Here is a 72,089-nt window from a genome sequence, read left to right as displayed (position 1 = left end):
GAGGCTATTTCTCACTTAGCCTTAATCACTGAATCGGTGTTGCCTTAGATAAACTCAAGCCTGGGAAAGACCTTAGCGCAAAAAGGTCAAGGTCTCTCACTGGACCATCTCCTGGGCCATCCAGGTCACTCATCCTGGTCTATATCTTAACCTCTGGATCCAGATGGCTCCAGAGGAGAAAGTGAGCCTGATGACAGCCTACCCACGTAAATCCAATTCACTTGAATGTCATACATCACCTCCCTGACATCATGATCCTTTTTGAGAACACAGGATACCCAATTTCCCACCTCCATACCTTTGCACGGGCTGTCCCCCAAGTCTGGAATGCACTTGGTTTCACCTTCACCTTTCAGAATCCCCAATTTTCCTTTAAGATTTAGTTCAAGAGTTACATTCTACATGAAACCTTCCCTGATCCCTCTCACTATCCCCACCAAATGGGAAAATTACTTTAAAAATAAAAATCGTCTTGCATTTATTCTAACCACCAGGTGGCTCTGGAGAGCTAGACTTATTAGGCAGTCCCATGCTAAACTAGCAAGCTCAAATCATCCACTCTCCCTTTCTTCTTAAGGTCAAGGCTTCCCTGATAGCCAGGCTAAGGTGTATCTTCCCTATTAAATCAAAAAGATAGAATGGTGGATTCCCATCTCACTTATTAATCACCCCCCCACCTCCCCATGGCTACAGGAGTGCTGGTTATTAGGAGTCCAGGACTTTGTTCTCTTTCCATTCCTAATAAATTCTCACCTTTCTTAAAGCCTGGCTCCTCGAATTCCAAAAGAGAAATCTCATTCTGGAAGCACTAACTTGAATTTTATAGAAATAAATTCTAGCGGGGCAGCTAGGTGACACAGTGAATAGAGCACCAGCCCTGAAGTCAGGAGGATTTGAGTTCGAATGTGACCTCGAATCTGACCTCAGACACTTAACACTTCCTAGCTGTGTGACCCTGGGCAGGTCACTTCACCCCAATTCCTCAGCAAAAGAAAAAAAAAGAAAAAAAAGGAAAAGGAAAAAAGAAAAAGAAAAAGAAATTCTAGCTAAACTACATGCTGGGAATTTCTCTCCTCATACCCAATTTATTATATGCATTCAGACAAAATATAATGGACATGGACAAGATAGCTACCATTCTCTCCCCCAACATTCTACCTCAGCCCCTCCACATCCTACAAAAGCACTGTTAAAATGGAAAAAGTTCTAAATTTTAGCCTGTGCTAGGAGGGATGATGGGGAGTGAGGTGGAGATTGAAGAAGAAAAGACTGGGCTTAGTTATCCCTCCTAATTCAGCCCTGTGAGGACTGATGAAGGCAGAGAGGGTTGATTCTGGCAGGTGAATGAGAACACCGGATACTCTCTCCTAGAAAGTAGCAGAGAAAAATCTCAGCAACAATCACTGGATTCTGGTTGTTCTCTGGTTATATTAACTCTAGTAATCTCAGGATTATCCAAAGTTCTGCATGAAACACCTTCCTCACACTGGGCATCCATTTGTCATGGCAAGACTCCAAGGTCTGAGAATGGGGAGAGGTGTGGCTCCTGGCAGGGATCAATGTCCCCAAATTTGCAAAGTCCCACATCCCTGCCTTTCTTTCCTGTAAAAGTCATTCTCTTCAAGGTGATGAATTAAAAATGCAATTAAGAGATTCATCTTTTCAGCCACAGCCAATGTAAGAATTTGTTTTGCTAGACTAAATATTAATATATAGAATACTTTTATTTTGTGTTTCTTTCTTTAAAAAAATTTCTAAGTGGGTGAGATGTTAGTAGGAAAGAGATTAACAGAAGGAATATATATGCATATATGTATAAAGATATATGTATATTATAATGGCTTCATGAGAGGAGAATATACATAGGAAAACATTAGGTGATATAAATACCCAGAAAATTTTATTTTTAAGTAATATTTTATTATCATTATTTATAAAAATAAATAATTTTATTATTCATTTATTATTATTAGTAGTAATTTAATTATTATTATTTATCATTAAAATATTTCAGTTGTTCATTTTAAAATGTCATGTTAAAATATTTTGATTTAAATTTATTAAAATCATTTTGATTTGATTTAAAATAGTCTAAAAAAATAGTAACCCTCCTCAGGCCCTACTTCTTGATCCCACAAACCCAAAGGTAGCTCACTTGGCAAATGGCAAAATGTACTTCTGTCAACTCCCTAGAAACACTGTTTGCTATGGGAATGGTCAAAGGCTCATATGCATATATTGTCTGGAGGGAGAGGAAGGATTAACCCTCCTAGTTTTATAAATGAGGAAACATTTTAATGGGATATAAATTCATTGAGACAGAGATACTGGTTCCTTTGTGTTTTTCTCCTAGCTTTTTATTCCTTGTGAGCTTGCCACATTGCTTAATTAATAAATGTTGATTGATAGAGATGATGGAAGATAGTTTAGGATGGGGCTGTGAGTGAGAAAGGCAGCAGATTTAAGAGATAGAATCAATGAGATTTGATAACTCATTTAATATGAAGGAAGAGTGAGAGGGTCATGATATATTAGTAGAAAATATAGTACTTATCTTGTTCAGGATAAGGGAGGAAAGCCCATTGGGCATAGGTGTGGGGCCTGAGAATCCTGCTCCTAGCCCTAGCCAGTGGCTCATGAACCTAGGATAGGAGGGAAATCCACTGTTCCTTATGTATAGGGTTTAGCTCCTCAATCTTTGTTTTCATTGCTCATTAAACCATACCCCCCACCCCTGTCTTGGAGGAAAGGTTGAGAGATATATCTTCTCCTAGGCCCCTGGGAAGAGCATAGGGTAGCAGGGGAAGGTGGGGTGGTACCAGGTGGTGCAGGGCAGCCAGTCTTATTCATCGAAGAAATCAGAAATCAGTGTGGACCCCTGATACCCCTCATACCAATTTCATGAGGAAAATACGATATAGCCTAGATGGTGACAGTTAGATGGCTCTGGACTTGACTAAATAGCTGGACTTAAAATCATGACTCGGGTCATCTTGAAAGGTGATTACCAGGAATCAGCTCTAGGGAGCCATGCTTGGCCATGTGATATTTAATATTATAACCAATGGCTTGGGAAAAGACACATATGGCACTTTCAGCAACTCTGTCGATGGGAGAAAGTTAATACACCGAGTGACAATCAGGATCCAAAGAAATCTCAACAAGCTAGAGCATGGGGCTAAATCCCACAACATTAGGGATAATGTCAAGCCTTAGATTTTGTTCAAAAAATCAACTTCAAGTTTAAAAGCTTGGATCAACCATAATCCAATCTCTTCCCTCTCACTCTTCTTTCATATTTAATGAGTTGCCAAGTCTCATTGATTCTACCTCTTAAACAAGATGGTGAAGGTAGGGCAAACTTTCTTTGTCAAAAAAAAAAAAAATCTGTGGATTTTAGCGGACCGCAAAGCAACATAGGTCAACAGTCAGCAACGGTAGTCAAAGAAGCTAATGCAGCCTCTGGCTACATTGGCAAGCCTTGTTTCCACATGTAAAGAGATGGCATCCCATTGTACAGCTAGGAAGCTCACTGAACAGAATACAGTAGCTGCTGGTGGGTCTCCCCCTATTTCAATCCATCCACCATTCAACGGCTAATGATCTTCCAAAGGGATAGATTTGACTAAGTTACCCGCCACATACTCAATCAGCTCCAGTGGCTGGGTCAAAACCTGCCTCAGATACTTACCAGCTGTGTGAACAAAGCACTTAACTCTGTGCTGTCGATCTGGAAAATGAGAACAATAACGGCCCCTTCTTCCCAGGGATGGTGTGCGGAGAAAATGAGACAATAAGTAAAAGATGTTTTGCAAACCTAAAAACACTATGAAAATATTGTTATTGTAGTAACAACAAATAGTTGTTGTTATTATTATCATCCCTATTTGGAATGTAGGGTCTGGGTTGTAGAGTTTAGGCTAGAAATCCTCCAGGGGAAAGTAACTGGGGAGGTGAAGGGCACTGAGGTTTAGTCTTCATTTAAGGAGAGTTTGAAGGAACCGGGATTCTTTAGCCTGCACAAGACGAGTCTCAGGGAAGAGCATGGCAACTCTCTGCAAGTCTCTGAAGAGACTTGGGATCAGACAAGCCTGGGAGTACCAGGGGTGGAAATGCACAGAGGCCAATTGAGGATTAAGAGCAGGAAAGACTCTCTCAGGAGCAGTTACTCAGGGGGTACGGGGCAAATTATAAAAAGTACAGAGACAAATTACAGGAAGTGTAGAGGGGGACACTGAGGTAGATAGTATGGGAACAATAATGGAGTGATACAGGAAGATAATGGGAAGGGGGAGAGTCACTCATAAGCATGGATTGGAGTTGGGAATACTTAAGCAGCATGGGCTCTTAAGAGATGAAAAAGTGCTCAGGGGCAGGAGTTTGGGGGGGTCTCATTTTAATAGGATTTTGGTGGGAGACAGACCTGTGCCCTCTTGGAGTTATTTAACACGGATGTGTTGTTGAGAGCAGTTTCTAGTTCCAAATAACGATTTTGGGGTTTAGCATTAAATGATGAGATGGAAGGCACCAAATGGTGGAGTTTGGTCACATGACGAATTCACGATACCCATTCTCTTTGGCCAAAGTTAGGTTTATTTAGGAGAAGGGGTTGTGGACAAAGTGAAGAGTTACCATAGACAGCAGGAATGGCAAATATGAAATAGACTTGGGAGAGCATATAGTTAGCAAGGAAATTGGGGTTTTTTGTTTTGTTTTGTTTTTTGTATTTTGCAGTTTGCACTTGGCATTTCTCTCTGATAGGAGTTTCCCTTTCTCACGAGATCATAATACATCTTTTTTTTTCTTTTTACTTTGGGAGTCTCTGATTTTAATTTGGGTAACAGTCACTGTCCCATACAGGTGGGACCATGGAGCCAAACTGATCTCTATCAGTGTCTTCTCCCTGCTTGCCTCAGGGATTAATTCTTCAGTTTCTCTCTGTCCAACACACCACTTAGGATTACATCAAAGGACTTCAGAGTTACACAAGTACTCTAGATTTTCTCAGTTCCAAAATGTAAGAAGATGTCCACTATGCCCTCCTGCCTTATTCCCATATCATCACGTAGTCATCTTTTTGCAAGGGAAAAAAAGCATAAAAAGAATAACCACACAAAAATCAGATTTTTCCATATTCAAGAAAACAGAAAAAAATTTATTTACTACAAGGGTTCACATCCTTGAAATATCCTTTCCTAAGAATTCACTAACCACAACTGTCATAGTCTTGGCTCCGAGATCTGCTAGGGATCGGAAAAGAATATTCCCTTTTTTGCTCTAAAGGCAACTCACAGTGGGCCAGGCCAGACATTGTGCTAGCTCTAGAATATAAATACAAAGAGAAGGACAGTTCTTATACTGAAAGAACTCCATTCCATCTGGGCAGGACAATACACAAAAGAGAACTACTGAAACCTGAGTGGAAGTCCAAAGAGCCAGGGGAGAAATGAAGAACGGTTGCCCTGATTTTTTGAATCTACTTCCTGGGTGTGATGCCAGCTAAGAAAACTACTTAGCGAGAGTCTGCAATCCTTTCTGGGTGCTCAAATGGCTGTATTTGGTTGTCTTGGCCCCAGACAGCAGAAGAGGAGAAATTCTAAAGGACATAAATAACCTATTTATCAAAGAAAACAACGTGGGCTCTAGAAAGCAACAGCTTCAACGGTTTCTGGCCAGACACAGTGTAGTCCACTAGACCTCCCCCCCACCAGAGACAGCTGATGTTAAATTTGGTGGATTTTAGGCTACTTTGCCATACGCCTTGGCAGTAGGATCCATGTCTGTGTCCAGAGGACCTGAGGACCACCAGGGGGAGGAGCAAGAGAAGAGAAGAAAAGAAAGAGGGTGACCATTAGAAGGCAAAATTCACTTGACCTTGAGACCTAAGATAATTCTGCTTGGTTCTTCTGGGCTCCTAAGGTTGCCTCTTGGCATCCCATCCAGGCTTCTGAGACCTTGAATTAACTTGTCTTTACCCCCCAAAAATGTCTCTTTCTTTATTAATTTCTTTATTAATTATTCTTTATTAATATTCTTAACTTGAAAATGGGAAAAATCCCATGAAGCCAAAGTCAAAAATGGGGCTACCAAAGGACAGAAGTTTCTTATCATTTTTGTCCATCTAATGACTTTTCCTGAGTTCTCTCTCCTTCGGTCAACTTGAGGTTGTCTAAATAGAGAAACTATTTCTCCCATCATGCAAGGGCCTCCCTTAAGGCAAGGGCTACACTTTCCTCATCATAAAATCAGAGAATCACAGACATAGAGCACCCTTGGACGGATTGTGTTGTCTGAGCCATTGGAGGGGAAACCCAAATTAATGGTGGCCCAGATTCTTGATTATTAATTGCATATTTTTTGCTAAGAGAGGAAATTAAGTCAAGTGCATGAGAGGCAGGCAGATGAACAAATGTTAATCTATGATTGGAAAAAAAATACTATTGTGCTAAAAGAAATAATGAGGGGGGCTGGTTTCAGAAATCCCAGAAAGACTTACACGAACTGATGCAAAGCAAAATGAGCAGAAGCAGGAGACCATCATACAAAGGAACAGCAATATTGTAAGGGTGATCAACTGGGAATGATTTAACTTTTCTGATCAAGACAATTTTCCAAGTCAAATCCAAAGGACTCATGATAAAAAAAATGCTCTCCACTGTCAAAGAGAGTTGATAAATTTTGAGTGTTGATTGAAGCAATTTTTTTGTAATTTATTTTTCTTGCTTTTCTTTCCTTTTTTGGCAGGATGAATAAAATGGAAACACTTCTCATGACTTCACATGTATAACTGATATCATATTGCTTGCCTTCTCAAGGGGCCTAGAGGGACTGGCAGGAGGGAGAGAATTTGGAAATCACAGTGTAAAAATTAAAAAAAACAAATGAATGAATGAACAAGAAGATAAAAGAGAGACATGCATGATATTAGCTGATGTGTTTGTACCATGGTCCAATTAGAAGCACACCCTTATCACTCCACAGCTGACAGGGACTTCAGAATCCACCTCGCCCAACACTCCCATTTTCCAAATGAGGAAACTGAGGTCCAGAGAGGAGCAGTGACTTCCTGGGACCATCAGTCTGGAGCTGATGTTTGAACTTGGATTCTCTGTCTTCAGTGCAATGAGACTGTGACGGGTGCCCCTCACAACGATCCTATAAAGTCTTGTTATGTGCAGTTTACAGGTGAGGACACTGACTCCATGACTCCCAAGTACCAGGATTGGGGCTCAGACTGAGAGAGCACGCCTCCAAGCCCGTTGCTCTGGAACACACTTCCCCAGCCCCCTCCAGAAACCAGGAGGAAGGAGGAGATCCCTTCTGGCAGGAGGACCAGGAAAGGCTGCCCAGAGGAACATGGATTAAGTGCCAGGCTCTGGGCCAAGTGGGGAGAGGTAAATGAAGACAAAAGCAGGGTCCCTGCCTGGAGGAGCCCCCTTCCTGTGGGGGAGACCACAAGCCAGCTCTCCCGGACTGTGTAGTGAGAGGTCACCTCTGAGGGAAGGGAGACTGAGGGAAGTCTGGAGACCTGGAGGAAGCTGGAGAAGCCATGATGGGAGGAGACGCAGAGACTCAGCTTCCCTTCTGCTAAAGGCCCTTCCTGATTCCCAGCATCAGAGCTCCTAATCTTCCTTCCCTGCCCAAATCTCACTGCATCTGTTCTATGTGTGCATGACCACCAGGTGGCACCAGAGAGCACTCAGTCCCATGGAGAACCAGGGACTGCTCAGGCTCTCCTCTCCCTTCTGGTGGCCTGGACTTGCCCAGCAGCCAGGCTTTCCCCTCTGGGACAAAAGGACAGGGTGGCGACCTCCCAGCCCCCTGCTCCCCCACCCCCATGGCTAACAGGGGTGCTGGTCATCAGGAGAATCAGGCTCAGGGGATCACTCTCTTTCAATGTCCAATAAACTCTTGAATCTTACTCTGGAAGCACTAACTTGGCTTTCGGGTCCCCACTGCTGCCTGGGATGCCTCCATTTCAGGATTTCCCTCCGGACAAGATGGCGTGCAGCTCAGTTTGGGTGTTTGCATCATGGGAAGTCATGGGTAACTCAGGGACAGTGATATGTATCTCCCCACACTCTTCTCCAAGGAAGACTTCTAATTCTTCCAGGAATGGAAGCAGGAGGTTGGGCCCAGCAGGTGGCCAACTATCCTCAGAGGGACAGAGTAGTGGGGTGGAATTATATCCGTATTCTCCTATAAACGTCATCAGTTTAGGAGACATAATGTTTTGATTCAAGTGAAATTCTTGCTGTATATTTCTTAACGAGGAAAGGAATAGCCCCGAGATATATAACCAAAGCTTGATGCCCTTTCCACTAAATGTCAACTCCACAATATCAAAATCTAGAGCAAAACAGAAACCAGAGGAAACACATATTTATATTTATAAACACCTATGAATATTCTATATATACACATGTATGTAAGATACAGGATATATAAGATATCGCTAGGTGGTGTAGTGGATAGAATATCATGCATAGAGTCAGGAAGACTCTTCCTTCCTAGTCCAATCCAATTCAGACTACTATCTGTGTGATAGTGAGCAAGTCACTTAACTATATCTGCCTCAGTTTCCCCATCTGTAAAATGATATATAGAAGGAAATGGCAAACCATTCCAGTATATTTGCTGAGAAAACTCAAGGGTCGTAAAGAATCAGACACCTCTGAAATGACTAAACAACAACAAAATATTATATATATATATATATATATATATATATATATATATATATATATATATATATATATACATATATTAACATATGCATATATCAGGTTCTTCCACTGGGCATGTAACTTAGCTTGACTGAGAGACTCCCATATTTTACCTAAAAGGGAATTCCTAAAGTCTCTCATGTAACAAGAAGGAAATGGAGAAATAATCAAAGTTTTATGTGTTGGTTTCCTCCCAGAGTCTTTCTCCCTTCATGTGACTTGTGAAAAGGGCGCCGTTGTAAATCTTTTTTTTTCTCAAAACCAAAAGCTAGAAGAACATAAAGGGACTGAAGATATGTATCTGTCTTCTCCACAACTCTGTCTGTCTCCATCTTCATGAAGGAGCAGGGTGATCTTCACTAATGAGGAGAGAGTACATCTCATCCCATCAGGTTGGGAGGCTCTGGTTTAATGACCTTTCCAAAAGAACCAAAGCTCCTATTCCCACCTCATAAAAATACTATTAAAGAAAAGATAAGAAAGGAGAGGGAACTGTCATCAGCTTTTGTTGTAGCTTTCATTTGCTATGGCCAGTCATCCCTCCAGAGCAGCCGTGTGAAGGGCTGATGGGAGCAGAGAGTACATTAGGCCAGGGGGAGAGAGCTCAGGGGATTTTTCTTCTCCCTTAATCTCACCAATAGGCATTGAGGGCCTTGGTCACATGAACATGACTAGTCTTCCACTGGGCAATCCCAAGTCCTGTATGGTGGAAGACAAAGCCCAGGAAGGGGGAAATACATGGTTCTTGGCAGAGTTCAATCCCTCAAGTGTTAAGGGACAAGCCAATTGTCCGTGAGCCTCCACAGCTGTGAACCACAAGGTCTGAAGGAGTGGCGGGGCAGCCTTTGGTGATACAGGTGTTGCTTGTGGACTGGGAATGAGATAAATTGGAGGCAAAGGGAAGAGGAGAGAGGTCAGATAACACAACTGTCTCAGTCAGAGAGGTCAGAGAATAGTGATGCATTGTAGCACCCTCTCACAAGAAGGGATCCGTTCTGGGTTGGATCTGCAGCAGCCACTGTCAGGTGGCTCCCAGGTATTTCAGCAGCTCTCCTGTGTATTCCAACACTCAAGGGTTTTCTTTTGTGAAGTAGTTAGGTGGGGGATGGGAAGAATAGAAGATAATGTATATATACACATATATGTATGCACACATACATTGTTGCTCAGTAGTTTCAGTGCACCTGATTCTTTGTGGGCGTCATTTGGAGTTTTTTGGCGAAGATACTGGAGTGTCTTGCCATTTCCCTCTCTGGTTCATTTGGCAGGTGAGGAAACTGAGGCAAACAGTTAAATGACTCACCCAGGTGACACAGATCTCACTATCTGTCAATTCAACACCTTTAATTCCAATCCCAATTGGATAATCACATTTCTGCCTATTAAATTACTCCCTTCCTCTGGGATATATAAAATTTGGACATCTATCCTTTGATGTTCTCAAATACAGGAGTGACTTCTATAAAGGGTATATGGAAATCTCCTTTTACTCCCAACCATTAAAAATTCCTGAAATAGCTGAGGAATTTATAGAGGGAGAATGTCTCCAACCCCGTATTCCTATATTTTCTCCTTTTACTCCTGATTAGCCCTAACCTTTAAATTTACTAAGAGTTCCCAGTGGGATCTAGATAGAAGAAACCCCGGATAATCCTAGTTCTCATTTTCCTCAAAAGTTGAGGGACACTCCCTTTTTCTCCTTCCTTAATTCCAAACACTTCCTCCTGACGTGTCCAGTCTTACCACAATACTAACAGGTGGACTGACTGCTCTACCCTGAGACGTTCTTCGGCTACATCTCTCCAATAAGGGGAAAATTTTTAATATCCTTTTTGCACTGAGTCTACTACTAATCTCCCCAATATTGCTTCATCCCCAGCCCCCAAGCTCCTCCCTCCTCCATACCCCTTTGGTGCTGCTGAGGGAGATGATGTATAAAGGGAAGGGAGAACATTCATCATGTAAGAAGTATGAGAAGTTGGGTTTCCACAGATATTGTCAAAACAGGAGTGGTAAAATAATGTTGTTAAGATATCTCCAACCAATCACCTGTGAGTCAAAGAACTGGTTAAACAACCAAGTTCCAGACAAAGGGACTGGGGTTAAACCTGCCCAGATCAGGTAAGGTCAGTGACCAGGCACAAGCCTTTTGACATATGGAATGTCTGTATAAAGGGGTTTGGAAATCTAACCTACTTATCATTCAGGTGGTAAATCTAATTGTAATTCTGATTGTAAACCTAATTATCATTCAGCTGGTAAATTCGATCAATCCTAACCTTGAAGGTAAGAGGCAATACAAAACTTGCTCCTTCCTGATACTCCATGTGTCTCATCAATCAGTACACCTGCTTCTCATGAGAATGGCTGAATAAAGGACTCTTCTCTCACTCTGAAAGTAGCACTACTACTGGATTAGCTTGCAATAGGGAAGCAGTGAGCACTGGCAGCTCATCCAGGGCTTACTCCCCAAACCTAGTGAGTTCCATGGAGTTATATAACAAATAGGTTCCAATCCTTCTTTTTTCTTTTTCTCCTCAGGCTGTACAAGAAAAAATCTTGGTAGCCATTGATCTCCCTTTCCAGCACAAGGCATTTTCTAACTCCTCATGACTAAAAAGTTCTTGCCATTCACAAAAATATTAAAGCTTAACAGAGCCAATCTTTATCAGCCCCAAACATTGGCCAGAATACTGAAGGTCTTAAATGGGATGTTTGGGTCATTCATAACAATGATACTTTATGATTTTTCTTTTATCTTTTCCTCAGGTTGATATACTATCTTCCCAATTTCCTAACATCCCCATATTAATCCCTCAGGTACCTGTTCCTTTCTAGTTCTTGTCTCCATCCTAAATAGATAAATAGATATCAGATCCTAGTTTAGGATCAGAACCAAAAAAATACTGCTTTGGGCTCCAACCCGAACTTTGACCCTTATTGTACCTTACTTAGGGCACTAACTTGCATGGTTCAGAGCTCCATTCTAATCTTCCTTCTCTTCATTTGTCAACTCACTTCTCTTTCAGGTTCTCAGGTTTCCTTAAAGCTGAGAGAAAATTCCTGGTTTGGGGCACCAGGGGTGTTCAAAAGGCTCAAACCCTTTCTCTCCTCCAAATCCTGCTCTGATAAAAGATAGTTCAACATCCATATTGACACTCCCTCAAAAACCTTCATCACTGAGTCAACCTACTATTTGTCTATCACTTGCTCTTCCCCTCCATTTCAGCCACACACAAAGATAATCATTATTACCCACTAATATCCCACTTTCATGTTCATAAACTCTGAAATTTCCTTAGCTGATCACAACCTCTTAGCACTCCCCTCCTCCCTCTGCCTTCCAAGACCAAAACCTACTTGACATCCACACCATGACCTGCCATCCCTCATCCCTTCACTTCTCTGCCAGGTCATCACCCCGAACTAGCCAATCTCTGCTCATTTCCCCATGGTAACTCCTTGGTGAACAAATTCAAGGCTACACTGTTTAGTCCATCACATACTTGATTGTGCCTTAGCAAGTCTCAACCTTGGAGCACTCCCACCATCTAGGACTTCACTCTAACACACGTGCTGCTGAATGAAGGTGGAGAAAATGCTTCCACTGTTCTGACTGGATGTACTATAAATTTATGCTGCAGAAATTCAGCTGGGCTCTTGGTGCTGCTAGATAATCCTTCCACACTTCCCTTATCAACTCACTATCCCACTCACCACAACAGCTCCGTCAGACTTTTTCATCCCTCCTTAAACTTCCTGTTGGCTCTCTCTCCCCATTCTCTCAGCTGAAAATCTACAAGGAAATGAAGCCATTCACCTAGATCTCCTTCTCTGCTCCTCTTCATTTAATCTCACTCAGACCAGTTCTGTCCCCATCTTCCCCTTCACCTCCATCTTACATGAAGAGCAAACCCCAATGCCTGAATAATTGATCCCATTCAATTCCATCTCTTCTGGCAAACCCTCCTCCCTACCATTCCCCACTCCCTCACTTATCTTCAGTCTACTGGCAGCTTTCCTGCTCCCTACAAATATGTCCCTGTCCTTTCCCATCCTCAAAAGACCCTTTCATTGGATCTTTCCATCGCAATTACCTTCCCATATCTCTCCTCCCTTTTGCGGCTAACCTGCTTGGGAAGGCCATCTACCTCCCACTCACTCCTGAATATGCTACAGTCTGGCTTCCTACCTCAACATTCAACCCAAACCTTTCTCTCCAAAGTTGCCAATGATCTCTTGCCGAATTTTGCAGTCTTTTTCAATCCCCCTCCTTCTTGACTCTCTGCAGCCTTTAACACTTGGGGACAAATATCTTCTCCTGGATTACTCATTCCTTCAGCTTTCCAGGACACTGTTTTTTCCCCCTAGGTTTCCTATCTGATTGCTATGCCTTAGTCTACTTTGCTAGCTCAAGATTAGTTCCCCCATGCCTGGAATGCTCTCCCTCCTCTTTTCTACCTGAAGGGTGCCATGATTTCTTTCTGAAATGATCAAGATTGATTCTACATCTTTTTTTATTAATCCTATTTACAATGACCTGATATTGTCCTGTAACTGCTTAAGTTATACTTCTCAGTCTCTGGTCTTAGTTCAGAATTAAGCTGACCAATAATGGATTATGTTCAGACATCCTATTCTCTAATCTGGTTTTGCCTCAAGAAATTTTGCTAACTTTGGATGATTCATGGGAACACAAGGAAGTTAGGTCTAATATTGTCATACCCCCAAGCCATCCTTCAAGGATGTCTGGTTTGCTGATCAAAAATCTGGACCATTATCTATATAACCTTTGAGGTAGGCTCAAACAATGAGCACTGCTTAGTCACAGGAAGGAAGCAAGGCTCATTGCTAGCCCCATTTTCCACACCATTACCAAACTTCTAACCAATCATGTTGTCTCCAATCCCACCCCATTCTGTCTTTTGTTCTGGAGTTCCCAAAATCTATCAAAGAAGACTGTCCCCCTTATTCAGAATCTCAATTTATTGAAAAAGCTGAGCCACTATTTATTAGTAGATTTGAGCTTTACCATTAAATTGACCATGCTCAAAACTTTGAGCTTCAATTGGTGTTATTTTTTTAAACTTTTATTCTTCCAGTCACAATATTATCAAAGCCTGAATTTCCCATTAAAATAATTTAGAAGCCAATCATATACCACTACACACCTGTCAGATTGGCTAAAATGACAGGAACAAATAATGATGAATGTTGGAGGGGATGTGGGAAAACTGGGACACTGATGCATTGTTGGTGGAGCTGTGAAAGAATCCAACCATTCTGGAGAGCAATTTGGAACTATGCCCCAAAAGTTATCAAACTGTACATACCCTTTGACCCAGCATTGCTGTTATTGGCATTATATCCCAAAGAAATACTAAAGAGTGGAAAGGGACCTGTATGTGCCAAAGTGTTTGTGGCAACTCTTTTTGTTGTAGCTAGAAACTGGAAGATGAATGGATGTCCATCAATTGGAGAATGGTTGGGTAAATTGTGGTATATGAAGGTTATGGAATATTATTGCTCTGTAAGAAATGACCAGCAGGAGGAATACAGAGAGGCTTGGAGAGACTTACATCAACTGTTGCTGAGTGAAATGAGCAGAACCAGAAGATCACTATACACTTCAACAATAATACTGTATGAGGATGTATTCTGATGGAAGTGGATATCTTCAACATAGAGAAGATCCAACTCACTTCCAGTTGATCAATGATGGACAGAAACAACTACACCCAGAGAAGGAACACTGGGAAGTGAATGTAAATTGTTAGCACTACTGTCTATCTACCCAGGTTACTTATACCTTCGGAATCTAGTACTTAATGTGCAACAAGAAAATGGTATTTACACACATATATTGTATCTAGGTTATATTGTAACACATGTAAAATGTATGGGATTACCTGCCATCGGGGGGAGGGAGGGGATAATTTGGAAAAATGAATAAAAAAAAAAAAGAAGCCAATCATATACATATGTATATATCCTACAGAAAACTTACTGCCCAAAATTTACTATCCCATTTAATTAAAAAACATTTATATCTTTATCTAAATACTTTGTCTAATCCTTCCCCTCTCTTAGGAGGAAACCATCTCTATATTATAACTTGAATAAAAATAAGTTAAATGATAAAATTTTTTATACTTGTATCCTATTGTAGTAATGTTGAGGGCGGTAGCCCCTTGGTATTCCTTGTTTGATCTCCAACTTCCTCTGGGACTTGGACCTTTGATACAAAATCTGGTCAAACTAGCTTGGTCTATCTGAGCTGGCCGGGGTTTTACAGCCCCCGTTCTAATCTGCTCAGATAGACCAAACGCCAGCAGGAAATTCCTTTTTGGGAAGAGACTTCAGTCTGTCCCCAAAAGATAACAAGAGAATCCTTATCTTATTTACATCACTCTCTGGAACCTCCTTACATCACTGCATCTGAATGATTGGGCTCTTGTATAAAACAGAGTCCTCAAAAATCTATTCTTTGCAAAATTGGCCTTGTACCATGCAGCCATTTTGCCCACCGGCTCTCCGGTGTTTCCATTCTAATCAATAAAGACTGTTTCCATACAGCATTAAGTAGCAAATTCCTTTGCTGCCGAACCCGCCCTTGGTAACTTTGGGGAAGGAAGGAGAGAGAGAAAGGAACTGACCCATCTCTGTTAAGAACCTCAGTTTACTCCTCATCAGTAACTCAAAGATGCTCCAGTATCAATCTACTAATAAATAGATTTAGTATTGTACATAGAAAATTCCTGCTCACCTGCCCTGATTATAGAAATTTGCTAAATAAAATAAAATAAAATAGATAAGAAAATAAAAATAAAATAAAGTACATAAAAGAGAAATAAAAATAATAGAGATAATAATAAATAAATAAAATAAAAAAGAGAAACATAGTTATAATAATGTCAGGATTCATCTCTTCAAGGACATAGATTTATCTGACATATAACGGGGGGGGGGGGGGAATTCCCTTAGCTCTGTTTGATTCAAGGCCTGAGATCTTGACATATCTGACAGTCATAGTTCCAAGATATCGAAAGTCAGGTGCAGGATTAATCTTGTTCAGAAATAAAATGATATAATGAGCACTTGGGGCCTTTAAAGTGGTTTGGAGGGGAATTTGGGAGAGAGAGATTTGGGAATCAATCTTGCCTTTTCTATCTTGTTTTATTGTTGTGAATAGTGTCCGAGTCTTGGAACCCCAGCTGGAGTTTTCTAGGTGAAGATACCATAGTGGTTTGACATTTCCTTTTCCAACTCACTTTACAGATGAGGAAACTGAGGCAAACAGGATCAAATGATTTGCTGAGGGTCACACAACTAGTGAGTGTCTGAAGCAAGATTTAAACTCAGGAAGACTCCAGGGCTAGTGTTCTGTCCACTGTGCTACCTACTAAACATACATAAGACTTTTTTTCTGCATTTTACAAAGAAATAAAAGACAGAAAAAAAATAAAAACATTTAAGATAAGCACATACTAGTTTCCCATCTCTTCCATAATTAAGTCTCTTCATCTCAATTTGTACAATCCATTTGTACTCTTATATAGTTTAGAATAATTTAAGATGTCTTTTAGTCATCCTCTCTACTCCTGTATGGGAAGTTTCAGGCCAATGACAATTTCTCTACGGAGGTGTCAAAATAACAGCATGTTCTTTCCCTGGACTCCTGCCAAAAGAAACTGTAATCACAAGAACACATTGGTATTTTACTATAATTGGAACCCATCCTTCCTTAAAGGGAATAATCCTTAGAAATAATTCAGAATTTTAGCAAAGGTGCAGGATACAAAATAAATCCACATAAATCCTCAGCATTTTTATACATTACCAACACAATCCAACAGCAAGAGATACAAAGAGAAATTCCATTCAAAATAACGGTCGATAGTATAAAATATTTGGGAATATATCTACCAAAGGAAAGTCAGGAATTATATGAGCAAAATTATGAAATACTTGCTACAAAAATAAAGTCAGATTTAAATAATTGGAAAGACATTCAGTGCTCTTGGATAGGCCGAGTGAATATAATTAAGCTGACAATACTCCCTAAACTAATCTATTTATTTAGTGCTATACCAATCAGACTCCCAAGAAACTATTTTAATAACCTAGAAAAAAATAACAACAGAATTCATATGGAACAACAAAAGGTCGAGAATTTCAAAGGAAGTAATGAAAAAAAATTAAATGAAGGTGGTCTAGCTGTACCTGATCTAGAACTATATTATAAAGCAACAGTCACCAAAACCATTTGGTTTGGCTAAGAAATAGACTAGTTGATCAGTGGCATAGGTTAGGTTCACAGGGCAAGATAGTGAATAAAAATAGCAATCTAGTGTTTGACAAACCCAAAGATCCCAACTTTTGGGATAAGAATTCATTATTTGACAAAAACTGCTGGGAAAACTGGAAATTAGTATGGCAGAAACTAGGCATGGCCCCACATTTAACACCACATACTAAGATTAGATCAAAATGGGTCCAAGATTTAGACATAAAAATGAAATCATAAATAAATTGGAGGAACATGGGATGGTTTACCTCTCAGACTTGTGGAGGAGGAAGGAGTTTGTGTCCAAGGGAGAACTAGAGACCATTATTGATCACAAAATAGAAAATTTTGATTAAACCAAATTAAAAAGTTTCTGCACAAACAAAACTAATGAAAACAAGATTAGAAGGGAAGTAACAAATTGGGAAAAAATTTTTACAGTTAAAGGTTCTGATAAAGGCCTCATCTCCAAAATATACAGAGAATTGACTTTAATTTATAAGAAATCAAGCCATTCTCCAATTGATAAATGGTCAAAGGATATGAACAGACAATTTTCAGATGATGAAATTAAAACTATTCCCACTCATATGAAAGAGTGTTCCAAATCACTATTGATCAGAGAAATGCAAATTAAGACAACTCTGAGATACCACTACACACTTGTCAGATTGGCTAAGATGACAGGAACAAATAACGATGAATGTTGGAGGGGCTGTGGGAAAAGTGGGACACTGATGCATTGTTGGTGGGGTTGTGAAAGAATCCAACCATTCTGGAGAGCAATCTGGAATTATGCCCAAAAAGTTATCAAATTGTGCATAGCCTTTGACCCAGCCGTACTACTACTGGGCTTATATCCCATGGAAATACTAAAGAAGGGAAAGGGACCTGTATGTGCCAAAATGTTTGTGGCAGCCCTTTTTGTAGTGGCTAGAAACTGGAAAATGAATGGATGCCCATCAATTGGAGAATGGTTGGGTAAATTATGGTATATGAAGGTTATGGAATATTATTGTTCTGTAAGAAATGACCAACAGGAGGAATACAGAGAGGCTTGGAGAGACTTAAATCAATTGATGCTGAGTGAAACGAGCAGAACTAGGGGATCATTATACACTTCAACAATGATACTGTATGAGGATGTATTCTGATGGACGTAGATATCTTCAACATAGAGAAGAGCTAATCCAATTCCAATTGATCAATGATGGACAGAATCAGCTACACCCAGAAAAGGAACACTGGGAAATGAGTGTAAACTGTGAGCATTGTTTTTTGTTTTTTTTGTTTTGTTTCTCTTCCCAGTTTTTACCTTGTGAATACAATCCTTCCTTTGCAACAGCAACAACAACAAAATTCGATTCTGCACATATATATTGTACCTAGGATATCCTATAAGATATTTAATATGTATGGGAATGCCTGCCATCTAGGGGAGGGGGTGGAGGGAAGGAGGGGAAAAACTCGGAACAGAAGGGAGTACAAGGGATAATGCTGTAAAAAAAAAAAAAAAAAAATTTACCTTTGCATATGTAGTGTCAAAGAAAATGTTATAATTATAAAAATTAATAAAAAAGAAAAAAAAGAAAAAGCTATTATTTAAAAAAAAACAGAAAAGAAAAATCATGTTGAACACTCAAGTATATTTTCTCTGACAAAATGTGAACTCTTTGAGAAAAGGATTGTTTCGTTTATGTTTTTGTATCCCAGTATAAACCCTCAGTAAATACTTCCATGAATGAGTGAAGGGACAAACACATACACACACACACACTAACACAAATACTTTCTTAGCATTTATTGAATTCTCTGAGACTGGGGGCAGTCACTACAAAAGGAATCAGAAACACATTTCTACCATGATGGATCTTACAACTTATACAAGGGATAGAAGTAAAAAGAAAAGGAGAGAGAATTCAGCATCTTCCTTCCTTCTTCTTCCCTTTCCTTTTTTCCTTCCCTTCTTTTTCTATCTTTCTCTCCCTCTGCCTTTTATATAGAAACAATATACCATTTCAGCACGGGGTCCAATGAGAGAGCTCTCTTGACCAAGACAGATGGTAACCAGACTAGGAATTCAGATTCAGATCTTTGGGAGCAGCTTGAGGTACAGACATGAAGTCCAGAATCTCACTGTAAATGTCAGTGGCTGGATTTGCACTCAGAGGTTGCTGACTGCAAGCCTGGCATTATAAGCACCGTGCCTCTCTCTCTGGGGGGAGGGGGTGTCAGAGAATCACCTCCCCTTTCAACATGGTCTCGTTTTTATCCCCCAATTCCCCACAGACTCACTGTCACTATATCCTGAACACTCCCATTCTCCTGAGTAGGCCGTACGCCCAATGGACAAGACAGAATGAGAAAAGAGGCAGTCTTAGTGGAAACCAGATTAACAAGTCAAAGGGAATGGAGGAGAAGGCACATCATGGCAGAGCAGAGAGCCCTGCATTGGGAATCCCAGCTCTGGCCATGACAACCTGGATAAGTCACACTCCCTGTCTGAGAGGAAAGGTTGAGGGGTACATCTTCTCCAGGCACTTGGGAAGAGCCGAGGATGGCAGGGGAAGGTGGGGGGGGTACCCAGGGGGTGCAGGGCAGCCAGTACTACTCATCAAAGAAGTCGATGTGGGCCCCTGACTCAAAAGTGTCCTGCTGTAGCAGGTCCAGGAGCTTCTGGGCAGAGACAGAGCAATCCAACAGGGAGTGGCTGTCCTTGAGCTTGGTCATAATCTCCCGTACATCCGAGTCCTTGGTTTTCTGTCTGCCTTCCTGATGCATGTCTGTGTCCAGAGGGCCTGGGGGAACAGAAGAAAGAACAAAGATCTAGTAGGACCATGAGCAAGTGGGGTTGGATGGAGAGACCAGGGCAAAGAAGGACTGGAATAGGACTGAGCCTCTGAGCCATGGACCCCTCTCCCCATTATACAGCCAGATGGAACAGCGGAGAGAGCCTTGGCATCGGGTAAGTCTGAGTCCTAATCCTGCCCTGAGCACGGGCTGACTGAGTCGAGGCAATCCTAGCTTTCCTCTACTTCCCCCAGGGCTGATGATTAAATGAGAGAACACAGATAAGTGCACTTGGCAAGCCTTGAAAAACATGCTATCGATTATCTGCCAATCTGAGTTCTGAGGGCAGGGGCCAAGCCTTCTACTTCCTGGGAGTCTTTTCCCCTTCCCCAGGTTGCCAGGGAACTGATGACATCCAGGAGTGGCATCTTAGGACTGCTACTGCCCACAGTGGGTACTTAATACATGACTTGGGTTTTTTTTTTTGTTTTTTTTTTTAAGCTGTCATTGCCACCAGGGCACAGGCAAGTTGTTAGCTACTCACCAAGGAGAGGCAATGTTTCTGAGAGGAAAGAACACTGGACTTAAGAGTCCACGTTCAAATGCTACTTCAACAATTAACTACCAGGGAGACCCCAGGCAAGTCTGTATGCTCTCTGGGCCTCAGTGTCCTTTTCTGCTAAAATACCAGGCCTCTGAGGTAGCTCCCAGCTCTAAATCTCTGACCCAGTGACAGGAGGGAGCACAAGGTATCTGTGATGATCACATGCTTGGGGGAGGGAGAGGTTGTTTCCATAAGGGACAATACACATGTTTCCCCTCTAGGGATTGCTCTGTCACTAGCCTCAGCGATTTCCAAGAGTGGCTCCACCTCAGATTACATCCTTCAAAGCCTCTTGGCCAATACTCTCTGCAGAAGGGACTTGGCCCCAAGGAATGATGGATATCAAGGGAGGTCTGGATGAGGAGGAAGGCACAGGAGGTGCCTGGCTCCCCAGCCAGAGCCAGGGAGGCGACCAGACATCCCCCTACCTGGGGCATAGTTCAGCACTCGCACATCGAGTTCTTCCTTTGCCAGGACCCTGAACATCATGTTTCGGGCAGCCTTGCCAGCACAGTAGAGGCTCCAGCTCTTGAAAGGTTGCACAGCACACAGGGAGGAGATGTTGACCACAGTTCGCTTCAGGCCAGGGCTCGGAGGGAAGGCCCTGAGGACCCCCGCAGTGAGGCAAAGGGTGGAGGTCACATTCAGAGCCCAGTAGCCATTGACTTCTGCTGGATCAGCAAAGTCCACAACATATTTAGACACATCTCCTAAGGTACCTTAAAAAAATTAAAAATCAAAGCTTCAGAAATCTCACAGGGCCTGGCCAAGAGCCCCCTCCCAATACCCTTGAGATTGCTTCCAGAACCTGGAAAAGGAGAAGTCTACTTTTTATGACTCAATGATTTTCCCATGAAAGGAAGCTTGATGTAAACTATCTTTAATCTGGGGTCCTTGAACATTTTTTTTTCCTAATTTTGACCATTGCATCATTTCCAGAGAATTGGTTCTCTTGGCAATTTTGTGTATTGTATTCATTTAAACATACTGGAAAAGGGTCCCGTGACTTCCCCAGATTGCAAACAGTTTATGATCTATTAAAAGATTAAGAATCCCTCTGGACCTGGTCGTTTCTGCTAGAAACACAAATGCTGGGGATGTAAAGACAAAAAAAAAAAAGGCTGAACAAGTTATGCTGTATAATTCCATGTGTCATGATGCTGCAAGAAATTATGAAATAGAGGGCTTCAGAAACACCGGGGAATAATTGTATGAACTGATGCAACCTGCAGTGAACAGAGCCAGGAGAACAATTTATATAAAGACAATAACAGGGTAAAGGACAAAACTCTGAAAGGTTTGGGAATTCTGATCAGTGTAATGACTAATTGTAATTCCAGAGGACTCACAATGAAACTTACTGCCCACCTCCTGAGAGAGAAATGAAGGCTACGGAGCAAGCAAATCAAGGGAATCCTATACATATCCTAGTCATTTTTAAAAATTAATTTTATTTTATTTTATTTTATTTTTTGCTGAGGCAATTGGAGTTAAGTGACTCGCCCAGGATCACACAGCTGAATGACTAGAGTCAGAGTCGTGATTCCCTGATTCAATTCTCATGATTGCAAAGGATAGTGGTTCCATACCATTTTGGATAAAGGTTTCCAATGGACAGCTCCAGGATCTATGCTTGGCTATATGAAAGTTAATATTTTAATTAGTGATTTAATCTCATTAAGTCTGTAGATGGTACAAAGCTGAGTCAGTGGGTGACACGATCCCAAAAAACTATGAAAGGCTTGAGAATGGGGCCGTCTCACAAAATTAAGGATAAACATTAAGTCTTCCATTTCAGTTCAAAAATAGCAACTTCATAACGCTAGGACAGTGAAGGCAGGTAAAATCTCCATTTCTCTGAAGGAGGTCTAGGAGTTTTAGTGTGCTGCAAGCTCAGTATGGATCAGCAGAGGAAAGTGGAAGCCAAAGAAACTAACACAATCTTTCCTTGATTGCACTGGCAGGACTTGTTTCCACATATAGAGAGGTGGCAGTCCCATTGTCCAGCTAGGTAGCTCTCTGGATAATGCTGGACCTGAATTCAGGAATGGCAAAGTTTAAATCCTGCTTCAGTTACTAGCCGTGTGATTTTGGCCAATTTATTTAACTCTGTCCTCTCAGCTTCCTCATAGGTAAATATAGTTCTTATCTCTCAGGGTTGGGAGGATAAAGTGAGATAATATTTGAAAAGTGCTCGGTAAACCTTAAAGTTCTACATAAAAATGAGCAATTACTATTAGGATTGCCATATCGGGAATATCGCATTTGGGTTTCAAAGTTTAAGCTGGAAATCCTCCTCTGCCAGAGGGCATGCTCACTGGTGAAGGGCCTTGAGACTGTCAGGAGTCCCTTGCCAAGATCATCCCTTTCTTTTTACTCTTCTCTTTCTTCTTTTAGAAATCACCCTGGTGACTGCCTGCCATCCAGAGAGGGGGTGGAGGGAAGAAGGGGAAAAGTGTTTGCAAGGGTCAATTTTGAAAAATTACCCATGAATGTGTTCTGTCAATAAAAAGCTAAATAACAATTTTTCAAAAAGAAAGAAAAAAGAAATAAGAAATCACCAGGGTGCTGGCCCTGGAGTCAGGAGGCCCCGAGTTCAAATCTGACCCCAGACACTTAATACTTCCTAGCTGTGTGACCCTGGGCAAGTCACTTAACCCCAAATCACCCTGTTTTCCAGAGGTAAGACTGTGCCCTGTCCTTGGAGTACCGACAATCCTTTGCGTTCTCTCTGGATGCATTTTTTGTCCCCCAGAGTCCCAGGACTGTTTCCAGGCCGGCTCCTGAGCTGGGACAAACACCTGTGGGAGCCACATCCTGGTCATGAAGTTCTATAATCCAACTTGTCTCTCGGCTGTTACCCCTCGGTCGGGGCCACAGCTCACTGGGGCCGGGCCGTATGTATCAAGGCGGCCCTTCCCCCCACCTCCCTCCCCAGGAGGTCTGGTGCGCCGTCCAGTTTCCCTCCAATGGAAGGAATAAAGCGTTTTGCCGTCCCCGGCTGTTTCCAAGACCTAAGGAGTCCGACTAATTGTCTGACCCCCCAGGAGGCCAAGAAGCACCACGGAGGAAGTGCGCAGAGGCCGCCTGAAGCTCCAGGAACGAAACGGCCCGGGAGCCCAGGAGCAGGCGCAGGAGACACGCTTGGGACCGGGGGAAGGACTCTGGGCTACAACAGCAGGAACAGAAGAGGTGTCAAAGGGGAGCAGACGAAAACTACCAGACCGGCTCGGGTCTGCCCGGCGTGCCCCCCGGGCCCGGGCACCTTTGCCCCTCCTCCCCCGCTCCGGGGCCGTTACCAGCGTTGTTGATCAGCAGGAGCCGCTGCAAGTCCGCGGGCCTGGGCAGCTCCCGCAGCGCCTCCGTCAGCCGCCGCAGCCCGGCCTCGCTGCCCAGGTCGGCCGGCACGCACAGCACCCGCAGGTCCGGGCGCGCCGCCCCCAGCTCGGCCGCCAGCGCCCGCAGGGCCTCAGAGTTGCGGGCGCTCAGCATCAGCGCCGAGCCGGCGGCCAGCCGCGGGGCCAGCAGCAGGGCCAGGCTGCGGCCGAAGCCCCGGGAGGCCCCGGTCAGGATGCACACGCTGCGGCCCAGGCTGCCCTCCATGTCGCTCCCTCCCCGCGCGCGCGGCCTGGCCGGACTCTGCCCTCTCAGGTGAGGCTGGGCGGGACCCGGCCTGGAGCCCCCCTAGCGCCCCGCTTCCGGCTGCCCGCTCTCTGCACCTCCCATTGGCGGAAACCAAGCAAGCCCCGCCTCCGCCGTCCCCGTGCCAGAACCCGCCCTCTCCCGGCTGGACCGGGCAGGAATGGCTGGTGAGCTCTGGCTGAGCAAGTGAAGAGCGGTTAGAGTCTAGTTTTCTTGGTCCGGGTTCTCCCCGGAGTCCACCCAGAACGGCTCCTCAATTATCCGGAACAGGTTCCCCAGGCTGTTAGTTAAACAAGCAGAAGGGAGCAGGCGGGAGGCTCGGACCTCCCCCTCCCCCCCCCCCCCAGCAGAGACAATTAGTGATTGATAACAGGATATTGGCGCCACTACGTGGTCACGCCCATTCCCGCGCTGCTCCCACGGACTTTTCCTCGCCCCCAGCTGCCAGAGCCCTCCTCTCTCAGCTAATGCCCCACCTGCGCTCCACGTATCTTGTCCGGTTCTGTATCTGTGCATTTATCTCTCCCTTTAGAATGGAAACTCTCCAGGACAGAGACTAGTCCGGTTTTTCTTTGCATTCACAGCACTCAACCCGGCACCTGATAAATGTTTGTGGCTAATTGTGCATTATTTCAAAGTCCGATTCTTTTTGTACAGCAAAACAACTGTTTGGACATGTATACATATATTGTATTTATACTCTATTTATACTCTAAAATATTTAACATGTATTGGTCAACCTGCCATCTGGGGGGGAGGGAAAAAGTTGGAACAAAAGGTTTGGCAATTGTCAATGCTGGAAAATTACCCGTGCATATATCTGGTAAATAAAAACTATTAAAAAATAAAAATGTGGATTAATCACGTGACTGTCAGGCTCTGTGAGCTGGGGGCACAGAGACAAATGAGACAATGAACTCACTACTCAGGTACATGCGTGCACTGAATACTGGATCATCTGCAGCTCAGGTGAGGAGGAAATCTTTCCATACAAGCTGCCTGTGGAGGGAGTGTTAGAGCTGCAGCATTAACCGTTATGAAAGCGATCTGCAGTTCCGGTAATCTTGTGATGGACAGAGCCATCTCCACCCGCAGAGAGGACTGTGGGAGCTGAGTGTGGATCACAACATAGCATTCTCACTCTTTCTGTTGTTTGCTTTGCGTTTTGTTTTCTTTATCAGTTTTTTTTTTCCTTCTTGATCTAATTTTTCTTGTGCAGCAAGAGAACTGTATAAATATGTATACATATATTGGCTTCAACATATATTTGAATATATTTAACATGGATTGGACTACCCGCCATCTAGGGGAGGAGGTGGGGGGAAAGGGGGGGAAATTTGGAGCACAAGGTTTTGCAAGGGTCAGTGTTGGAAAATTACCCATGTGTATGTTTTGTAAATAAAAAGCAATTTTTAAAAAGACCAGGATCTGTCCCCTAACGCCCAAACCATGAGTAAGAAGCAAGATTGTGTTATTTTCACATCAATAACTGAGTTCAAGTCATACGTGGTATGTTCATATTTGTCGATGGTACAAAACTGGGCCAGCAAGTAAAAGCACTTGGGTAGAAAGTATGGGGAGGACTCTAGCTTCTGTCAGCCTGCTTTCTTTTTCTTTCAATAGTTCTTGTTGACAAATTAACCAGAGAAGTTAAGGGACCTGCTAGAAGAAGACCCAGGGCAGTATGTGACAGAGAAGGGATCCAATCCAGAAATTTTCCCACCACAAAAATTACAGATCGAGCAAAAATTCACGTCACTCTATCCAAGCTTAAAGTTTTCTTTCTATACCTAGTGGAGCCCTGAGGAGTCTGGTCCCCCTCTCCCTGCCTCCTATACAACTCTGGTATACTTAAGGTTTAACTTACACCGACTTCTAGTTAGACCTGGCTATTACTGAAACTCCAGCAAGATGATATCATTACAATTTCACCTTATTCATCCTGAGGAGACTTTTCTGGTTAAGTTTTAGAAGCCACTTGTATTTTTAATTAATTTATGGACTTAGTAATATAATAAAGGAATGGGACCATTAAGTAGGTCCTACTGGTACAAATGGGGGCAAGTATCCCCAGTTCTTTTGACACACACCAGGAAAAAGCATAATGGCATCAGAGAGAAATATTCAACCACATTTTAATAAGGCACAGAGGGTACAAGAGCAAGCAGCAGAAAGTACAGAGATAAACAGTGGGGAAAGGGGATACAGAGGCAAATGGCATGGGGATAGGAATGGGGTGGTGGAAGAGGTTAAGCAGTATGGAGAAGAGAATGGAAGGAGGAGAATCACATAAGCATGGATTGGAGTCGGGAGTATTTAAGCAGCATGGACTCTTAGGAGATGGAAAAGTCCTCAGGGGCAGGAGTTTGGGGATCCCATTTTAATAGAATTTTGGTAGGAGACTGTTATCTGTTTAACCTTGAGTTTATTATGGGGTTCCATTTTTATAGAATTTTGGTGGGAGACTCTTATCTGTGTCACCTTGAGTTTACTAACATATCTACATCAACTTAAAATATATCAGCAACATTTGATTTTCTGATGATCTTACTATGGACATCTAGAACTTCTCTGAGGGTTACAGACCGAGACAATTAGCAGAATCAGAAGTCCTCCCAGCAAGGTTCAAATGGCTTTCCTTTTTTAGAATATAGTCTCAGCATGGTTCATTTATGAGAGACACTTTGCAAGAAACCTTTGTTCTTCCTTTATGAGACAATCTGTAAGGAACTTCTAGATTCCCCTTTGCAATCTCCCTGCTGTTGTTACTTTTTTATTAGCTACTTTATAAATTTACTTGCTATACTAAAAAGGGGAAAGGGAATCCAGGCAAGAGCTAGTGGGAGAGTAACTGGTGTGGAAGTCCAGAGAGTCAGAAGCAGAACCAGGGGAGAAATGAAGGCTGGTTAGCTCGGTGATTTTATCTATTTCCTGGATGTGATACCAACTAAGAAATACTACTTTGGCAGGGAGTCTCTGCCATCCTGGATGCTCAAATGGGTTTGGCTTGGCTCCAGACAGTAGAAGAGGAAAATGGTGGGGGATCACCTGTATGCTGCCAAGAGGCACATTTAAGCTTAATGTCAGGAAAAACTCATAACAAAAACTACCAAAGAATATAACAGGCTGTTTTGGCAAGTGATAGGTTCTTTTTTCACTGTGAAGGGAATTCATGGTCAGGCACTTTTTGGATCTCTGAAATCCTTGCCAGCTGCAAAATTCTATGGTTCTCGCTACAGTCCACGATGTGCTAAATTTTGGAGTCAAAATTGAACTAGTTTTGCAGCTCATTACATGTCAGCATTTGCCCTCTCTAGGTCCTCATCTATAAAATAAGAGCTTGGCTCAGCTATCTGTAAGGTTTCTTTCAACTTTAAATCTATAATCCATGTGTTTATTTAATGAATGGCTGCTGTCCTCATTAAGGGCCAGATATTTAACCCAGGGAAAAGAAGCAGTACTTTGGTATTTTATGATAAAGTTATCAACTACAAAAGAGTATAGAGTTGATTGGGGTATTGGAAAGGAGGAGAGGAGGACACGAGTAACTTAATTATCAAAGAAATCAATATGGGCCCCAGACTTAAAGGTGTTTGCTAGCAATAGCTCCATCAGTTTCTGGCCAGACACAGTGCAATCCACTAGACCCCCCACTCTTGGAGAGCTGATGTAACATCTGGCGGGTTTCAGGATCCTTTGTGTACGCCTTGGCAATCTGACGCATATCTGTGTCCAGAGGACCTGAGGAGTGCCAGGAATAGGAACAAGAGAAAAAAGGAAAGAGGGTGAGATGTAGAAGCCAAAAGTCACCTGGCACAAGACAATTCTGCCATGAGCCCCTTCTGGGACCCCTTAGGCCTTGGGAGGTCCCATCAGTGCCTCTGGGACCTTGAACTGCTGAGCTTTATCCAAAGAACAGTTGTCCCTACTGTTAAAGGGCTTACCCTAACTCATTTTGGCTCCCAGCTCTACCTTATTGTCGTGGGATTTTTGACAGGGTAGAAGAAGAACTCTGTGAAGCAATATCAAAGGCATGAGACTTGCTATCTTTAACTACCTCACATCTGAGTGCTATCTCTGAGTGCAGAGATGTTCTCTTCCAAGAGACCCAAGAGACTTCCTAGGGACAGGGTCTGCTCTCTCATCAAAGGTTCATGGAATCATAGATTTAGAGATGGAGGAGACTCAGAGGCCATTACTTCCAGTTCTCATTTTACAGATGAATAGGTTGAGGTTCAGAAAGTTTAGTGACTTTCTCAGGGCCATAAAATTAGTAAATGTCTGAGGAGGGCTTGGAATCCAAATCTTTCTGATTCCAAGTCCCTTTCTCAGTTCATAAGAGTAGCTGCTACTTCCTCCCCCTCCCCATGAAATAAAAAAGGTTGATAAATATAGGCACTCCTCCATCAACCTAAGGGCTTTTGGAGAATAGGGACTGTTTACCCACTAGCAGATTAGCAAACAGCAACTTGAAGGCAGGGATGTTTGTGGGTGTCTCTCCTCCCAAAACTAATTACAGAATTGGGCAATCAAAACTTTCCTCTGCCTAATTCGGGCCACTGGCCACCTCTCCTTCCCAGCAGATCTGTGATCAATTTCCTGTATCCCTCCTCAGGAAACCCTTACCTGGGGCATAGCTCAGCACTCTAACATCAGGCTCTTCAGCTGCTAAGACTTTGAACATCATGTCACGAGCCGCTTTTCCCATACAGTACAAAGCCCAGCTCTTGGTAGGCTTCAGGGCAAACTGGGAGGAGATATTGACCACAATTCTGCCCAGGTTGGAACTTGGAGGAAAGGTCCTCAGGACACCCGAAGTCAGGCATAGTGCAGAGGTGACATTCAGCATCCAATAATCATTGACTTCTGCCGGATCAGTGAGATCTATGATGCCTTTGGAGGGATCACCCAGGGAACCTTCAAGAATCAAGCAAAATCAGGAACTATACTGATTGATTTGAAAGTCTATCATTCATCATACATGGAGGTGATAGTCACTTTCTACTCAGGGTTTGGAGATATTTCTAATTTCTCAAGGTGGAAAAAAACTCTGGTGTAGAGGTCATATTCAGAGTTAGATTTGAGAACTGAAAAGGACACTAGAGATCACCTAATTCCACTGTTACATTTTGTACAAAAAAAAAAAAAAAATGAGGCCATGGGCAGCTAGGTGGCAAAGTGGATAGAGCACCAGCCCTGAAGTCAGGAGGATCTGAGTTCAAATCTGACTCTGAGCAAGTCACTTAACCCCAATTGCCTCAGCAAAAAGAGAGAGACAGAGACAGAGACAGAGACAGAGACAGAGAGACAGAGAGAGACAGAGAGACAGAGAGAGAGACCCAATGGTAGGATGGGGAGCCTCTACCCCATACCCACTTCTGCCTAAAGGAACCCAAAGCCCCACTCCACCCCAACCTGTAGACCCACTACCCTTTCCCCACCAATTATTAGTTGGCATCCATCTACCTAGCCAGTGCTCCCAGAGTGCACCAGGCTTGCTCCTTTGACCTTTTAATCCTTGCCATCAGTTTATGGATCACTGCTCCATCTATCCTGCAGCTGAAACCTCCTAAATCTGTGTCCTTCTTTAGAGCTTCTTTCTTTAGAGTCAAGACTGACCCACTTTTCTATTTGTATACACAGTGATTGGGATATTAAAAATGTTTTAAATAACATGGATATAATATAATATAATATATAATATAGGACCATTCACAAGTCTCTCAGCTGCAGAGAAGGAATATAAGGTAAAGCACAAACACAAAATAATAAAAATAAGATTCTTCCAGATAGTTGAGCAAGCCACAAGGGCTCAGGATTTTCCCAAACTCCTCTACAAACGTGTGGCTAGGGAAAACAAGCCACATCCCCGGGCTAGCGATCTCAGGTCCCCTTGGGGCTCGGTAAATGGGGCAATCTCGACCCTTAGAGAGAGAGAGAGCTGTCTTTTCCTCCGTTTGACTCATAAAAGGGAGGGAAGGAAGAAGCAAAATTGACAAGGGAACCATGTGAGCTGGAGCTGCGGGGAAAGTGTGGACTCTGACCCCGAGCTCCTGCCCCCAGACACAAAGTACTGCTGAGAGGAGAAGGCAAAGAATTGCCACAGGGAACAGCCGGCCGGATTGGCGATCCGAGGGCCCGCCTTCACTCCCCTTTTCTTTTTCTTTTTCTTTTTCTTTTTTTATTATAGCTTTTTATTTACAAGCTATATGCATGGGTAATTTTATAGCACTGTTAATCCCCTTTTCAAACTCGGCAGGAGTCACGTGGGTGAAGTGGGAAAGAGTTGGGCTCTGTCACTCCCCACCGGGTGACTAAAGTCAGCCACTTTCGGGGAGCTCTCTCCTCCATCCCCCGTGCGGCGGCGGCGGCTGCGGGGGGCGGGAGGGAGGATGTGCGCCTAGACGATCCCTGGAGCTACTTCCCCCTCCAGGACTTCGGGGAGCTCCCCGGTCTCGGTACTCGGAGCAGCCACTTGGCTCTTCTGTCTGGGCTCTCCTTCCCACCTCATTACTCTGTGCCCCAAACCAAAGGTTTACCGGCGTTATTGATCAGCAGCAGCCGCTGCAAGTCCGCTGGTCTGGGCTGCTTCCGCAGCGCATCCAGCAGCCCCCGCAGCCCGGCCTCGTTGCCCAGGTCGGCCGGCACGCACCGCACCCGGAGGCCCGGCCACAGCGCCCCCAGCTCGGCCGCCAGCGTCCGCAAGGCCCCGTCGTTGCGGGCGCTCAGCACCAGGACCGAGCCGGCGGCCAGCCGCGGGGCCAGCAGCGGTAGCAGGCTGCGGCCGAAGCCCCGCGAAGCTCCGGTGAGGATGCACACCGCCCGGCCCAGGCTGCCCTCCATGTCGCCCCGAGCATGGCCGGAGTCTGCCCTTTAAAGCCTCGGGCTCCGGCTCCCCGGGGAGCAAGCACGCGAGCAGGGCCCGCCCCCAGGTTCCCTCCCCAGACGTGAGCAGCAGCGCACAAGCTCCAAAATCAGGTCTTGGGACCTGCCCGAGCACTGCTGGGAACTCAACCGTAACAGCAAAAGTGAATTCGCTCAACAGGCATCAGAATGACACCCAGACACTTAATAGTCGTTAGTGTGTTATACACTGAGGGATACATTTCATAGCCATCATTAGACGGATAGAAACTTAATTGCCATCAGTTTATGACATATATAAACAAACAAGCATGTAAACATGCTCCTGAAGGTAGAAGAAAGGAAACAAGTCTTTATTAAGTGTTTACTATCAGACAAGTGCTGGATATTTACTAATAATAATCATAAAAACATGCAACTTAAGGTAAAAGAAAGGAAACAAGTATTTTTTATTATAGCTTTTTATTTACAAAACATTTTCATGACTAATTTTTCAACATGGACCCTTGCAAAACCTTCTGTTCCAACTTTTCCTCTCCTTTCCCCCACTCCCTCCCCCCATGGCAGGTGTTCCAATACCTGTTAAAATATATGAAACCAGTATTTATTAAGTGCTTACTGTCAGGCATTAGTGCTGGATGCTTTACAAATAGCAATCATAAAAACATGCAACTTAAGGTAGAAGAAAGGAAACAAAGTATTTATTTAAGTGCTTACTGTTAGGCATTAGTGCTGGATGCTTCACAAATAGCAATCATAAAAACATGCAACTTAAGGTAGAAGAAAGGAAACAAAGTATTTATTTAAGTGCTTACTGTTAGGCATTAGTGCTGGATGCTTCACAAATAGCAATCATAAAAACATGCAACTTAAGGTAGAAGAAAGGAAACAAGTATTTATTTAAGTGCTTACTGTTAGGCGTTAGTGCTGGATGCTTTACAAATAGCAATCATAAAAACATGCAACTTAAGGTAGAAGAAAGGAAACAAGTATTTATTTAAGTGCTTACTGTTAGGCGTTAGTGCTGGATGCTTTACAAATAGCAATCATAAAAACATGCAACTTAAGGTAGAAGAAAGGAAACAAGTATTTATTTAAGTGCTTATTGTTAGGCATTAGTGCTGGATGATTCACAAATAGCAATCATAAAAACATGCAACTTGAAGTAGAAAAAGGAAACAAGCCTTTATTTTGTTATTATAGCTTTTTATTTACAAAACATTTGCATGAGTAATTTTTCAACACCGACCCTTGCAAAACCTTCTGTTCCAACTTTTCCTCTCCTTTCCCCCACTCCCTCCCCCATGGCAGGTGTTCCAATACCTGTTAAAATATATGAAACCAGTATTTATTAAGTGCTTGATGTCAGGCATTAGTGCTGGATGCTTTACAAATAGCAATCATAAAAACATGCAACTTAAGGTAGAAGAAAGGAAACAAGTATTTATTTAAGTGCTTACTGTTAGGCATTAGTGCTGGATGCTTTACAAATAACAATCATAAAAACATGCAACTTAAGGTAGAAGAAAGGAAACAAGTATTTATTTAAGTGCTTACTGTTAGACATTAGTGCTGGATGCTTTACAAATAACAATCATAAAAACATGCAACTTAAGGTAGAAGAAAGGAAACAAGTATTTATTTAAGTGCTTACTGTTAGACATTAGTGCTGGATGCTTTACAAATAACAATCATAAAAACATGCAACTTAAGGTAGAAGAAAGGAAACAAGTATTTATTTAAGTGCTTACTGTTAGACATTAGTGCTGGATGCTTTACAAATAACAATCATAAAAACATGCAACTTAAGGTAGAAGAAAGGAAACAAGTATTTATTTAAGTGCTTACTGTCAGGCATTAGTGCTGGATGCTTTACAAATAACAATCATAAAAACATGCAACTTAAGGTAGAAGAAAGGAAACAAGTATTTATTTAAGTGCTTACTGTCAGGCATTAGTGCTGGATGCTTCACAAATAGCAATCATAAAAACATGCAACTTAAGGTAGAAGAAAGGAAACAAGTATTTATTTAAGTGCTTACTGTCAGGCATTAGTGCTGGATGCTTTACAAATAGCAATCATAAAAACATGCAACTTAAGGTAGAAGAAAGGAAACAAGTATTTATTTAAGTGCTTATTGTTAGGCATTAGTGCTGGATGATTCACAAATAGCAATCATAAAAACATGCAACTTGAAGTAGAAAAAGGAAACAAGCCTTTATTTTGTTATTATAGCTTTTTATTTACAAAACATTTGCATGAGTAATTTTTCAACACCGACCCTTGCAAAACCTTCTGTTCCAACTTTTCCTCTCCTTTCCCCCACTCCCTCCCCCATGGCAGGTGTTCCAATACCTGTTAAAATATATGAAACCAGTATTTATTAAGTGCATACTATCAGACATAAGTGCTGGATGCTTTACAAATAACAATCATAAAAACATGCAACTTAAGGTAGAAGAAAGGAAACAAGTCTTTATTAAGCGCTTGCTATGAGGCATTAGTGCTGCATATTTTACAAATAGATTCTCATTTTATCCTCACAAAAACTGGACAAAGTGGGAGAGTAGTACTCTCCCTTTATAGGTCTGAATATGAATTGAGAATTCGTACATCTTTAAATCAGCGGGTAGTAAGAGTAACAGATGGGGAAGGAGGGAAGTGGACACTTCAACGTTCACTTTTCACAGTCTTAGAAATAGTTCTGTTGCCGCATTACTTTGTAAAGCTAACCACGTGGCCAAAGGGGCGATCCAACCACAAGAAGGGGGGGGGGGGGGGAGAGAAGCACAAGCATGCTCAGTAGGTCTGGAGTTTAGTAGATGATTGTCTAGCTTCTCTGCGCCACCTGCTGCTTACATTTATAATTATCCTACTTAGGGGGTCATATTTCCTCCTTATAGAATACTGAGAGGCAGCTTGGGTGGTAGATCAGATAGAACTGACCTCAGAGTCAGGAAGACGGGAGACTGAAATCCCTGGCCCGATCCTTAACTTCTGGGCACCCTCCGGGCAACTCTAAAACTCTCAGTTCCGAAGTAGGTGCCAATCTCCATCAGCAAAGGAAGCTTCCTCTCCAAACCAGTATAATCACAAGGGGGAAAGAGACTATCCAAAGCTGGAGCCAATTCATAGGGTGAGGTTAAAAGTGCATTTAAAATAAACTTACTTAATCCAAGACTTCGGTGGCACTTAAACTTTAATATATAATTCATAAGATCTACCTCAACCTTCACAAACCTCTCTCAGCTAAGAAAATCCTGTTCTTTGGAATCAAAGACCAGAATGGTATTATCCATAACAATCTTAGATGGACTGCTCTCCCTTTGACAATTCAGGCTCACTCTCAGCCCACCAGGAAGTTAGAGTCAGTGGTACCGGTCCTAAGTTTTCATTAGGCTGTGATTTCTTAGGGAAGCATGGTCTATTCACCCATGCAAATACATAATCACTTAATATCTAAATTGTCTTTCCCCAACTAGGGGATAAACTAGAAAATACAAATGAATAAATATTATCCAACCATCTAGAAACATACATTGTCTCAGGTAGCACACTGAAAGGGGGTGCTACAAGTATTTTTTTTTACCATGATTTATTAATGTTAGGCTTAGAGTTTAAGTAACTAAGTAACTAATGTTAGAAGCAGAATTTGAACCTGGGTCTTCTGGATATTCAGAATTTGCTCTATCAAGTCATGCTACCTGTTCTTAGGAAGGAAGAAGGGTACAGTACATCCACTTCCAGGCTCTGTTAAGAAAAGCAGACTAGAAATCATAAACAAAGGAGAGTGTTAACAAAGGAATGGGGTAGAGGAGAGAATAAGGACTATCCTGAGAAGGATGAAAGAAAGGAAACAAAGGAGGAAAAAGAGCAAAAGAGAAAGGAGGGAAGAGAAAAGGGAAAGAGGAAAGGGAGGAAGGAGGGTAAGAAGAAGGAAAAAAGGGGAAAGCAAGAAGAAAAAAGAAGAAATAAAGAGAAAGCAAGAAGGAGGAAATAAGGAAAGGAATAAAGGGAAGGAAAGAGTGAGGGAGATAGGGAGGAAAGAAAGTAGGAAGAGAAGCAGAGAAGGAAAGGAGGGAAGGGAGGAAGGAAGGAAAAAAGGAAGGAAACAGAAAAGAAAGGAAGGGAGGGAGGGAGAGAGGAAGAAGGGAGAGAAAGGAAGAAAGATGTTCTGAGAGGGTTTGGATAGTTGGTGGTCTTGTTTCCCGTAGCTCTCCTTCAATTTCAGGAATTAAGTTGCTGGACAGCTCCCAGACCCTCATTTACGTTTGAAGGGCAAAAGCTAGAAATCCTCTTCCTGCCTGTCCTTTCTTCAAAAAAAAAAAAAAAAATCCCTTACTTTAAAACTTTAAAACCAGGCTGAAAGTTCAGCTCCTCCAGGAATCTTCTTATAATTGATTCCCCCCCCCCCCCAACTCTGTTGTTCTTCTGTTCTGGATCTTGATCTCCATTCTGAAGTAGGATTTTGGCAGGTCAGAATGAGAATTGTACATTTGAGAAGTCAATGGGAAGATCTGAATGAAGTGGAAGATTTATGCAGAGGGAAATAAAGCTGGATAGCTCACCTTGGGCCAGATTGCAGAGACTTCTGCATGTCAGAGTGAAGAACTGAATTTGATTGATTTTGCTAGATGAGCTTTGGCATATTTGCCTCTTCTGTTTATATGGCAGAGTTCTCCGAGTCCTGCTTTTGCTGTGTTTTTCCCCAGGGAGTCTTCTCATATCTACCCATCTCTCTTTTTCTCTCTCTGTCTCTTTTCTCAGTAAGAGGTTATTGCTGTTGAGAGACATGTCTGACTCTTTGTGACCCCATTTGTGGTTTTGGGGAAAGACACTGGAATGCTTTGCCATCACCTTCTCGGCTCATTTTATAGATGAGGAAACCAAGAAAAATGGGTTAAGTGACTTGCCCAGGTTCATATGGTGACAGTAAGTGTCTGAGTCTGAATTTTAATTCAGGCCCAGCATTCTGTCCCCTGCACCACTCAGCTGTCCTTAAAAGAGGACTCGGGTTCAAATTCTGGCTCAGCTGCTCACAACTTATGGACTTCAGTTTTCTCATCTGTAAAACAAGGTAAAGTTGGACTAGATGATCTCAAAGGTATATCCCAGAAATAAACAATTTCATGATCTCCCTTCCTTTCTTCAAGATCCAGTTCAGATGCCATGTTTATCATAAGACTCTTCCCAATTTTCCAATTTCTGATTTTTCTTATTTGCCTGTATCTTTCCTTCACTCTTATTTTATTTTCACCTGCACACAAACACACATACAAAACATTCTTGTTCCCCTTAGAATGTAGACTCCCTGGGAACAGAGTCTATGTGATTTCCATCTTTGTAGCCTCAGCTTCTTAAACAGAACCTTGCACTCAAGTCATTACTCAAGAAATATTGTGGAAGTCAATTGCTTTGCTAACCTATGACCCTAGGATGTGAGAACTAGAAGGCACCTTAGAGATAATCAAGTAGCAGTACCTATCAAAAACTTACAGCAAGCATTATTTGTAATGGAGAGAAGCTGGATGCATTCCCAATTAGATCAGGGGTGAAACAAGGATGTCCATTATCACTATTATTCAACATTCGACTAGAAATGTTGGCTTTAGCAATAAGAAAAGGAAAAGGAATTAAAGGAATTAGAGATAATCAAGTCAAACATTTTTTACAATTGAGGAAACTGAGGCCCAAAGAGGCGAATGCTTGCCTAAGATGTAGTTAATGACAGTTAGTACTAGAATCTCATTCCTCCTAACTACAAGAGCAGTCATCTCTCCATTAAGCTATGCTGACCTAGGAGAGCTAAGGATGATATGATAAGTGTTTTTTAAAGGTAATGAGTAATATACAAATGAAATTGTTTATAATCAGAGACTGTTTTAAGTAATGGGTCTAGCTAGAGAAGGGAAGCTGGTACAGAGGAAAGAAAACTGGGTTTGGAAGCAAAAGACATAGGTTAAAATCCTAGCTTGGCCACCCAGCAACTCTATAATCTTGGGCAAATCATCCAAATTCTCTGGCCTTCAATTTTTTCATATGCAAAATGAGGGAATTGTGCTCAATGACCTATGATTCTTTTTTAACTTCTCTTATTCTTACTAACTATATCTCCACCCACTCTAGAAGGAAATACTCTAGTTTTCTTTATTCTTTCATTGTGGTGTTTCAAGAATATGAACAAGACCCTATACTGGACATTAGGGAAGGAAGAAAAGAACAGTGATGAATGCCCCTATGCCCTTTCCTTCCCTACTCCAAGTGAGCCTTCATGCTAACAGAGGAGTCATCATCCATTGGAAGGATAAAGGATTTTCCTTTTATTTAAGAGAGATTATTAGATGAGAGAGAGAGATATTAGTTAGGGAGAAGACTCCAATCTGATGAGTCACTCTATCTCTGGAGAGTCCCTAATCTTTTGAATAGGATCATGTCTCTTAACTTTGGAGAATTCTATGTGATGGGAGAGACATGAGGGAGTACTAACTATGATGAAAGGAGAATATGATCTCCATCCTTAGGAGTTCCTGTTTTCATAATGGAATATTATTGTTGTATCAGAAATGATGAGCTGGCTGATTTTAGAAAAGCCTGGAAAGACTTGTATGAACTTTGTTACGTGAAATGAACAGAACCAGGAGAACATTGTACACAGTATCAGCAAGATTGTGTGATGATCAACTATGGCAGGCTTATTTCTTCTCGGCAATACGGTGATGCAAGACAAATCCAATAGACTTGGGATGGATAATGCCACACAGTCTAGAGAGAGAACTATGGAGTTTGAATGCAGATCAACACACTGATTTCACCTTTTGTTGTTTGCTTTTTCTTTCTTTTCTGATTTTTCTTTCATGACATGACTACTATGGTAATATACTTAAAATTATTGTACATTTATAATCTATATTAGATTGCTTTCTGTCTTTGGGAGGAGAAAGGGGAAAAGGAAGGGAAAAAATCTGGAACTCAAAATTTTATAAAAATGAATGTTGAAAACTTTTTACATGTAATTGCAAAAAGAAAATACTATTGAAACTTAAAAAAAAAAAAAAAGAATTTCTATTCTCATGGCTAAGACACAGACCCCAGCCTTGAAGATCACTTTATCCACTGGGAGAGATTTGTTCCTTTCAGCACTCCCTGACCCTAGGGAGCTCCTGGAAAGGTGAAAATATAGCAATTAAGTGAAACTCCCTTGCAGAAGAAAGGTACTGGTTTGGCTTCCACCTTTCAAAAAGGACTACCAGAAGGTGGCAGCAGAACTTGACATTTTTCAACTTTGGTGGGCCAAATTAGAAAAGGACTTGCCTGGTCATTCTGAGAGCTCACAAGGAGCAGAGCCCTCTACTGTTTAATGGGGGCATAGAATAAATAAGCTCCCACCACAATAAAACTAGTGCTTGTTCAATGAAGGCCCTACGACAGTGGGGAATTTTTTGTTTGTATTTGCACTCCTAGTGTTGAGTATGGGTTCTAACACACAGTAGGTGCTTAATCAATGCTTGTTGGTTGATTGATCATGGCATTTAGAAGGGTTCTTAGAAGGCATCCATTTTACAGATGAAGAAGCTAGATTCTATGGAGATTAAGAGGCATCACAGTATAATGGAAAGGAAGCTGAGTCTGGAATCAGAAGCTGCCTGAATTCAAATCCAGCTTCTGAAACTTAATGGCTGTGGGGCCATTGGCAAGTGATCTCATCTAGCAAGTTGCCTTTGCTTCAGTCTAAGAAACATGAGATCAGAATATTTTTAGAGTTGAAGGTATGTTAGAAATCATTGAATCCAACCACTTTATTTTATGAGGAATAAAGGTTATTGGTTAAGTGACTTGTCCCATGTAAAAAGTGAGTATCTAAAGCAGGATTTGAATCTTGTTCTTCCTTACTCCAAGGCCGAGGCCTCATCCACTATATCATGATTCCTTTTCTCCTTTTCAAGACCAAAAAACAACAACAACAACAACAAACCCAAACCCAGAGAATAATAACAATTATTCCCTGAAAACCAGAGAATAATAATAATGACTTGCATTTATATATAATACTTAATGTTTTGCAAAGTACTTTTATATGTATGTGATTCCTGCAGTAATTCTGTAAGGTTAGTACTATCATATCTATTTTACAGATAAAGACGTTAAGGCTCAGGGATTTAACTGACTTATTTAGGGTCACACAGCTAGTAAGTGTTAGAGGGGGGATTTAATCTCAGTCAAGACTGAAGGACTCAAGATTTAACCATTCTACTGCCCATCAATTGGGGAATGGCTGAATAAGTTATAGTATATGAATGTTATGGAATATAATTGTTCCATAAGAAATGATCAGGAGGATGATTTCAGAGAGGACTGAAGAGACTGACATGAACTGATGCTGAGTGAAATGAACAGAACCAGGAGATCTCTGTACATGGCAACAGCAGGATTATTCAGACCAGTTCCAATGGTCTTGTGATGAAGAAAGCCATCTGTACCCAGAGAAAATACAGTGGGAACTGAATGTAAACCACAACATAGTGTTTTTATTCTTTTTGTTGTTGTTTGCTTGTATTTTGTTTTCTTTCTCCTTTTTTTCCTTTTTGATATGACTTTTCTTGTGTGGCATGATCATGTTTCTCTTTTGTTCTGATTTTTCTCTCCCAACATGATTGACATGGAAATGTGTTTAAAGTGATTGTGCATGTATAGCCTATGTCAGATTGTTTTCTTGGGGAGATAGGGAAGAAAAAAGTTAGAATTCCAAATCTTTCAAAAATTGATGTTGAAAACTATCGTGTCTAATTAGAAAATAAAATACTACTGAGAAAAAAGAAAATGAAGAAAGGAACTCATTCTATTAAAAAAAGATTTAATCATTCTATGGTATTATCTCCTCTGAAAATTTGTTGCATTAATGATTCCTTCGATTTCTCACCTTCAATTTCCTCCTATCTATCAGGTCCTTCCCTGAAACCTACAAATATTCTCATGCCCCCCCCATATACTGAAACAAAAACCTTCACCTGACCCTATAATGTGCTCAACCTATTCTTTTTATTTTTATAATCCTAAAAAAGTCATTTCCACTCGTAATAATGGCTTGACAGTGTGTTGCTATGCTGTGCAAGTGAGCAAGATTGGCAGTTTTTCTAACTTATATCTATCCTCAACTGGACAGAGACCCTCTTCCCTCTGGATAGGGCTGTCTTTCTAGCCATTCCCTTGGTCCCTCCCCTCTTTGAGAGGATTTCCTCTTGAGCCAAGCTCTGGGGGAAAAGGGAAGGAAAATGACAAAAGCCTCACCTCAGATGCCAGCTCAGCTAGTCACAGCTTCCCAGCCACTGCTGACTCATTTCTTAAAGCAGGAATTCACAACTTACTAAATAGATTTCAGGGGTCCATGAATTCGGAAGGGAGAAAAAATAAGTCTTTACTTTCACTAACTTCTAACTAAAATTTGACATTCTCTTTAATTATAATGTTTTTTTAAAAGTCGTAATTCTGAAAAGGGGTCCACAGGATTCTCCAAACTGCCAAATGGGTCTATGACATCAAATAGGTAAAGAACCCCTAACCTAGATGTACCCAAGTACACTCTCTGTGTTCTGGGGACTGGCAAAAAAAAACAATCAATAACTCTCCTTTTAAGCCCTGAGCCCCCATCCAATGAGTTGCTGACTAAAAAATAAAAATACTGCAATTTTACATCTCTCTATTTCTATCTTCCTCCACCAAGTGCTCCCCAATTGTTTCTATCCATTGCATTTGAGCAAAACACACACACACACACACACACACACACACACACACACACACACAGAGAGAGAGAGAGAGAGAGAGAGAGAGAGAGAGAGAGAGAGAGAGAGAGAGAGACAAAGAGAGAGAGACAGAGAGAATGCTAACCATATTTATTACAACTGCCAGCTTAAAAAACAAGATAAACAAATATTTAAGAAACATAGAAGTCTCTCATCCTAGAAAACAGGCCCTCTAAAAAGAGGAAGGAAATCAGAGAAGGAATAGAGCGTGCTGCCTTGATTCTAATTCTTTGGCTGGGTTTCAGCAGAGCACAATCCGCCCAGGGCTGGCGTGCCTCCCCAGCTTGCACTGGCTCTCAGAAGCTCAGCCTTTCTGACACTGCTGCTGCTCTGTTTCCCCAACCGACCGCTGCCCATTTCTCTGCTGGCCCTGCGATAATCCATCAGCATGGCAGAGGCTGGGCTGTCAGTCAATCTGGCTCCCTCAGAAAGCAGAACCAAGGCAAATTCCTCAAGAGAAGGGGAAGTCCGGGACTTCTGCCTGAGCCCGGTGGCCATCCCCATCATTCTGTCCTCCTTGGCAGTTGCAAGGCAGGGTGACATTGCCCCAGTACTGGAGAGGCTCGCCTTTCCCTTCACAAAAAGGCCTAGAAAGAGAATCTTCAGGCACAATTTCAAAGGAAAGGAAGAGGAGAACAAGAGTGAAAGTTTGTTCTCCCTTTAAATCCTACCACGTCCTAGCCCAGGTGCCTCCTCCCTGGGTTCTGTTCTGACGTTTAGTGGTTCCCGGTTAAAGTCACTGTTTTATGAAGGGTGTTCACCGAGTTCACTTCCCTCCCAGATAAACATCCAGGGTGTTTCACTTTCTCCCCAGAAGCCTTGACTACACGTAGCTCCAGCCCACACATTTTGGCTCTCCATTATATTTTGTCTGTCCCTAGTAGAATGTAACTTCCAAGGGTATAGACCAATTTTTAAATTTATATCCCCAACAATTAATGCTGCCTGACACAAGTGCTCTGTCTCTGTCTTTATCTTTGTCTGCTTCTCTCTCTCTCTCTCTCTCTCTCTCTCTCTCTCTCTCTCTCTCTCTCTCTCTCTCTCTCTCTCTCTCTCATTCTCCCCTCTCCTTCTCCCTCTCTCCTCTCTCTCTCTTTTCTCTCTGTCTGTGTCTCTCTCTGTCTGTGTCTCTCTCTCCTCCTCCTCCTCTTTCTTCTTCTTCTCCTCTCTCTCTCTCTCTCTCTCTCTCTCTCTCTCTCTCTCTCTCTCTTTTCTCTCTCTCTCTCTCCCCTTCTCTCTCTCCCCCCTTCTCCCTCTCCCTCCCTCTCCCATTCTCCTCTCCCTCTCTCCTCTCTCTCTCTTTTCTCTCTGTCTGTGTCTCTCTCTGTCTGTGTCTCTCTCTCCTCCTCCTCCTCTTTCTTCTTCTTCTCCTCTCTCTCTCTCTCTCTCTCTCTCTCTCTCTCTCTCTCTTTTTCTCTCTCTCTCTCTCCCCTTCTCTCTCTCCCCCCTTCTCCCTCTCCCTCCCTCTCCCATTCTCCTCTCCCTCTCTCCTCTCTCTCTCTTTTCTCTCTGTCTGTGTCTCTCTCTGTCTGTGTCTCTCTCTCCTCCTCCTCCTCTTTCTTCTTCTTCTCCTCTCTCTCTCTCTCTCTCTCTCTCTCTCTCTCTCTCTCTCTCTCTTTTTCTCTCTCTCTCTCTCCCCTTCTCTCTCTCCCCCCTTCTCCCTCTCCCTCCCTCTCCCATTCTCCTCTCCCTCTCTCCTCTCTCTCTCTTTTCTCTCTGTCTCTGTCTCTCTCTGTGTGTCTCTCTCTCTCTTTTCTCTCTGTCTCTGTCTCTCTCTGTCTCTGTGTCTCTCTCTCTGTCTTTCTCTCTCTCTCTGTGCATCTCTCTGTGTGTGTCTCTCTTCTCTTTCTCCTTTTTCTCTCTCTCCCTCTCTTCTTCTCCCTTCCCCTTTCCCTCTTTTTCCTTCTTTCTCTCTTTCTTTACCCCTCTCTCTTTCCCTCCCCTAGCTTTCCCTTTCCCTTTCTTCCTCTATTTCTTTCCTTTTCCCCCTCCTCTTCCCTTTGTTCCTTCTCTTCTTCCCCCTTCTCTTTCTCTTCCCTTTCCCCTCTCTCTTCTCTCCTCCCCCTCTCCCTTCCTTTTCCCTACCTCTCCTCTCTGGATCTTGTGGCATTCAAGAATATAGTATGCACTTCCTAGCTAGAACATCCAGGTCAGGGCAGTAACTTAGGGTAGAAGTGAGAGTATTACAAAGGGTAATCATTATAGGCTCCTCCCTTCCTGGATCCCCCTTGATTTCCTTGCTCTCTCTTTCTCCTGATTCTTGATTCTTTTCTATCCCCTTTCTTGGTTTATCATCAATTTCTGTTCCCTAAGCGTTGATGTCCATTAAAGCTCTTTTCCTGACTCTATTCTCATTCTCTGTTCTCACCCTCAGTGACAACCTCCTATGGGTTTAATCGCCATCTCTGTGCAGATGATGCTCAACTCTTCTGAATTCGACTCCCTTATCACCACCCACCTGTTCTATAAGTTCATATGGATTTTCCATTTGCATCTTAAATTCATCACATCCAAAACAGAACTAATCATCTCTTCTATTAAACCCTCCCTTCTTCCAAACATTCTGACCTTGTTTGCTTTTCATTTTTTATGACTCTGCAGTCTAATCAATGGGAACACTTTTTCCAGTGGTACAAATTACAACTTATCTTCTACAGCCTTCCACAAGTCCTTCCTGGAGCTCCATCTAACATGCTAGGGGACTTTCTTTACATCTCACAACACTGAGTAATAGTATTAGAGCACATGGATTATCTTTTTTTTTTTTATTCATTTTTCCAAATTATCCCCTCCCTCCCTCCCTCCACTCCCTCCCCCCGATGACAGGCAATCCCATACATTTTACATGTGTTACAATATAACCTAGATACAATATATGTGTGTAAATACCATTTTCTTGTTGCACATTAATTATTAGCTTCCGAAGGTATAAGTAACCTGGGTAGATAGACAGTAGTGCTAACAATTTACATTCGCTTCCCAGTGTTCCTTCTCTGGGTGTAGTTATTTCTGTCCATCATTGATCAACTGGAAGTGAGTTGGATCTTCTTTATGTTGAAGATTTCCACTTCCATCAGAATACATCCCCATACAGTATTGTTGTTGAAGTGTACAGTGATCTTCTGGTTCTGCTCATTTCACTCAGCATCAGTTGATTTAAGTCTCTCCAGGCCTCTCTGTATTCCTCCTGCTGGTCATTTCTTACAGAACAATAATATTCCATAACCTTCATATACCATAATTTACCCAACCATTCTCCAATTGATGGACATCCATTCAACTTCCAGTGTCTAGCTACAACAAAAAGAGCTGCCACAAACATTTTGGCACATACAGGTCCCTTTCCGCGCTTTAGTATTTCTTTGGGATATAACCCCTGTAGTAGCACTGCTGGGTCAAAAGGTATGCACAGTTTGACAACTTTTTGGGCATAGTTCCAAACTGCTCTCCAGAATGGCTGGATTCTTTCACAACTCCACCAACAATGCATCAGTGTCCCAGTTTTCCCACATCCCCTTCAACATTCATCATTATTTGTTCCTGTCATCTTAGCCAATCTGACAGGTGGAGCACATGGATTATCTGCAGGCTAAACTCCACCCTTGCTTTATGAACAGTCAGTGCCTTCTTTTCTAAGTGAACATTTTTCTGTTGATATCTTTTATGCAACTTCACTTGAGTAACCCTTCATTACTCATATGTAGCAGTCTTTTTCCATTACTCTTTGGGTAACCTTCAAATTTAATTTAACAATTAAGTTATCAGTGCCTGGAATCTAGTAAGTTCTTTTTTTTTTTTTCCCCCACTGAGGCAATTGCGGTCAAGTGACTTAGCCAGGGTCAGTTAGGAAGTGTTAAGTATCTGAGACCAGATTTGAACTCAGGTGCTCTGACTTCTATCCACTATACCACCAAGCTGCCCCTAATAAGTTCTTTCTAATTAATTGATGAATTCTTTAATCTGAGGTTGTTGTTGTTTTTTAAATCATTTTTAGACATATAATATTATGAAAAATAATGGTAGTTTAAAAAATGAACTTTTTATCCAGCAAAAACTTAGAATCTAAAAGCTCTGTGCAATTTCCCAAAGGCGATTCCATCTACTCTCTTCCTCTTGTTCAATTCTGGTCTCACTTCCTGAACATCTACTGTGTATGTTCAAGATAGATATAAATATAGATAGAAGAAACCACTCTAAAAGTTGTCCATCAAATGCATACTATAGCATAGAGACAACAGATATTCTGCATCTACTTTTTTGTTTGAATAGTTAGGCCAAACTAGTGTTCATAAATCTCATTTAGGAGATTTTAAAGCATTTGGGGCCTTGATACAGTAAGTATATTGTTATTCACATACAGAAACAACTGGAGGACCTCAGTGTCTACAGGGAATCCATCTTCCACTTGCACTTTGTGCTGGATATCCTTCACAGCAGTGGTGTAGCTCATATTTGGTGAGATTATATCTTCTTGTTCTATGCCTTAGTTGATTTTTTTTACTTAATAGATTAAAATTTTTTCAGTTAACAAAAATATTTTCTCTTTCTTTCATTTTCACACTCCCCTGATTGGAAAGAAAAAGAAAAAGAGAAGCATTGTAACAAATACAGATAGTCAAGTCAAAACATTGATTGTGTCCAAAATTATGTGTCTCATTCTACACCCTTGTCTATCACCTTCCTGTCAGGATGTGGATAGTAAGCTTCGTCATTGTTTTCTAGGATCATGGCTGTTGATTGTTTTGAGTAGAGTTCTTAGGCCTTTCACAGTTGCCTATCTTTAAATTGTTTTGTTATCACACAAATTATCTTCTTTGTTCCACTTATTTTATTCTGCATCAATTCATGTAACTCTTCCCAGGTTTTTCTGAAACCATTCCTTTAATCATCTCTTACAGTATAGCAGTATTCCATCATATTAATATACTATCACTTATTCAGCCATTCCCTAATTGATGGGTATCCTCCCAATTCTCAACTCTTTGTTATCATAAAAAAAAGCTGTTACAAATATTTTTGTACAGATGAATCTTTTTCCTTTTTCTTTGATTTCTTTGTGGTATAAGCCTAGCAGAGATATTTATGGGTCAAAGGATAAGTGCAATTTTATAATCCTTTGGGCAAAGTTCCAAATTATTTTCCAGAATGACTAGTTCATAGCTCCATTAAGAATGCATTAGTGTCCTCATTCTTCTACATCCCCTCCAGCATTTGTCATTCCTCTTTTCTGTCCTATTTGTCAAATTGATGGATCTGAAGTGATACCTCAGAGATGGTTTAATGTGCATTTCTCTAGTTATTAGTTATCTTAGAGCATTTTTCATATGACTATAGATTTCTTCCTCTGAAAACTCTCCTTATCTTTTGACCATTTGTCAATTGGAAAATATTTCCTATTTTTATAATTTTAAAAAGTTTTCATGACTGACTGACTTTAATAAACTTGCTTCTTCTAATTTTCTAATTTAGGCTGTATTGATTTTGTTTATGAAAAACCTTTTAAATTTGTCTACTTTCTTCCCATGAGCCTCTCCATCAGTCAGTCATGAAAACTTTTGCTATATATTGATCTCATGGTACCCTAATTTGTTTAGGATATCTTCCTTTATATCTCAATCAAATATCCTGTTTGAAGTTACTTTAGTACATGGTATTATAAATAGTAAGCACAAATCCCTTCCTCCTCTGTACCACCTCAGTCTGTGGAGAAAGAAAAGGGGGTTTTGAGACTTATAGTTTAGTGTGATTCTCAGAAGACACAGACCTAGCCTCAAGTCCAAGAGGCTCTAGTCCCAGAAATAATTATAAAGATCTTAAACTAAGCCAAAATTATAAAAATAGGAAATATTTTCAAACAGGCAGAAAGGTATAGCCCAGGATTCTCTTTGCCTGTTTGAAATTTGTCTTTTCTAGCCAATAGGCAGGGAACAAAAAAATATTTTGTACTGTCCACATCCTATATTCATAACAGTTCTTTATCATTTCTGAGGAGTCATAAACAATGTCCCTTAATTATTAGCTTCCCAGGGCCTTATCAAGTCTCAAATATCATATGTAATCCTATATATACAGAGGAGTCAATTATCTCCAAACATAATAAATAAATATATATTCATATATATAATATATTCATATATAATATAATACATATTCATATGTAATATAAATATATGCATATATAATAGAAATATATCCATAGATACTATAATACATATCCATATATTATAAATATATATACATATATTATGTATATGAAATTTTGCAGAACAAGAAACATTTCACAAGGTTCCCCAAGTAATCCAATAGAATAAAAAGTATTTTATTAAGTTTACAAAATCTCTCTCCTTGCTCAGCCTTAAAGGACCTTGCCCAATCCACAGGCAAAATTGAAAGGTCAGAGAAAATTAGTTTTTGGCTAGGAACTGAAACCTGGTCCACACTGAGCTTTCTAAACTATGTGGAGCTCTCCCCATAGGGATTTGAGACTTGAGGTCAATGTAGCTACTGTCTCTTTCTCAAATGAGAAAACTGTTCTGATGGAAATTTCCAATGATTTCTTCATTGTATAAGGCCATTCTACTGGGGTCAGCACAAAAACCCCTCTCCTTTTCTACACAGGAAAATTCAAAGTTTCCTAGGAGGGAGGGGGAAATCCCTTTGGCAGAGGTGATCCAATCCAAGCAATTTTGGGTCCCTTATCCCAAAAGGAGCTTCTAGTTCCCCCATGGAGCTTTGCTAGTGCCAGGACAATCTAAATGGGACCCACTGGGAGAAAGGCATTGGTATGGTACTGTAAAAAGTTGGAGGATATTTTGTTTTCACAAAAGCCTAGCAATTTTGGTTTTCTTAAACACAAAACAAAACAAGACAATAACAAAACCCCCAAGTGAACATTTTTTACTACTAGCAGCCTAATGATTCCCAATTACTTGCAGCAAGCTTAACATTAATACTTATAGAGAGCTCAATAATATAGACCACATCAACATACTGATCCTTATACAGAATTCAATAATACACAAAAATCTCAGTACTTAAACAACAACCAACAAATGCAAAGTTTGCAAAATGATACCACTGGTGCTGATTTATGAGGGAACACTCACTGGGGAAAATAAAGCTGCACATTTACAGCCTAAAGAAAAGAAATTGCCAAATTTCGCTAAGGTTTCGAAGTCTAGGGTTACTGGGAAAAAAATGAAAAGTCAGAAGTAGGTGGGGGAGGGTGCTACATTTAGTTCTTCATTCTCTTTTTCTCCTTCTTTATTCTGTGCAATAGTCACTGGCACAAAAACTGCAATTATGTGCAGGATGCTTCTTCCATCCCCCTCTTGCATTACTCTATATGTATGTTGTTTATACATAGTTAGTTGCATGTTGTATCCCCCATTATAAAGTGAACTCCCTAATAATGTTTTTTGGCTTTTCTTTGATTCTCCAGGGCTTTTCACAGTGTCTGGCTGGAGGTAAGCATTTATGAAATGCTTATTATTGACTTAATAAATGTTTATTTTCATGGTGGTCATTTTGCAAGTTATTATAAGCATCTCATACAAGATGACCAAATACCTCATTAAATGACATTTTTTGTTGCCTTAGATTAAGGGATCTTAAAAATTATAGAATCATTAAGAATGACTAAATTTCAGTTGTGTTCAACTCCTCCATCATCCCCTTTGGAGTTTTTTTGGTAGACATACTGGAATGGTTTGCCATTTCTTTTTCCAGTCTGTGTCCATCTTACACATCATGAATTGAGGCAAATAGGGTGAAGTGACTTGCCCAGGGTCACACAGCTAACATGTGTCTGAGCCCAGATTTAAACTCAGGAAGATGAGTTCTTGACTCCAGGAACTTAGTACTCTATCCATGCAATGTCACCTAGCTGCCCATGGAAGATTTTATAACAGGGATGATCTTTAAAGTCCATATACTCCAACTAGTATATGGACCTGCTTCTTCCTCACTCTCTCTTTAGAAATACAGAAACAGACTTGCCTCAATCACATGATTAAGGAGCATTGTTGAGATTCAAATCCAGGTTACCTGAGCAGAAGGTCGCCTTCCCATTACTTCAGAAGGAATAGAAGGAACTCTTACTGAAGGTTAGGTGAACCACCCAATGGGGGCTGTCGCTAACTCAGACTTTGCTGTGGGGCGAGTGTCTGTAAAGTCTTAGTCTGAAATTGCTGGGAAACCAGAAACCCTCTGAGGACTTGGCACACTGGTGAGTGAGTCAGCCCAGATGACATAAGCATGAAGAAACTTGTCCAAATTGGGAGAGCATCTCTAGGGAAACTATTTCATAGGGACTAAAATAACTGAGAAGTTCTAAACTGGCTCAAGGGGCAAGGGGAGAAGTAACTAGTTTCAAGTGATATTAGTGGTCTTTTCAAGTTATCTCCAAAGTGGGGGCCATGACCCTCTAGAAGGTATGTGGTCTGACCCCAAGACTGTGTATGAGCACCATCTGCAAGGTAGGAAGATGAGTTAGATACAGTATTATCCTGGTAAAAGTTTAACAACCAGCTTTCCAGAGGGGTCCTGGAACAATTTGGGGGGCTTTATTTTTTTAGTTATACTTTTAGTGCCCTTAACATAATTTTAGTATTAATCTGATTATGAGTATTTTCTTCATCACTTTCTTAAATTTATTTAATCAACAAACCAATATATCAAGCCCTCCTTTATAGCAGATGCCAATTGTAATGTAAATGTTCACACTGAAAATTTAACAATCAGCTCTCTGCAGCCAAAGTTTGCCAGTTGTAGCCTATTTCTGGGTGTTTCCATTCCTCTCTGTGAGTCAGTCTTGGGGTTTATCTCTGATATGATCATATCTTCCTTTATCCCTCCAAACTCCCCACTCTTCCCCCTCTCTATAGCTACTAAACTCTTTCTTCCCTTTCGTACCTGGTGTTGGCTCACTTCTCAGGGTGGTTATAAGCTGCTCCCTGGGCACCCACAGTCAGAGCAGTGGTAGCCTCAGAGTATTCTCCCCCTTACCCCTTAGATCACCTTGTAGTGGTGGAAGGCACATCTCCCAGGGCAGCAACTAGTGAGTAAGAGCTCTGCCTTTCCCTTTCCATTTTGGGTGGAACTAAATGAGTCACCACGGATGAACAACCATGGATAAATTATGATTTCTGTGGCCAGTGTCCTTCTCCCTCACCCCACTCCTTTCCCAAACTTTCTTATTTCTGTCAAGGGCATCATTATCTCTTCACTCACCCAAGCTCATAATTTGGGTATAAAACTCATCCTCTCACTCTTTCTCACCCCACATAGCCAATGGATCGCCAAATCTTGTCAATTCTACCTTCACACTGATTCTTGAATCTATCCCCTTTCTTTCCACTCACTCCACTACTCAAGCTTTCATCACCTCACCTGTGGACTTGCCGTAACAACCTAATTGGTCTTTCTGCTTTAAGTCTCTCCCCAATCTCGTCCATTCTCCGACCAATTTTTTAATCCCTACTCAATAAACTTCAGCAATTTTCAACTGAATCTCAGATAGCATGGAACTAAATCGCCTTCATTTGAATTGCCTTACAAGATTCTGAAGATCACCAGGCAGGATAAGGTATCAGACCCTGAAATCCCTTCTTGAAATAAACTGCCAAGTATTCAAATTTTTACTGCTGAAAGCACAACTCTGATGGGCAGGCCACAATGTCAAATGCATGTTTTCCTAAATGACTTTCATGGAAAACTCATACAAGGCAAGCCATCACAGGGTGGTCAGAAGAAGTGATAAGGACCTCTCTGAAGAACTCTGGAATTGATTGCATGACATGGGAGATACTGGCTCAGTTCTGCCAGATTGGTGAGCCTTCATCAAAGATCTGTGTTCTAAGAGCAAAGTAGAATTGTGGCAGTTCAAAAGAAACATGAAATGCAAAAATTTAGGGATCCACCCTAAATATTCACATGAACTCTTTGTGTCCCACCTGTGGTGGAACATTCCAAGCTTATCTTGATCTGTTCAGCTACAGTTGGACACAATGTACCTTGACCCTAATGTGGTGATCCCATTTTGGTCCCTATCAAACAAAGAACAGTAACCGAGATCAAATATTATTTCAGCTTTATCTTATTCTTTAATTATTATTATTATTATTTTTAACTTTTTGTGGAGGTTGATATTTTTTAGGTCACTTTCTTGAAAGTAATAATGAGTTCCAAGATTTTTTTCTTGGAAAAGAATATTCTTTCCTCTTTAAGGAAAATTAATAAAAGCTATAAGTAGGATGGGGAGAATGAGGTTTTAATTCAACGTGCCAACATCAAAAATAACTTTGAAGAATAAGCTGGTAGTAGCTGGAAAAAGGAATCACGAATCACTTTATACTGAAGGTGGCATTTGAGCTGAATATTGAAGGAAATAAGATATTCTAAAAAGCAAAGTGAAGAGGGAGAGTATTCCAGGTGCAGGAGATAGATATGGCACAGAGGTAGAAAATGGGAAAATCACTGGATTGAAAAAGTGAGTGGAGGTAATAATGCATGCAAAACCTGGAAAGATAGGCAGGTCAGGTTATAAACAGTTTTAAATGCCAAAACACAAGAGTTAATACTGGCAGAAATGGGGAACCACTGGAAATTGTCAATATATTTATATTTAATCACATTTTCCCCAATTGTATGCAAAGATAACTTTTAATATTCATTTTACAAATGTTTTACTTTCAAAGTTTGCTCTCCCTCTCTTGCCACTTCTTTCTTGAAAATGGCAAGCAATTTGTGTGCAATTATATATGTGCAATCATGTAAAATATATTTCCATATTAGTCATGTTGCAAAAGAAGAAACAGACCAAAAGGGAAAAAACATGAAAAAAATAAAGTGGAAAATATTATGCTTCAGTCTGCATTCAGATATCATCAGTTTTTTTTTTTCCTTTGACATGGCATTTTTCTTCATGAGTCCTTTGAAATTGTCTTAGATCACTGTAGAATCAGTACTCTTAAATTCCTGTCTGAAAGTCTTTCCACTATAAAATATTGAAAATATTATGATTCAACTTTAGCAAAGTTGCAAGATACAAAATAAAGCTGCATAATTATTGACATTTCTATATGTTACCAAAAAAAATCCAGCAGCAAGAGGAAAAAGAAAAATCCCTTTAAAATTCCACCTCTGGTGTTTACTACCTGTGTGAACATGGATAACTTTCTTAGGTCTCAGTTTTCTCAAATGTGAAATATGGGGGCTAAACTAGATAAATTGCCTATGAAGTCACTTCCAACTTTGAAGCCATAGAGAACAAGGATGACAAACCACTTATCCCGAGAAGAGAAGATAAAATTCACACATTGTACCTTCTGTCGTCTAGGAGAGAGAGTGTCTAATCCTAAAAGGGACTGTGTTTTCTTGTTCCACAGCAATTTTAAAGAAAGTTCTGTATCACAAGTATTTTTATGCCTATTTTAGAAATGACTCATAAGACCTTATCTCAGAGTTAGTAAGTCCTGGATTTACGATTTAAAGAATAACAGAATTTCACTGATAGAAGGGATCCAGTGGACCAAAAAGTACTTCATCAACAATCTATTATACCACCTACAATGTACATTATAATGTAGCCTTAGTCTAAAGATTTCCTTTGATATGAAGAAGTATGTTTCTTCTACTTGGCCCCAGAAGGCAATCAACCATCCAAACAACTGACTGACCATTTTGTGAGTGTGTGTGTGTGTGTGTGTGTGTGTGTGTGTGTGTGTATTTCATACCTATATAGATACTAATATAGATTATAGAATGTTTCCCCACATTCCTTCCAAAATCCATCACTTCCTTTTTTATCATAATACCTGATTTGATAGGTGTGAGGTGGTACCTCAGAGTTGTTTTAATTCGCACTTTTCTAATCAATAGTGATTTAGAGATTTTTCATATGACAATAGGTAGCTTTGATTTCTTTGTCTGAAAATTGCCTTTGACCATTTATCAATTGGAGAATGACTTGTATTTTTATAATTTGACTCTTATTTGAGAAATCAGGCTTTTATCATAGATACTTGATGCAAATCACCACCCCGTAAGTTTCACCTTTTCTTATAATTTTGGTTGCATTGGTTTTGTTTGTGCAAAAACTTTTAAATTTTATATAATCAAAATGATCTATTTTGCATTTTGAAATGCTATGTATATTTTCTTTGGTCTTAAATTCTTCCTTCCCTGTAGACCTGACAGATAAACTATTCCATGCTCTCCTAATTTATTTATCAACTGACCATTTCTTAATCACCTTGATTGATGATGACATCCATTATCTGTCAATTATAAAGTGCCTGGGTCAAGTTCTCTGCTGGTGATATAAACACTAATGTTCATTTGAATATTGTTGCTCAGGAGTGATAAGTTGCTAATCTGCACAAAAGATAGGTGATATTTTTTGCTTCTTGTGATGCATGTTTCCAAATATTAATGATTTTGGGGGCAGCTAAAGTTATAAGGTACTAGAATTAACATAAATGTGGACAGGGTCCTTTTGCACTATTCCTTTCCAACAGATCTGGAAATACAAATAACAAAATGAGATATCCCTTACCCTCAGAGAGCTGACATTTTTTCTGGAAGTGGGGAAGGAAATAAAGCTGTATAAGTGTAGACAAAATAGATACAAAGGGATCTGGGGGGGGGGGAATGCTAGTAATTAAGGGGGCCAGTAAAGGACTCCTGAAGAAGATGAATCTTAAATGAAATCTTTTTTTAACATATATTTTTCAATTGCATGTAAATAAAATTTTCTAACATTCATTTAAAAAAATTTTGAGTTCCATATTTAACATGGAAATATGTTTCTCACATTTGCACATGTATAACCCGGATGAAATTGTTTACTGTCTGGGGTTAGGAAGAGAGGGAGAAAATGTAGAACTCAAAATTTTGAAAAATAAATGTTAAAAATTGTTTTTACATGTAATTGGGAAAATAAGAAAATATTATTCAAAAAACAAAAAATATTTGAGTTCCAAAATTCCTTCTCTCAGGGAAAGGGTCCTGTATGTGCCAAAATGTTTGTGGCAGCCCTTTTCATAGTGGCTAGAAGCTGGAAGATGAATGGATGTCCATCAATTGGAGAATGGTTGGGTAAACTATGGTATATGAATGTTATGGAATATTACTGTTCTATAAGAAATGACCAACAGGAGAAATACAGAGAGGCTTGGAGAGACTTACATCAACTGATGCTGAGTGAAACGAGCAGAACCAGAAGATCATTATACACTTCAACAATGATACTGTACGAGGATGTATGCTGATGGAAGTGGATTTCTTCAACATAGAGAAGAGCTAATCCAATTCCAATTGATTAATGATGGACAGAACCAGCTACATCCAGAAAAGGACTGGGAAATGAATGTAAACTGTTATTTTTACCTTCTGAATCCAATTCTTCCTGTGCAACAAAAAATTCGGTTCTACACACATATATTGTATCTAAATTATACTGTAATATATTTAACATATATAAGACTGCTTGCCATCTGGGGGAGGGGGTTGGGGGAGGAAGGGAAAAAATCTGAATAGAAGTAAGTACAAGGGATAATGTTGTAAAAAATTATCCATGCATATGTACTGTCAAAAAATGTTATAATTATAAAATAAAATTAAAAAAAAAAAAGAAAAAAAAATTCCTTCTCTCCATTCCCTCCCCACTTTTTGAGAAGACAACTTGATATTGATTATACATATGCAATTTCCACATTAGCCATGTTGCCAAAGAAAACAGGCAAAAAAATCTCCAAGAATAATAAAGTGTGTGTGTGTGTGTGTGTGTGTGTGTGTGTGTGTGTGTGTGTGTTCAAGCTGTATTTGGACTCTTGAACTCAATCTTAAAGGAAAGTAGAGATTTAAGAGATAGAGGTGAGTAGGGAGTGTTTTCCACGTAGCTGGCCCAATCTGTGCAAAGGTTTGGAGAGAGATAGAACAGCTTGTGCTCAGGGATGAAAAGGGTACATCTGAGAAAGATGGCCAATTTGGAAGGACATATCTTAAGGCACTTGGGGACTTTAAATGCGAAGTAGAGGAAAACTATGACAGATTTAGAAGCAAAATTTCCCAATGATAGGAACCATCCTCTTGGGTACAATGGCCAGTTCCACTTTTGGATTGCTCTGATTGTAGGATGTTTTTGTTAAATAAGATAGAATCTACCCATTTGCAGTTTCCACCTCACTTCTCTCAGTTTAGATCTCATACCCAGGAGAGCAAAGCTAATTTTCCATGTCATAACTTTTAAAATTACTATTCTCACATCTCTCCTAAGTCTTCTTCATAATAATTATTCTCTGTTGAGTGAAACAAGCAGAACCAGGAATACGTTGTACACAATAACAGCAAGAAGGTACAGTGATCAACTATGAAACATTTGGTTCTTCTCAGTAGTTCAGTGATCCAAGGCAATCCCAATAGACTTTGGTCATAAAATGCCATCTGCATCCAGAAAAGGAATTAAGGGGACTGAATGTAAATCAGCACATGCTATGTTCACTTCTTTTTTCTTCTTTTTTTTTTTTTAATCTCTCCCAAGATTTTTCCCTTTTGCTCTGTTTTTTCTCTCCCAATGTGATTCATAAAGTAATGTGTATTAAAATAAATGAATTTACTAGAAAAATAAGATAATTATTTTCATTTCTTTCAACTGATCTCTGAAAGGTGTGATCTTCATTCCCCTTAACTGGTGATGTTCAGATTTTTTGACCTGTCTTTAGAGTGTGGACAGCTTAGTAGCTCTCTAATGCATAGAGAACCCCCCCCGGAGGTCAAAAAGACTCTTCTTCATTAGTTCAAGTTTGATAGCTGTGTGAACCTGGGCAAGTCACTTCACCCTGTTTGCTCCTTATCTGTAAAAAGGAGCTAGAGAAGGAAACCACTCTAGTATTTTTGCCAAGGAAATTTCAAATGGGGTCTCAAAGAGTCAGACATGATCAATGACGAGTGAGCAACTAATAGAATGTGTGACTATATCTTACATTTCTTTTATGTTCCTCGGTCCATGGTTGGTCTTCTATAAATTGAAGGTTTGTGGCAACTCTGCATAGAGCAAGTCATTTGACACCATATTTCCCAAATAATGGCTCACATTTTGTCTCTCTGTCATGTTTTGGTCATTATTATTATATCTGTTATGGTGAACTGTGATTAGTGATATTTGATGTTACTATTGTAATTGTTTTAGGGTTCCATGAACCAAGACCAAATAAGATGGTGAATGTAGGTGATAAATGTTGTGCTCCCCTGACTGGCCATCTCCATCTCTCTTCCTTCTCTGGTCTCCCTATTCCTATAGACTCACTTATATTGAAATCAGGCCAGTAGCTACTAAATATTCAATGAAGAGTCAATTAAGATGCAAACTTCATTGTCTTAAGAAATTGCCACAGCCATCCCAACCTACAATAACTACCACTCTAATCAGATCGATGTTAAGACCAGACTCTTCATCAGCAAAAAAAAAAAAAAAAAAAGATTGATTCATAGAAGACTAAGAGGATGTTTAACATTTTTAGCAATAAAGCATTTTTAAATTAAAGTATGCACATTTTTTATTATAGATTTTTTTATTTACCAGATATATGCATGGGTAATTCTTCAGCATTGACAATTACAAAACCTTCTGTTCCAACTTTTCCCTCCTTCCCACCACCGCCTCCCCTAGATGGCAATTAGACCAATATATGTTAAATATGTTAAAGTATATGTTAAATACTACATATGTGTACATATACATATAGTTATTTTGCTGCATAAGAAGAATCAGACTTTGAAATTATGTAAAATTAACATGAGAAAGAAATAAAAAATGCAAGCAGACAAAAAGAGAGGGATTAGAAATGCTATGTAGTGGTTCACACTCGTTTCCCAGAGTTCTTTCACTGCGTGTAGCTGGTTCTATTAATTATTGAACAAATGGAACTGATTTGGCTCATCTCATTGTTGAAGAGAGCCATGTCCTTCAAAATTGATCATCACATAGTATTGTTGTTGAAGTATATAATGATCTCCTGGTCCTGCTCATTTCACTCAGCAGCACTTCATGTAAGTCTCTCCAGGTCTCTCTGAAATCCTCCTGCTGGTCATTTCTTACAGAACAATAATATTCCATAATATTAATATACCACAATTTATTCAGCCATTCTCCAATTGATGGGTATCCACTCAGTTTCCAGTTTCTTGCCACTACAAAAAGGACTGCCACAAACATTTTTGCATGTACGGGTCTCTTTCCCTTCTTTAATATCTCTTTGAGATATGAGCCCAGCCTTAACACTGCTGGATAAAGGGTATGCACAGCTTGATAACTTTTTGAGCATAGTTTCAAATTGCTCTCCAGAATGACTGGATGTATTCACAACTCCACCAACAATGTATCAGTGTCTCTGTTTTCCCACATCCCCTCCAACATTCTGCATTATCTTTCCCTGTCATTCTAGCCAACCTGAAAAGTGGGTAATGGTATCTCAGTGTTGTCTTGATTTGCATTTCTCTGATTAATAATGGCTTGGAGCATCTTTTCATATGGTGAGAAATAGTTTCAATTTTTTCATCTAAAAATTGTCTGTTCATATCCTTTGACCATTTATCAATTGGAGAATGGCTTGATTTCTTATAAATTAAAGTTAATTCTCTATATATTTTGGAAATGAGGCCTTTATCAGAATCTTTGATTGTAAAAATGTTTTCCCAGTTTATTGCTTCCCTTCTAATCTTCTCTGCATTAGTTTTGTTTGTACAAAAGCTTTTCAATTTGATATAATCAAAATTTTCTATTTTATGATCAATAATGCTCTCTAGTTCTTCTTTGGTCACAAATTCCTTCCTCCTCCACAGGTCTGAGAGATAAACTATCCTATGATCTTCTAATTTATTTATAATCTCATTCTTTATGCCCAGATCATGAACCCATTTTGACCTTAACTTGGTGTACGGTGTTAAGTTAATCAATGCCTAGTTTCTGTCAAAGTGTGCATATTTTAAAAGATAATATTATTGCACATTTAACAGACTTCAGTATAATACAAACATAATTTTTACATGCATTGGGAAACAAAAAATTTGAGTGACTTGCTTTATTGCCATATTCATTTTATTGTAGTGGTTGAAACCAAATGTGCAATATCTTTGAATTATGCCTATAGGCTTTTTCAATTGAAATGATCTCAGCCATAGTCATCCTTCTACCACCATGACCAAATTAGTTTCTGTGCTATGTCATCCTCTTGGTTCTTTGTAATGTGGAAGAAAAAAATTAATACTCTGCATTTGGGGCACAAACCTACTAGAGACAAATTATAAAGTAAATTATCGTATTCTTGCTTAGAAAGAAAAAATACAGTGGGATAGAAATCCATTTTGCATTTGAAAATCTCTCTGATAGAAGCAATTTTTAAGTTATAGTTGATAGTATTCCAAAACAATTCCTTGTTTCCCACCAGGCTGTGCTTCCTTATGGTACCTTCCCTTTTTCTGCTTCCTTTTGTGTCCTGTCTTTTTTCATTAAAGTTTCTTGAAGGGAGGGAGAATCTTTCTTCTGTATTTGTATCCCTGCTGTTCATCCTTCATTTTCAACGAGGACCAATGACATATCTTGACTTGTGCATGAATTGCATTTAAGTAAGGCAGAGTTGCACAAAGTACTCAACCTCACTCTCTTTCACAGTCATCAAAGCCCAGTAGCTTTGTGTTTTGGGATGTGGTGTCTGGCTAAGTTCTAAGCACTCCACAGTGCCTGCCTCAGTCACCGAAGGTCACCTGTCCATTCCTGCAGGAGAAATCTTTACATGCTAAAGGTTGACATCCCTCTAACTCACCAATTCCTTTGAGGTCTCTCAGTTACCCGGTTTAGCCCAATGGCCAAGATGATTTTACTAGGAGGCAGCTGCTGCAATGCTACAGCTTCTTGGAGTTGAGAGCTGGGGACAAGTAGACACCAAAGATGAATGAACAACTCTGAAAAGGGCTCACTTCTCCTCATAGCTGAGGTGCTAGTCCTCCTTGAACCCCCAGACACCAATTTATATCCCTAGTGTTTAGCATAGTGGCTGGCACATGGCAGATTCTTAATAAAATTTTACTAACTGAAAGAATTTCCCAATAAGATTTAAAATGACAATGATGACTACTATGATGACCATGTTGACAACAGCCATAGTTACAAAGTTCAGGTAAAAGTTAAGTGAATAATTTTTATTTGCCAAACAAAACAAAATAGCAGCTTCTTAAAATGTCAGAGCATCATGGAGAATCATTTTCCCAGTTCATGCCGATAATCTTGCCAAAGAAAGTTAATTAGATTAAGTTTTCTGACTATTAACCCAATTACTACCATAATATATTACTGCCCCCCCCATCTTAGAGTTCTTTTAAAATTTTGTCTCTTCTCAGAAAATGGTCAGGCCCTGGTTAGAAGAATATAATAAAATAATAACATAAGGCACTGTTGAGAATTGATTGTAAAAGAAAAGCTAATAGGAGTTTCTCATTCAGCTATAAATGAATACTTCCCTATTATTGATGGGGACAACATCCTCTCAGTTACCACTATCAACAATGGTATCAACCTGGTTTCTCCATTTTCACTCATCTCCTATATTCGATCTCTTGCCAAATCTTATCATTTCTACCTTTTTCATATAATGTCATGTACATTTGCCCTTCTTTCCACTCCCATGGCTGCCATCTTGGTACAGGTCCCCATCATCTCAAGACTGGATTATTACATGGCCTTTTTTTTTGGTCTTTCTGCCTCAAACCTCTCCTCATTCCATTCCATTCTCCACTCATCTGCCAAGGTGAAATTAAAGTTCAGATCTGGCCATGTCATCTCCCTACTAAATAAACTCCAATGGCTCCTTATTACTTCAGGAATGGGTGGATGAAGACAATTTGTTCCAATAGCCATGAAGGCGGCTGAAGCAAATATTAGGTGGGACATCAGCAATCCCAAGGGCACCCACTGCATCCTGAGCCATCACCAGCCCTCTTGACCTTTGTTCTGCCACCAAAACTGTTAATTCTGGAAGAACCTGTGAGATTTTGTGCAACTCAATTCACACACAAGTCAAGACATTCCCCATGATGTCATTGGTCTTCTTCCAAAACAAAGAGCAAACAACAAAACAACAATTAACTCCAGGATTAAAAACAAAATCCTCTGTTGGACTTTAAAAGCCCTTCAGAACTTTTTTTTTTTTTTCCTGTTTTACAGTCTTCTAACACTTTACTCTCCTGAATGCTCTGTGGTTATAGTTATAATTGTAGGATATTGTCTGTCTTTCTATATTTCTCCAGCTTGACATTCCATCTCCTTTTCACTGGCTATCCTCCATGCCTGAAATATTCTCCCACCTTTTGCTTCCTGGCTTATCACTGAGAAATCAGGAGTGGTTCCTGGGATTCTAGTCTCAAGGAGGTTTAGGGGACTGTGCTTTATGGGAACCTTGATGAGCTATGAACCTAATCCTCTTCCCATCCCCAGAGACTGAGGTGGTACAAAAGGGGAGAGGAATTAGGTCTATCATTGCGGAGGGAAGTAAATTTAGGATTATACCTTCTTGTTAAGGACCATACCTAAGTGCATTGTAAGGGGGAGGCCAATTCTCCAAGAGCCTCCACAGCTATGGATCATAACATCTGAAGGAGTTGCAGAGTAGCCTTTACTGACACAGGTGTTCCTTGTGGAATGAGAATGAAATAAATTGGAGGCAGAGGGAAGAGGAGAGAAGTCAGACAATGCAACGGCCTCTCAGTGGGGAGGTCAGAGAACAGCAACTGCCTTTCGGTCTCCTTGAATCACCATCATCTTCACAGGAGAAGAGAAGAAAAGGTCTACCAGAGGTAAAGCAAAGTTACATATTGTGTTCCCAACACTTCTGAAGTAAATATTCCTTTTGTAAAAGGTTCAGTGTTGCTCCATATATATCCTCTAAGTATCTAATGATTTGCACGTTGTAATCCTTAGAAAAATGCGAACACCTTGAAGATAGGGGCTATTTTTGTTTTTCTTTGTATTTCCAGTTTTCAGGATAGTAACTAATGAATACTTGTCATTATTGATAATAACATCCATTGTCTGTACCTCAAAGAGATAATAAAAAAGGGGAAAAGACCCTATGTGCAAAAATGTTTGTAGCAATTCTTCTTATAGTAGCAAGGAACTGAAAACTGAGTGAATACCCATCAGTTGGGAAATGGCTAAATAAGATATGGGATATGAAGGTATACTAGAATATTAATAATGGAATATTATTAACTGAAAAGGCAGCTAAAAAAGCCTGGAAAGACCTACATGAACTGATGCTGAGTGAAATGGGTACGATCAGGAGAACATTGTACACAGTAACAAGATTACATGATGATCAACTGTGATGGACTTGGCTCTTAACAATGAGGTGATTCAAGGCAATTCCAACAAACTTGGGATGGAAAGTATCAATCACATCCAGAGAGAGAACTATGGAGACTGAATGTGGAAGGAAGCATAGTATTTTCACCTTTTTGTTTGGTTTTTTCTCTCCCTTTGGTCTGATTTTTCTTGCACAACATAACAAATATGAAAATGTTTAAAAAGCTTGCACAGAAAATTGTTTGTAGCAGCTCTTTTTGTGGTAGCAAAGAATTGGAAAATGAGCAGATACCCATCAATTGGGGAATGGCTAAATAAGTTATGATATAGGAAGGTAATGGAATATTATTGTTTTATTAAAAATGATGAGCAAGCTGATTTTTAGAAAGGCCTGGAAAGATTTACATGAACTGATGCTGAAGGAAACGAGCAGAACCAGGAATACATTATACACAGTAATAGAAATATTGTGCAATGATCAAATATGAAAGACTTGGTTCTTCTCAGTTCAGCGATCCAAGGCAATCTCAATAAACTTTGGATAGAAATCGCCATCTGTAACCAGAAAAAGAATGATGGAGATTGAATGTAAATCAATACTATGTTCAATTCTTTTTTCTTCTTTTTTTCCCTCTCCTATGACTTTTTCTCTTTTGTTCTGATTTTTCTTTCCCAACATGATTCATAAAGCAATGTGTATTTTTAAAATAAATAAATAAATAAATGGAAATTTGCATGTATTTAATTTATATTGTTGCTTTCTGTCTTATGATGGGGAGAGATAAGGGCAGAGGAAGAAAAATTTAGAACACAAGTTTTACAAAAATGAATGTTAAAAACTATCTTTACATATATTTGGAAAAAAGCTATTGGGGGGGGAAAGATGATAATATCCATTATCGATCAATTTTTAAGGGCCTACTATGTGTCAGGTGCTGTACTTGGTATTAGGGATATGGAGAAAAACGAAGAAACATTTCCCTCTCTCAAAGTGCCTAATTTTTATTAGAGGAAACAACTTATATACAAGTATAAACAAAGGATATCCAAAATAAACATTTTATTTTCTTTAGTTGAGGAGGGTGGGGCATAACGTCCTAGCAGCAGTTCTTATTTGATCATCAAATTGTTCTACAAACATTAACTCCTTTTATTCTCAAGATAATCCAGGAGATAGAAATTACTTATCACCATTTTACAGATGAAGAAACTAATATAGATAAAGACTATGTGATTTACCTAGGGTCACTTATCAAGTTAATTATCAGAGATCATGTTTGAGCTCGGGTCTTCCTGACTCCAACTCTAGCATGCAATCCTTTCTGTCAAGATCTAATTCAACACCTAAAAAGTGACCATAGCTTTGAAGGAGGTTAATTGAACTGGAAAACCATCCATTCCCTTTACTTTCCCCTCTTTTAGAGAGGGGGATGATTCTATCTTAGTTGGGACTTCTATTTTGCCTCTTAGAAAGTCATGGAACAATGGGAAGGAAGAACTCTCCCAGACAAAGGTAAGGGCAGAGTACGGCAGAATTTTCACCTCCCTAGTCTTGACCTCTTGGCCTCTCTAAATGAGGAACAAAATGAGGAGTCAAGAATTCCAAAGAATGGGGTTGATGGAGAGTGCCACCATTAAAAAGTGGGAAAGAGAGGACTGAGACATGGACATTCTGACCCTAACACCAGTGTTCTACCCGGGACTTGCCAGCTACTTTCCAGGGATCTCAGCTAAGTGGGGACACTCTGTGTTGATGCAGATTGCAACTCTTCATGACTTTCCATCTTGGGTGGTTCCCCCTTCATGTTCTTTTACTAATGCTTCTAAAAAGAGGATGAGCAGGACATGGAAGAATGACCGTATTTACTTCTTTGATTAGCCAGGAGATCAGAATACCAGTATAGTTCACTTAAGTTCTAGCAAAGTAGTTAACTAAGTCCCTCATGCTCTGCTTGGTGGTTGTTCTGTCATTTTAATCATGTCCATCTCTTCTTGGCCTTATTGGGGTTTTCTTGGCAAAGATCCTGGAGTGTTTGCAATTTTTTTTCTCCAGCTCATCATCCCCCCCCCCCCCCCCAGGCTGGGGTTAAGTGACTTACCCAGGGTCACACAGCTAGGAAGTGTTAAGTGTCTGAGACCAGATTTGAACTCAGGTCCTCCTGAATTCAAGGCTGGTGCTCTATCCACTGCACCACCTAGCTGCCCTTTCCAGCTCATTTTAAGGAGGAAACTGAGGGAAATAGGATTAAGTGACTTGTCCTGTGTCCCACTGCCAATGAGTGTCTGAGGCTGAATTTTAATTCAAGAAGATTAGTCATCTGCATCACCTAGCTGCCCAAGCATGCCCCTAGCGTGTTTTCTTAGTAGACTAGATGAAGAGATGTGGACAAGATGGTAGTTAAATTAGGTAGACCTAAAATTGGCTAATTGAACAGATCTTAGAAGCAGTAATGCATTGATATCAGCTTTGAACAATGATTTTCAACTTTTTTGTTCCCACACCTCTTTCAAAAATAACAAAATATGTTTTCATATAACTTACAATAATTATAATGTTAACTTTTATTCCCAAAGCTCCAAATTAAAGTTAATATTATGTAATTATAATTATTATATATACATTTTGTTTCACCTAAAATTATGAAAATTCTAAATATATAATATTGGAACTCTATAAATATTTGTAAATATTTTATGAGGGATATTGTAAGAATCAAAAGTAATATAGCCAACCTATGTAAGCTTACTATTATCTGTAAGACTTCATATTAAATTTCTTTATTTTATAATTTTTATTGAATGTAAGTAACATTTTAATAAAATCAAAATTTGAAAGATGCCTAACAAAATATAACACTTGTGTATAAGTTTAATTTCAAAGTTGAATTTTTTTTGTTTGAACAAAGGTTTACAATATTTGGTTCAACATCAAATAAACAATTTCAAATCTGGTTCTTCATTGAATTTGATTTGTATTTTTATTTAAAAGAAGAATAAAGTTTAAAAATGCTCATTTACACAAATGTAGAAAATGGGAGGAGAATTTTACAGGTTATGTATACATATATCTGACTAATCATTAGGAATCATTTTGTACTTGAGTATCAAATGGAAAGGTTTGTAAACAATTTGATGCCAAATTGAGGAAGTACAAGAACATGCTATGCTTTGTCAGAAGTGGCCAAAATTTGGTGTAATTGCTCTACAAATACAGAAGTGTTGTGTGTATGATTACCACAGTTATGAATTGCTGCAGAAACAAGCCTATACTGTTCTAAGCACAGAGGAAAAATATATTTGTAATGTAATTGAACAATTATTTACCAGTTAAGTTTTTTAGTGCAAAATCCCAGTGAGTTCACAAACCACAAAATGGTAATCAGTGACCTAGAGAGAAGTCTCCAGTGATATGTTCCAGGGATTTGTTTGACCCTATATTGCTCAGCATTTTTACTGAAGGCACAGATGAAGCCATAGGAAGCATACTTGGCGAAAATACAGATGACTCATCGCTAGGAGAGTGAGTTCATAAGTTGGATGACAGTCGGCATTCAAAAAGACCTCATCAGGCTAAAATAATCGTTCATTTGTTTTATAAAAACTAAAGTTAGAGGTATGGGATACAGACTGAGGGGAGGAATAATCCCACTGTATCTGCCCTGTAGTCAAACCCCCTTAGTACTACATTTTAGGGAGAACATACATAAGCTGGACCATGTCCATAATAGTGTGACCAGAATGCTTAAAACCCTCCAGAACATAAGGTCCTATGAGCATCAGAAAGGAGATTGTGGCATTGAGTAACAAGACTAAAGTTAATTAATGAATCCTGATTTCTAATTGGGTCTCCAACATAGACTAACTAAATGATGTTGAGCTAGTCACTTAATGATCCTTTCCCTTTACACGCACCCTAGTCCTACCAAATTGACTTTGCTATTTTTTCATTTTTTGCTGAGACGATTGGGGTCACACAGCTAGGGAAGAATTAAGTGTCTGAGGCTGGATTTGAACTCTGGTCCTCCTGACTTCAGGGCCGGCACACTATCTACTGCACCATGTAGCTGCCCCTACTTTGCTGTTTTTACACATGACAGAGCTCCAATTCTGGAGTCAGGAAGACCTGAATTCAAATTTTGCCACAAACATTCCCTAGCTGTATAACTGCATAAGCCACTTTATATGTCAGCCTCACTTTTCTGGTCTGTAAAATGGGGATGATTGTTATTCTCACAAGGATGTTGTGAGGACCAGGGGATATCAGGGGAGCTTGCTTCTTTCCTTCCACAGTCTGCTCCCTTCATTTGTGCCTGTGTAGCCCATGGTTTCTTCCACAACTCTCAAGAGCAGAGCACGGAGGTGACTGTAACCTCTTACCTCCGAGGGCCATACGTACCAATATTCCCCGGATACACATGAAGACGAGCCAATGTTAAGGTGCCCAACAGCCTTTCTTTATTGGCGTTCTCAGCAGAGGTCAGCAGGAAGCCAAAGCAGGTGTGTGTAGGTCTCTGTGTGTCTCTCCCTGCATCCCTGAATCTCTCTACATCTCTGCCTCCCTCTACTTCTCTCCTCATCCTTCTCCTGCCTAGGGGGAACTGGCCATTTATATTTACTCTCCTCTGGGATCACCCTGTTCCCAGCCCACTCGGCACTGTGCAGGTGCATCTGCAGAAGGGAGACCCCTGGAGTCAGTGCTGCATCCTAAAGAAAGCTCTAGCAAGAGGACGCACCTCTCGCCTTCTCAAGGAAACACCTGTAAGACACAGCCTCCTGCCTCAGGGGCCAAGCCCCCTTCTACCTCCGGGCCCACCCCACCAGCTGACAAGCATCCATGGCAATTCTCAGAAGGAAAGTCCCTGACATAGCCCCCTTTCTGTTTAGTGGGGACCGCTCATAAAACCAGCTTTGATATTAAAAATATATCTATATATAAAAGTCTTAGAGTTAAAAAAAAAAGTACAAAGATATGATAAAGGGGATGAGGGGAAGTATGTTCGAGATTAATCTGTGGCAAAGGGGCGGAGGTCTCATCTTCTATAACTTCTTCAGGCAGACAAGGAGCTTAGTGCTGACCCTATCCAGTGGGGTCCCGACTGAAGCAGGGAGATAAGGGAATTGTAGGCGGCGGCAGCATCTGGTGCCAAATGCCAAGATCAGGTCTAAGGTGATTTCAGGTTGGTATTTCTGGAATGATTCTTCTGAAATCCAGTGGTCTTCCCTGTCAGGACCTGCAAGACATAAATATCCCGGCCCTCCCCAAAGTACTGAGGTTGGACCTTGCCAATGTCCTTCCTCATCCTTTCAAAGGACCTTTTGAATGCTCTCTGGTGCTTGAAGCCCTTTTTTTAAGACTTTATCCACATCCTCTCGTCTGGCTCTCTAACTTATATACTACAGCTGTGTCACCAGGCATGAAGCTGGGCAAACTTATACCTGTCCCATGTGCCTTCCTGTCTGTGGGGCCTGGCAAACCTCACTTGTAACCTTCCCCTCAGAGATTACTGACTGCCCTCATGCCCAATCCCAGGCCTTCGGACATCTCCGACCACGGCCATAGAGCAGTGGTTATTGTTCAACAGGGACCCGGACCCAGGAGCTGGCGAGCTTAAGTTTGGAAAAACACTGGAGCCAACGTTCTCACAGCATTTTATCATCTCCTCAAGGCTTGCTCCTTATCTAAGAAGGACATGGCTTTCTGGCAACGGGTGTTAGTTCTCTCTGGCTAATTTACGGATAAGAGGACCAGCTGCTTCTCCTTTACCTACAACCTCTCAAAAGCCACCTGCAGGCAAACCACAAAAATAGGGAAAGGTTCTTCTGCTGGGGCCAGGAGAGCCAGCAGCTCCTTAACAGTGACCGTCCATCCTCTCCCGTTCCCATGGGAAGAAGGCTGGCTCTTGGTTCAGGGTGCCCGAGCCTGAGTCTTAACCCTGATGCTTTGCAGGGTGTGTGACCATGGGCATGGAGCATATGGGGACTGGCTTGGCTAGTCTCTGGAACCCCTTCCTTCCTCTATGTCACAAATCCTCATTGAGGATCCAGTTCTCCGGGACTTTCACTTTCAACCAAAGGCCCAGGGAAGATCAGACCTTGGAGGATTTGAAAAAAGTCTTCTTGCCCCAGAACTCCACCTGAACCTACTCCAGTCCCATCTCTCCCAGAGTCCCTTTTATCTGGTGCGATAAATGCCAAGCCCATCCTGAAAATGCAGCGCTCTTGACTCTGGGCTAAAAGTGGCCTATAAATATGAGCTCGTGAAAGATCCCATGACATCTCCAGAGAGGAGAAAGGCTGAGAAGCCTTGGATTCAGGGGATAGAATTTTAGGAGGTAGGAAAAGGCGATAATGCTGAGAAAATGTGAGGCAGTTCATTTCCCCTTGGGCTTAGTTAGGCCTGGCTTTCTGGGATCTAAAGAGCCATATGAAAAGAGAAGAGGGCAACAAGAAACTTTTTTTTTTAATTAAAGCTTTTTATTTTCAAAACATCTGCATGGGTAATTTTTCAATATTGACCCTTGCAAAACATTCTGTTCCAAATTTTTATCTCCCACCCTACCCCCTACTCTAGATGGGAAATAGCCCAATACATGTTAAATATGTTAAAATATATGTTAAATCCAATACATTATACATATTTACACAGTTATCTTGCTGCATAAGAAAGATCAGATCTAGTAAGAAAGAAAAAAAAACCTGAGAAGGAAAACAAAAATGCAAGCAGATAATAACAGAAAGAGTGAAAATGCTATGTTGTGTTCCACATTCATTTTCCATAGTCCTCTCTCTGGGTGTAGATGACTCTATTCATTACTGTTCAATTCTTTTATACATATTTCAACAATTATTATGGTAAACAAAAAAAATCAGATAAAAATGGGGAAAATGAGAAGGAAAATAAAATGCAAGCAAACAACAACAAAAGTGAAAATGCTCTGTTGTGATCCACCCTCAGTTCCCACAGCCCTCTCTCTGGGTGCAGAAGGCTCTCTATCACAAGACCATTGGAACTGGCCTGGATCATCTCATTGCAGAAATAAGCCACGTCCATCAGAAAGAGCCACATAATCTTGTTGTTGCCGTGGTCAATGATCTCTTGGTTCTGCTCACTTCACTTAGCATCAGTTCCCCAGGCCTCTCTGAAATCCTCCTGTTGATCATTAACAAGAAACTTTAATATCAACAATTCCCTATCTCTCTTTTTCTGTTTCGGTTTGTATGTCTCTCTCCTCTCTCTTTGTCTGTCTCTGTCTCTCTGTCTCTCATCTATCCTCTCTCTCTGTCTCTTCTATGTTTCTCCTTCTATTTGTCTTTCTCGATCTCTCTTAAAATCAGGGACTCCCCAAAGTTTTAAATACTACAATGAAGTGTGGGAAAATGGGTACCATGTTTCTGCCCACACTTTCTGAGAGCATTTGTGTATGTGTGTAAGTATGTGCATGAGCACTGCCTGGAACTGACACTTTCACAGTGTGTGAGTGTGTGAAAGTGAGTGTATGAGAGTGTGAGTGTGTGTATGAGAATGTGAGTGTGTATGAGTGTGTGTGAGAGTGGGTGTGAGTGTGAGTGTGAATGTGTGAGTGTGAGTATGAGTGTGTGTGAGTGTGAATGTGTGAGTGTGAGTATGAGAGTGTGAGTGTGAGTGTGTGAGCATGTGAGTGAGTGTGAGTGTGTGAGTGTTTGAGAGTGTGTGAGTGTATGTGAGTGTGTGTATGAGAATGTGAGTGTGTATGAGTGTGTGTGAGAGTGGGTGTGAGTGTGAGTGTGAATGTGTGAGTGTGAGTATGAGTGTGTGTGAGTGTGAGTGTGAATGTGTGAGTGTGAGTATGAGAGTGTGAGTGTGAGTGTGTGAGTATGTGAGTGAGTGTGAGTGTGTGAGTGTTTGAGAGTGTGTGAGTGTATGTGAGTGTGTGTATGAGAATGTGAGTGTATATGAGTGTGTGTGTGTATGTATGAGTGTGTGTGTGAGTGTGTGTGAGTCTGAGTGTGTGTGAGTCTGAGTGTGAGTGTGTATGTATGAGTGTGTGTGTGAATGAGTAGTGTGTGTGTGAGTGTGTGAGCGTGTGTGTGTATGTGAGTGTGAGAATGTGTGAGTGTATGTGAGTGAGTGTGTGTGTGTGTGTGGGTGTGTGAGTGTATGTGAGTGTGAGTGTGTGAGTGTTTGAGTGTGTGTGAGTGTGTGAGAGTGAGTGTGTGTTACATGTGTGTGAGTGAGTGTGTGAGTGTTTGAGTGTGTGTGTGATTGTGAGTGTGAGTGTGTGATTGTGAGTGTGAGTGTGTGAGAGTGAATGTGTGTTACATGTGTGTGTGTGATTGTGATTGTGAGTGTGAGTTACATGTGTGAGTGTGAGTGTGTGAGTGTATGTGAGTGTGTGATTGTGATTGTGAGTGTGAGTGTGTGTGAGTGTGTGCGTGAGTGAGTGTGTGTGAGTGTCGTTGAGAAGCTCTGTGGGGAAGATCACGCTGAACCGCAGGGACTTGAGCCCGAAGCCTGGGATGATGTCATCCTGCTGCTCAGGGACCGCGGGAGCTCAGGCTCCTGGGGGAGGACCGCGCTGTCACGGCCTGGAGGACCACACTGAGCTGAGGGTCAGAGAGGAGGCGGCTCTGAGGAGGGGGTGACAAACAGCCACCACATTCTGCGGCCCAGAGACGCCCTGGGGGCGGCCTCGCTCCTTCTCAGGCTCGGGGAGAAAGTACTAACCAGGACGCGGAGCTCCGAGCTGCTCGGTCCCGGGGTTGGCGCCCCTGCCCCAGGGCCGGACGCGGACACCTGGAACACTCATCTAAGGCCGGACTCTCCGCAGGTTGTCTGACAAGAAGCGCGCCCCCTGTGGGCGTCAATGCTCTGGGGAGGTTACGGGATGACTAAGCCCGGTCCTGAGGAGAGCGTCACAGGGCAAAGAGCGGTTTGTACCGACAGCTTCCCCAGAGCCTTCCCCAGAGACCGGCCGAAGGCCAGAGAGAGAACGGCGGAGGGGGAAGGGCCCTGACGGTTCAGAACGGCCTCAGTGTTCTCCGGGCCCTTTGCGGGGGGAGGTGGAAGAGGCTCGGAGGGGGGGCGGTCTGACGGAGCTCTGGGGAGCCACGAGGAGCATGCAGGGAGGACCAAAGAAAGCCTCTACGGCGGGAGAGCCGGCGGCCCGGCTGACGGATTTCTTGTCTCTGCGGGATTATTAGCTTGTGGACACTGACCAGCTCGGTTTAACGGTGCCTAAAATGAGCGCTCACAGCGGCGGGAAAGGCCTGGAGCTTAACGGCGAGCGCTGCCAGACTCGGACCGAGCCTGGAGACAGTGTCCCTGGTTCGGGGTCACGTGAGTGAGACGGAGGTGTGATCTCTATAGAAGACGAGATTGTCGGTCAGAGCCGCGCTCAGATTTGCACTGTTTAGATCCGGAGCCCCGCTTGTATCGAAGCCTCCTTGACATTCTGCTGCCTCCTCAGCTAATTGTTTAAATGCAGAACTTAGCGTACGCGGGGTCACCGGGGAAATCGCTTCCGTTGAAATAAAGATGCTTTTCCCCTTTTAGGTCTGTGCCTCCCGAAGTCTCCCCCAGCCCCCGAGGCTGCGGCCCAGACCGCGGCCACGTTGGGTTTACGCTGGGCGCGGGCCGGCCGGTTTCCGTGCCCTCGGACGCCGCCCTTACGCAGTTTGGACCTCGGTTTCCTCCCTTGTCTATGAAAAGGTTGGATCACATGACTCCTTCCACAAAGGCCTTCCAGTTCTTAGGCCAAAAGAAAACAGTAGATTTTGAGGGAAAATGGAAGAAGGCGGAGGGGCAGAGGGGAAACGTGACCGGGAGTCACAGACAAACCCAAACTCTACTTCTTGTCACTGTCCACAAGTCTCTACGCCGGCCCGGCATCGGGCATAAGTGAAAACAAACAAAAACCCAGATCTCGCACTCCACGTGGTTCGGGGAAGGGGCGTGGGGGACGACGGGATTTTAGCAGAGAGGAGGGAGCGGGAGAAAATGTCCGGAGGTGGAGGGTTTTGTTCAAGGTCAATGGCAGTGGGTGGAGGAGGGAGAGGGGGTACGGGAGGAGTTGGGTCTCGAGGGACTGAGGGGATTCTTCACAAGCTTCCTTTCGCACTCAGTTTCTCCATCTCTAAATGTCCCTATCCAGGACAGCACGAATGCACGAACCTATTGGCCACTTTCAGCCACGCCCACTTCATCAGTCACCCAATGAACAAGCTTTTCTAGGGCCCCTACATGCACCAGGGATGGGCTAAGCGCGGAGGGGAGGGAAGGGAGGGAGGTCCGCCCTGCCCTCAGGGAGCTTCCAGTCTCCTTGGAGGGCTTCGCTAGGAGCACCCAGCTAAGTGCCCCGGAATCTGGGCGCCGTCTGTTCGGGAGGCCCTGGAGAAGCCCCTTCATTCCCCTGGGCCTCGGTTTCCACCCAAAGAGTGGGTGGCGTAGGGCGGCACCTTAGGTCCGTCCTAGCTCCAGGGCGTCCGTTCCCATCCCCCGAGGGCGAGGAGAGCGAGAACTACAATTCCCGGCAGGCAGCGCGCGCGGCGCGGCGCTGGGCGTGGCCTGGGGCGCGCTGACGCCCGGGGGCGTGACGGGGGCGGGGTCGTTGCTGGGCGGCTGAGGCGGCTGAGGCGGCTGAGGCGGCTGAGGCGGCTGAGGCGGCGAGGCTGCGGCCGGGTCCGAGCGCAGGCAGCGGGCGCAGGGAGGTCGGGGAGCCGGGAGCGGCGGCGCGGCGCGGGGCGGGGCAGGCGCCCGGCTCATGGAGCGGGGGAAGATGGCGGAGGCGGAGAGCCTGGAGACGGCGGCGGAGCACGAGCGGATCCTGCGGGAGATCGAGAGCACGGACACGGCCTGCATCGGGCCCACGCTCAGGTAGCGAACCGGGCCGGACCGGGCCGGGGCCGGGACCGGGGGCGGGCCGGAGGAGGGCGGGCCGGGCCGCCCCGCCTTCCCCAGACCCCGACGGCGGAGCCTGAGAGGCAGTGCCCGAGGGGGGAGGGGGAGTCACGCCCGGTCCCTCCGCGGAAAGGGGAGCCCCC

At 41.5% G+C, this 72,089-nt stretch overlaps 3 protein-coding genes across 3 annotated transcripts in view; 1 reads left to right on the top strand and 2 right to left on the bottom strand.

Annotated features, from left to right (window-relative positions):
* Positions 1-18,799: 18,799 nt before the first annotated feature.
* Positions 18,800-24,110, bottom strand: LOC141554027 (sepiapterin reductase-like). The gene is made up of 3 exons (XM_074285538.1): positions 23,707-24,110; positions 20,836-21,126; positions 18,800-19,811 (listed from the first exon to the last, which is right to left on the bottom strand). Exons 1-3 carry the CDS (start codon positions 24,008-24,010, stop codon positions 19,621-19,623), a joined length of 786 nt encoding a protein of 261 aa, XP_074141639.1. The 5' UTR covers positions 24,011-24,110; the 3' UTR covers positions 18,800-19,620.
* Positions 24,111-26,166: 2,056 nt separating this feature from the next.
* On the bottom strand, positions 26,167-30,930 carry LOC141554026 (sepiapterin reductase-like). Its single transcript, XM_074285537.1, has 3 exons — positions 30,589-30,930; positions 28,676-28,966; positions 26,167-27,790 (listed from the first exon to the last, which is right to left on the bottom strand). The coding sequence occupies exons 1-3, from the start codon at positions 30,890-30,892 to the stop codon at positions 27,633-27,635; spliced, it is 753 nt and encodes a 250-aa protein (XP_074141638.1). The 5' UTR covers positions 30,893-30,930; the 3' UTR covers positions 26,167-27,632.
* A 40,761-nt stretch (positions 30,931-71,691) lies between these two features.
* EXOC6B (exocyst complex component 6B) overlaps positions 71,692-72,089 on the top strand; it is a 509,545-nt gene continuing 509,147 nt past the window's right edge. The window contains exon 1 of the mRNA XM_074285536.1: positions 71,692-71,922. Coding sequence (XP_074141637.1) covers positions 71,810-71,922 — 113 coding nt within the window. The 5' untranslated portion in view covers positions 71,692-71,809. The remainder of the gene's footprint in view (positions 71,923-72,089) is intronic.

Source organism: Sminthopsis crassicaudata, chromosome 2, assembly GCF_048593235.1.
Source record: "Sminthopsis crassicaudata isolate SCR6 chromosome 2, ASM4859323v1, whole genome shotgun sequence".
NCBI lineage: Eukaryota > Metazoa > Chordata > Mammalia > Dasyuromorphia > Dasyuridae > Sminthopsis > Sminthopsis crassicaudata.
The sequence above is the reverse complement of the archived record's forward strand: the minus strand, read 5'-3'. Positions and strand labels throughout refer to the sequence as shown.

Coding starts and splice junctions, on each gene's coding strand:
- LOC141554027 (XM_074285538.1), bottom strand. CDS start 24,010: ATGGAGGGCAGCCTGGGCCGCAGCGTGTGCATCCTGACCGGGGCCTCC. Junction 21,127..23,706: donor CCTGCTGATCAACAACGCTG/GTAACGGCCCCG, acceptor AATTTTTTTAAG/GTACCTTAGGAGATGTGTCT. Junction 19,812..20,835: donor AGTGCTGAACTATGCCCCAG/GTAGGGGGATGT, acceptor CTGTTCCCCCAG/GCCCTCTGGACACAGACATG.
- LOC141554026 (XM_074285537.1), bottom strand. CDS start 30,892: ATGGAGGGCAGCCTGGGCCGGGCGGTGTGCATCCTCACCGGAGCTTCG. Junction 28,967..30,588: donor GCTGCTGATCAATAACGCCG/GTAAACCTTTGG, acceptor TGATTCTTGAAG/GTTCCCTGGGTGATCCCTCC. Junction 27,791..28,675: donor AGTGCTGAGCTATGCCCCAG/GTAAGGGTTTCC, acceptor GGCACTCCTCAG/GTCCTCTGGACACAGATATG.